The following is a 72089-nucleotide window of genomic DNA, read 5'->3' as shown; positions in this document are numbered from 1 at the left end:
TCCACCACCATGTGGGCTAGAAACTGTTTTTGTTTAAATGAAAGCTGAGATTCTCACCTAATCACATCTGCAGGAGCCAGGGCTTTAAGAAAAAACATCAACTATTGCAAATCTCTCACTACAACATTGCCTTACTGAGTTATTTGGGCACCTTGCCATCTTCCTGTGCTTTAGATGGTGAGCATAGATGCTGTTCATGATTGCCTTGCGGCAGTCCGTAAGTATGAAAAGTTCTTGATACCACATGTTTATTCTAGAGCTGTTCAAACCATATGTGGTTTGCCCAGGAAATGTTCTGAATGATATTTATGTCAAGTTCTCTCGGTGTAAGATTTGTGGTGATGGTTATTTTTATATAGCTCCAAAAGTGCTAGGCATTTCAGTCAGGTAAAAATACATGGTTCTTGCTCTGGATTGATTACATTCTAAATGGATGAGAGCTTTATACAACAGAAGAAAAAGTAACATTAAAATAATGTATAATTGTACTAGCTTTCAAAAAGCATGAATTGCTTTTGAGGGGGCATTACCAGATACATAAGAACTTTGTAGAATTACTAGACTTCTCATTTAAAGATACTATGTTAAAGATATAACCTGTACTGGATCCTTAGGCCTGAGTTTTATCTCCTTAGCACAGCACTGATGGAATTCTCTAGACACATAAAGGCTTTTTTAGCCTTGAGGGGTAGAAGTAGCAGTAGTAAGCCAGAACCCTTACTGGCAGCTGCCCACTGTAAATACTGCCCTAAAATGTTCCAGTCAGTTTCATTTACTGACCCTATCAAGAAGAAAGCATTTCCCTCAAAGGACTGGCTTTTCTGTCTTCAGCTATTCAGGATTCCAGGAACACTGACTGAATATCCTTCACCATTACTTAACTCCCAGGCTGGTCTGGTACAGTCGAAGCCCTACAAAATTTAGCTTGGGAACTTGGGTACACCTGTGCAGCATTTTGATGCCTGTTCCTAGGCATTTTGGCACACACCACTTTCCCCTCCCCCGGCTGAAGGTGCGGGGGGAGGGCGTTTTGGAATCTCTTCTTTTTTTGCCAGCACTTTGGTGTTTTTACTAGGTTCACAGAGCTCTACCATTGCTGTTGTCCTCGGCACACTGACACCATAATATCATAGGCACCTGAACACCTTACAGTGAGACACCTATCCTGGTTCAGTGCCTTGTTTGGTGCTCATCAATTATTTGGTTCAACATCCAGCACTTCCCTCAGTGCCCAGGCATCTATGGTCTGTTTATTTCAGGCATGGCATTGAGGGAGGAAAGAAGGTTGCTCAGGTGCTTCAAACATTTGCCAAGTGGGCACTCAACATTTGGGAACATAGAGCCCTAACTGTGACGGGTTTTTACCAGCACACACACAGGTAGGGACACACCCAGCTGCAGTTACATACGGATGCTGTGATCAGCTGTGGATGGGAAGGCTTCACCTAAGGCACTTCCCAGCTGCTCAGGTACACACACCTTTCTGGGTTTATATTGTGCAGCACAGCATAAGCTCATGAAGTTCACCCCCCTCCCTCAATGTGGAGAGAAAATATACAACAGCCTTTTGCCCTGAGTTATGACTCCCACACACTGTTTTTGAACAAAGCAAAAACAAGTTTATTAACTACAAAAGATCGATTTTAAGGGATTATAGGGGATAGCAAACAGATCAGAGCAGATTACCTAGCAAATAAAGAAAGAACACAAACTAAGCTTAATATACTAAAGAGGTTGGATATGAATAGCAAATTCTCACCCTAAATTATTATAAAGCAGGCTCCAGGCTCTTAAGGGGCAAGCTGCGCAGGCTTGCAGCTTAGAAACCCCAGTTCCATTCACAGGCTAAAAATCCCTTTAGCCTGGATCCAGCACTTCTCTTCCCCACCCCCCAGTTCAATCTTTGTTCCTCAGGTGTTTCCAGGAGTCTTCTTGGGCGGGGAGTCAGTGAAGAACCATGAGGAGGTCATTCCCCTGCCTTATATATCTTTTGTATATGACAGGAATCCTTTGTCTCAAAGCTTGGTTCCCACACCAGTCAATGGAAAAACACTGGTATTCCAAGATGGAGTCCAGCACCAGGTGACCTGGTCACATGTCCCTGTAGTGTTACAGCAGACATCAGTCGGAGCCTGTTTGTAGCATCCTCAGGAAGGCCCCCAGGTGGGAAATAAACTGCTTCTATGGGCTATTGTTCTCCCTAATGGTTCATTAATTTGAATGGGACTTTCCTAGCCAGCCATCTAGACTGTGAGACTTTTGTCTAGTGGGTGTTCCCCATATGTAAACACATTTGTAACAGATACACAGTCAATATTCACAACTTCAGATACAAAAATGATACATGCATACAAATAGGATAATCATATTCATTAAATCATACCCTTTCCAATGACACCTCACATGGCGTATATTGCATAAAATACATTGATTATGTCCTCATATAATAAAATCTCTGAAGAATATGGGGGCAGTGTCACACTGACCTCTACCTCATCACATATACAGAAGGCAGGCACCAAGAGGGCTGGCAGCTCCCTGAGGTACTCCTGACTCAAAGCAGCTTGTATTGAGGTTTCCTGACTGCTTCAAAGCAGTGAATACAAAGGAGGAGAGATATGATATCCGTTCCCAGTATCACTCTATAGTAAGTGACATGCAGTCATTCTTAGTCCTCTGCAACGATGCCATGAAGCCCTTAGTGTCAACTTTGAGTCACTCGTCTTCCATGAGGTCAGCAGGGCTATGATCTCAGTGCAGCAAGTTTACACATTCTGAGTCAGCGCTTCCAACACAAGAAAAGCTTTGGCTTCACCACCAGTGTCTCTAGTACTCAGGCCTCTGACACCGCTAATGTTGGTACTTGCAAATATAGCGTATTTGGGGATTCCATAGCTTCGCCAGCTTGCCATTACCAGTGCCCTGCCTGCTGGAGGCAGACCTGGGGGACCTTTTAAAAACGGCAGTGGCAGCTGGTCTCCTCAAACACAGCTCCTGAGTATTCTTCGAGGTGGACAGCAGGGTACAAGATCAAAAGGTTGCCCCACTCATGAAAATGCTCCCATGTTTCTCAGTAACAGAAACAGATGCTGCAGGCAATTCACTCCCTTCTGGCACAGAAAGTCATCAAGCCTGTCTTACCAGACAAGATGAAGTCTCATTCCAGAAATGAATGAATATCTGATCAAAGAAAAGCTCAAGATAGTCACACTGAGCCATCATGCTGCTTGCTTGCTTGCGTTATTTATTTAAAGAGGAAGGCCATATGTATCCCTAGGTGGACACCTTCATGCACCTGGGGGTGCTCCTCAAATACTGGAAGATTTGCTGTACTGGTTTCATATGTTACCTTTGAGGATACCATTGGTGCCAAATGTTTTCACTAAATGGCTGGAGAGGTAGTTGTGTCCTACATGCACAGCCTGGCAGTACATGTGTTCCCCTACTTGTAACATTGGCTGATTGCACCACTCTGAAATGTGTCAAAAGCTCAGTCCCTGTTGTGGGGTGTTGAAGCTGGAATATGGAAGTCACTAAGGTTCATGATAAATTACCCAGAGATCCGATTTGTACCTAGCAGACAATTGGAATACAGATAGGTTAAAAGTTTCAGAAGTGCCTAAGACTTGGTCTACAGTTCACGTAGGCACTTCCGAAAATTTTACCGTTAGACATTACTCAGCTCAGACTTCTTTGCCTTGGACAGGATCCACAATATCACCATTCTGTCAGAAAGGGGTAAACCATATGCTACAAAGATGTTTTGGACTATGCTACAAATGTTGGGTCTCGTAGCCTAGCAGTGAGCCCTCTTCACATGAAACAATCTCATTGGACTTCATGGCACCAATGGCAACAAGCATCATAGACTCCCACATCATATCTGGGCAACAACTGAGCTCTGGACTTCTCTGCCCTGCTGACATTCCAGGGACAAACTCCAGTCTAAACACTATCTGGTCAAATACTAGTGACCAGAGACCCACCTAGCATTGAATGGAAAGACCACACAGGGATTCAAAGTTCCATGGGAGTGGTCTCTCCAAGAGCAGCAACTGTGCAGATGTTTTGCAAATAAGGATGGATCTGTATGTTCTAATAACCTTTAGAGACTAGGTATCCCAAAAAGGGTGTCCTGATTGGCATGGTGAATCAGGCCACCGTGTTCTACATTAACAAGGAATGAGGCACAAGTCACACCGCCGTTGGCAGGAAAGCCTTACAGATGAGGGGGCTGACTTCTGTCTCAAGATATTCCTACATGCTATGTACCTAGCACGGAAGAAGAATGTTGCTGCAGGTAGGCAATCAGTTTGATTAGAGCCCCCTGAGTGAGGAAGCAACAAACCAGCTCTTCCTCCAGGAGAGGGGGGATATACTGATCCGGGAGACTTCATTTGCTGTTAAAAGGTTTTGGAAGTTCTCTTAAAAACCCAACTTTTTTCCAGTTGATACATTTGACAGGCATTGCTGTTACCTAAAGAACCACATGAGATGATTTAGAGGATCTGTCTGTGCAATTTATGAATTCTGTTTGATAGTTATGAAGTAGCTCTGTCATGGAATACCTCTAGGTCTATGTCAACACCAGGGCTTACAAGCCTGAAAGCACACCGTTACTAAATCAGGGACAACACCTGATGATTAAGGACTATCAGTACCTGAATAGGTCTTATGTGCAGAAAACAAGAGTAACTGCATCCTAAGGGAATCCAGATCTCTCCACCTTCCCTCTGCTGGGGGCTGGTGATGGGTAGAAGACTGGAAAATTCCCAAAGAGACAGACAAGACAAAGCAGGGGTGTAAAAAGAAAACACATGAGGAGAAAGAACAGAGGAAGTGTGGGAGGAGCTGGGAAGGAGATGGATACCCAAGGTCACAGAAGGCATGCTGAGGAAAGAAAGCTCCATGTTTCAGAACACAAACCATGCACTGGAGCAGGACTCTGGATGGGCCAACTGACTCTGACCACAGCCCAAGGAATACTCTGGAGTGCTGAGGAAATGGAGGCAGGGAAATGAGTGTAGGGTTTATTATTTTTGTATAGATCTATGTATTTCTCATGCTTTTGAAGAGCTATGCTGTGTTTGTCTCCTGTGCAAAGTCTGTATGTGTTACATGCTATGCCTACCACGTGGCCCCTTGAAGAGGTAAACCAGAAGGCCCACACATTTGGGTAGAGTTCTGAGTCATAAGAAATGTTGTCAGATCTGTAGTACACATGTTTAGTTTACAGAAGGAGAATTTTTTTGCAAGTAGATTCCTAGTCAATCAGTAAAAGTACTTCTTGATTACAGAGATGTTATGAACTGCTTTAAAAATACCACGCCAACATCCTATTGTGGCTCACAACACCATTGCAGTATATCTCCGGCCCCAAGCTTGCATCTCATAAATGCAAAGTTCTATAGTTCCTGAGACTGCATTATAGAAGAAAGCTCTGCTTCTAAATCTTAGAGAACAGACCAATTTGTGGCTGATAGGAACCATGACGGAAGGGCCAACAGGTGTGTCATTTCCAGGTTTACAGTAACCGGGATCCATTACATTTGGTTGGCTGGTTGTAGCTTTGATTTCACATGAAGGGTTATCATAGGCCGGGTCTACACTACAAAGTTAGGTTGACATATGCCGCGTTAGGCTGAGTTAATAATGTGTGTGTCTACACTACTGAGTGCCTTCTGCCGCCCTAAAGGGCTTGTAAAGTCAACTTCTGTACTCCACCTCCACAAGAAACATAGCGCTTCAGTTGACATCTACATATCGACATGGGGATAGTGTAGACACTGCACTATGTAATTCGAATGAATTGGCCTCCAGGACGTGTCCCACAGTGCTCCGCTGTGACCACTCTGGAGAGCACTTTCAACTCCACTGCATTTCAGCCAGGTACACAAGAAACACCCACCTCCCCTCCCCCCCACGTTAAAGCCCTGGGAACTTTGGATTTTCATTTCTTGTTTGATCGACATGGAGAGCTCGTCAGCACAGCTGACAATGGATGCTCAAGGTCGCAAACAGGTTCCAGCATGGAGCACAGAGGAGGTAGTGGATCTTATTGCTGTGTGGGGAGAAGAGTCTGTGCAGGCAGAGCTCCAAACCAGCAGAAGAAACACTAACATCTATGCCAAAATCGCACAAGGCATGGAGGAGAAGGACTACACCAGGGACACAGCAGTGCTGCGTGAAAATAAAGGAGCTTCGACAAGCGTACCAGAAGACAAGGGAGGTGAACAGTCACTCTGGTTCAGAGCCTCAGACATGCCACTTCTCTGAGGAGCTGCATGCGATTCTAGGGGGCGACCCTACCATTACCCCAAAATGCTGCATGGAGACCTCCCAGGAGCCCCGGGCGACTTCAGGCAACAACGAGGAAGACATTGACAAGGAAGAGGAGGAGGAGGAGAATGTGAGGCAGGCAAGTGGAGGATCCATTCTCCCTGACAGCCAAGAATTTTTTTTAACTCTGGAGCCCATCCCTTCACAGGATCAATTGTCGGTGGAGCATGATGCTGGGGAAGGCACCTCTGGTGAGTACACACAGGGGTTATATGCTATTATTTTTAATTTAGAATCTGAATAAAAAAATTGAGATAGACATTATCGGCAGCCACTCCAGAGCATGCTCTCTGAAAAAGACTGTTTATGTGACAGGGGGTGGCCCGGGAATCCTCCCTTGAGATCTCTAGGAAGCTTTCATGCAGGTACTCTGCAATCCCTTGCAGAAGGTTTCTGGGAAGGGCTGCCTTATTTCATCCACCACGGTAGGACACTTTCCCGCGCCGCTCCAGTATGAACTCTTCTGGCATCATTGCGGCACACAGCATTGCAGCATAAGGACCAGTTCTGTACCCAGATGCTTGCGGCATCTGCTCCCTTCCCGCCTCTGTTACCCTCAGGAGAGTGATATCGCATATGGTCACCTAGGGGACAAGGAGGAAGTTTTCAGTGGTAGCCTTTAAACTGCAAACAATTCAACAAGTAATCCGCCCCGTTTGGTGAAATCTGGGTCACACAACCACAGTTTCCTGAGCGTGCCCTGGTTGTGGTTGGAAGGGATTGCCATGTATTGCAGCCAGCATTTAAAAAGAGGGGCGACACTTCCTGTTTGTCTCCCTTCCACCCCAAACTGGTGCCGTTTTTGTAACAATCAAACTGTTTGCTGGGCTTAGCACCATCCCGGTTGCTATGGAACAGGGGGCTGTGCTGAGGTTACAACCATTGATCCCAAAGTTGTCTTCACAAAAGCTGCAGCACAAGACCTCTCGCCCATGCCTCGTGGCTTTACTCACAATGGCTGGAGCAGCAAACTGACTCTTGCAATAGCCAGCACTTCTGCTTACGTTGTGGCTTACAGGGAAGTGCATTGAGGGGTATTGCTTTTATAAAAAGAATTAACCTTGCACCAAAAACAACGTATGCACTGTCAATGCTACCCTTGTGTTTTGTATTCTTTGCAGCTGAAACCTTGTCCGTAGGCACATCCTCCACACTGGGACAGAGACTTTCCCAGATTAGAACGGGAGGACATGTTCAATGAGCTAATGTGGCCGCCGAGAGTGACAAGATGGAGCTCAGTGCATGGAGGACTGCACTGTCCGACAGCCTGCACAATGACCACAAGGACAGGAGAGCATGAGGGAACATGAGCGTGACACGCAGGGCAAGATGGTGTGGATTATGAGGGAGCCAACAGACATGTTGAGGCATCTGGTTGAGTTTCAAGAAAGGCAGCTGGACACTAGAGTCCTGCTGCAGTCTATGCTGAACCTGCTGCCATCGTCATCAAGTTCCACATCCTCCTCTTCCAGACATCCTAGGATGCGGGAGGGGAGGGAAGTCCAGTATCCCTTGCACTCAACTCCAGGGGAGGGTACAAGGACCAGAAGGTGTCTGTTCCCACATCTTTGATTGTTATTGCAATGCAATTGTAAGGAAGCTGTCCTTGTTTCTCTCTCTCCCACGCCCAGTGTTATCAGCCCTTCTGCCCCAGGTTATCTTACTTTTCTTTGCTGTCTCTGTGTTTATGTGCAAAATAATAACGGATTGAGGAGAAAAGGCTCTTTATTCATTCAGCGCACTGTGGTTAGTGGGGGTGTAGTTTATAGGGGAGTACGTGCAATGAAGGGGACAGCTAGGTAAGGAACAACACACATAAGTGTCATATTACTGTGGGTCATTGGTTAAACTAGTTTTCAAAGCCTCACGGAGACGCAAAGCCCCTCAATGTGCTCTTCTTATTGCCCTGTTGTCTGGCTGCTCAAAATTGGCTGCCAGGCAATCTGCCACCACCACCCCACCCCGCTGGAAACTTTTCTCCCTTTGTTTCACAGATATTCTGGAGCACACAGCAACAACAATGGGGAAATTGCTTTCACTGAGGTCTAACTTAGTAACAGCGCCAGTGACCTTTTAAACATCCAAAGGCACATTCCCCCACCATTCTGCACTTGCTCAGCCTATGGTTGAACCGCTTCTTACTGCTGTCGAGGCTGCCTGTGTACAGCTTCATGAGCCATGGAAGCAAAGGGTAGACTGGGTCTCCCAAGATCACAATTGGCATTTCAACATCACCAACGGTTGTTTTGCAGTCAGGAAAGAAAGTTCATGCTTGCAGCTTTCTGAACAGACCCGAGTTCCTAAAGATGCGCACGTCATGCACCTTTCCCGACCGTCCCACGTTGATGTCAGTGAAACGGCCCCTGTGATCCACCAGCACTTGCAACACCATTGAGAAGTATCCCTTTCGATTTAGGTGCTCTTTGGCAAGGTGGTCTGGTGCCAAGATAGGAATATGCATTCCGTCTATCATCCCACTGAAGTTAGGGAACCCCATCGCAGCAAAAACCATCCATTATGTCCTGCATGTTTCTCAGAGTCACTACCCTTCTTAGCAGAAGTCTATTGATTGTCCTGGCAACTTGGATCACTGCAGACCCCACGGTAGATTTACCCACTCTGAATTGATTCCCCACTGACCGGTAGCAGTCTGGAGTTGCAAGCTTCCACAGAGCTATCGCCAGTCACTTCTCAACTGTCAGAGCAGCTCTCATTTTAGTATCGCTGCGCTTCAGGGCTGGGGAAAGCTCTTTGCACAGTTCCATGAAAGTGGCCTTGTGCATTCAAAAGTTCTGCAGCCACTGCTCGTCATCCCATAGCTGCATAATGATGGGGTCCCACCAGTCAGTGCTTGTTTCCCTGGACCAGAAGGTGATGCGTGACTGTTGCCAGTAGCGGCAATTCTGCGGCGGGTCCTTCACTCGCTCCGGGACCCGCCGCCAAAGTGCCCCGAAGACCGGGAGTGTGGAAGGACCCCCCACCGCAGAATTGCTGACGACGACCGGGAGCGCGGAAGGACCCCCGCCTAGGGCGCCAAAAACCATGGCGCCGCTCCTGCTTGCGTGGCATCATATTGTTCCGCGGGGCAGCATCTGCTTCGACTGAGCAAATACTGCAGGATAAGTCATGTGTGATATGAGCCTTGAGTGAGTCTAAGTTGCTGACATCTCTTTTTTTGAGCCACTTGATACCTGTGAGCTCAAGTTTGTTATCATTATCCTGGTGGCAGTGAATTCATCTTGTACAATGAGTGAGCTTCAGACTCCTCTGATTGAGCCATACGTCTTCAAAGATAAGTTAGTGCTACAAACACATCCTAAATTCCAGCCACAGGAGGTGAAAGTTTCATCTTGATCTCACCAATATGCACTTTCACAGGGGCCCATCCCAGTGAAACCCTTTTTCACAAACTCGATATGAGAAAGTTAGCTTGAAGGTTTTAAAAAATCCATCCACGTTCTTGTTTTATTTGGTACTTTACACACACTGTCATCTTCACATAGTGTCCAAATGGCTGGCTGAATGGCTCACCAATACCGTTGGCCAGCCTGAGACTTATTTTAGGATCAAAGGGACCTCCTGGCACTTTGAGTTCAGTCCTTTGCTATAGCAGGCAACCCTCTCCTAATCCTGTTCATATACATGTACATAATGCAATAAATGTACTTGGGTACAGGCAATGTCTATTATGTGACTGGCAAGTCTGTGAGCAGGTAGCCTTCAGTCTGCAGCTGTTCAGGGAATTAACAAAGCACACACTGAGTGTCCCTGCACTATTGCTGTAGTTTAGATTTGACCTCCAGCAAGGAAGCCAGATTTGGCCTATCGTTGTTTCTGTCTATTTCCAAGCCTAAGGCCACCAAACTCATTTGACTCTGCAAGTTTTATTTTAAGATTTTGCCATTTTGTCATATATATTTTAATATGTTGCTGCTTCACGTTGTTCTGTCACATGTTACTGGTTTCTTTTTCTTTGTGTGATGCCCCAGGAAATGTTGCATTCTTTACATGAGAATCCCTTGGGAGGTAGTTTTAGAGACATTATTTAACTGATATTCATAAATCTTAATGATTTTCTACTCACTTTCACTTCTCTCTACAGACTGATGAGAAATTCTGTACAGTTCAATTTTTTTATAACACCCCCTGAATCATTAACTTTTCCCATCAGGCATTATCCTTGTTTCTGTTGTCTTAGAGAACACTGCCCATGATCCAGATACATTAACATTGTTTCCGCTTATTGCTTTTGCCTTTAAAGATGCGTGAGCATGCTGCGTTTCTCTCTCTGCCTTCATTTCCTCTCCTCCAGCTCATCCCTTGGTCCACTCAAATCTGGCTTCCACCTTCGCAGATCCCTTGAAAGCACCTTTAATTAAGGCATTAATTCCCAGGGTGTACGTACGTATGTGTACACACACACACACACACACACCCCTCCACCCCTGTGTTCCTGCCTTCTACTGGGATTTGGAGAGAGTGACAAAACTGACTTGATGAACTAAAGGGTCAAAAATTGATGAAATGAGGAGTCTAGAACTGATACACTGGAGGGAAGTTGAGAACTGAAGGAGGGGGGGAACAAACCTGAAACTGAGGGCATTGGGCACAAATGATGACTTGATGAGGAGAGAACTGATAAACTTATGAGCAAGAGCGGTGGACTAGAGGCTAATAGACTGGGTGACACCAGAGAATGAACTTTTTTTGGAAAAGTGGGAGGACAAGCAAACAAAAGAATGGATTCTGCCAGGCAAAAAAGTGGAGACGAAAAAGGAGGGGAAATAGATTGGGGTGAGATTGTGGGTAGAGCAGACAGCAGCTTTGGGGTCAGTAAATGGACTGTATGATTAGAGAGAGAAGGGAGAGACTGGGGCGGGGGGGGTGAAGGAAGGAGGGTGAGATTTTGAGTTGGGAAGGAGAGAAAGTGAGAGGAGAGAGTTGGAAGGCAAGCTTGAGACCACAGAGGAAGAGAAAACAAGGGGAAGGGTTAGAAGAGTGATTTTATATAGATAGCTAGATGTGTCTAGGAAATAAACAAGGGCAGTTGGAGCCTTTCTTTGGTGTGCAATATTTGCTGGTAATTTACTAGAACATAATTTGCCACTCTGTCTTTTTGGTAAAAGAGTCAAGGCAGCTTGCTTTTATAGGTGTCCACCGCTTATTTTGAAATACTTTAGCACAGACTTTATGGTTTAAAGGACCAGGCAGTGCACAATTGGGGGGCTCCAGAAAAATGGGTGCCCTGTGTCCCGACCCCCTCCCCAGCAGGGTGGCAAGGGAAGCCGCAGCACCCGGACCCCAGCTGTGGCCCCGGGACTGGAGGAGCTCTCGCTCCCTGCCATGGCCTCAGGGCTGGGGGAGCTCTCACTCTCCACCACTGCCCTGGGGCTGTGGCAGGTTGAGGGGCAAAAAGCTTCTCTGGTCTGGGGGGGCCATAGTCGGGGGGCAGAAAAGGAGAAAACCGGTTGCAGGGCCACAGGGGGGAGCAGAACGGGGATGAGTCCGCAGGCGGAAGGGATGGGGGGGTCCCCCCACTTGCTCTGGCCAGGGACCCACAAAACCTTAATCCACCTCTGGAACCAGGCTAACGGAGATGTAGGTCGAAGGCAAGAATTATTGCTACATTTTAAAAAGTGGAAAACTATAAAATGGCATTAGAAAATGCTGCATTGTAACTGATCAGGTGTCCTTATTTGAGGAAGCACATGGATGGTTTTGTGAACCAGTTTAGTAAATGCAAATGAAACCACCTTTGAATGTTGGACCAATATATCACGATACTGGATCAGAATGCAGGATTTCCTCTTTTACAATAGCTGTCGTTGACTGAAGAAGGAGGGATGTTTGGGTGGAGCATGGAGCCTAATGAAATTGTCCGGACACATATTGTGTACAGTAATACTTCTAGAAAAGTTGTCCATTAATGTTGCACAGTGTAACAGCGCCAGTGAAGCTATGAAGAACACTTCGTGGATTAGAAGGCTTATGATTGAGAACTATTGTCTGATATATCTTTCATGCTTTTATCAGAGGCCCTCTTGTGTGCCTCTGTATTGTGCCACTCAACATTTCTTTACAGTCAAAATCTAGTAGTGCTACATTCTTCTTGAGTGCAGTATTTTTCCCCATGCTCCTTTACACCTTTCCTGTTTCCAAACCGGATACCATTACAATGTAACATACACACAAAAATAACGGATATAAAAGGAAGTTATTATATAGATATTCATACTATAATCTTGGAGAGGTGCAGTTCTTTGCATTACTCAAGTCAGACCTCCTGGAAAGGCTGAATGATTCAGTGATGTCAACACTCTCATCAAGAACAGATCTTTTACATATCAAAGGAAGTGATCTAACGTGATACAATTGAGGTATTTTCATAATTCCTAAAATAATTGACTAACCTTAGTATTTTACAATTAAATTTGGAAATTCAAAATTGAAATCAACTTCCTTACCCAAATTTTGGCTTTCCTTTATTAGGTGTGAGCACTAGTTCATTACTGTAGGGTTACTTTTAGTCAGTGGGCTACTAGTTTTGATATTTAATAAGTAAGAGCATTGAAGCTTAATAAACACATAAGAAGAATCATGTGACATTTTAAAAGTAGATACATCACCCAAAAAAGTAGGTCACGTTTTGGACTTACCAGCTCAACAAGATCCTGTTGAAACAAAAGCCAAAGACTTCTGTGCGATCGTGTGATAAGGATTGTTGTTTGGCCAGTTTCTCTCAAATTGGTTCTCTTTGGTGAGTATCTCATTGTAGTATTCCCAAATCAAAAGCTCTGCAGGGAAATCCTTTCTGATAAAATTCCTATCCAGCTTCTTGACAGTAATACGTCGATGGTTGGGTTCTGCACCAACCAGGGTCCATTTCCTCTGCTCCTGCTGCGTGTCCAGTAGTAAGCCCTGGTTGGCATGGTGCTTCCTCTCTAACTTGTCCAGCAGTCGTTCCGAATAATAATCTTTTAAAAGAGAGCCCTGCTGCTGACTCAGAGCTTTGAGTTTTTGAACAAAAAGTTTGACTTTGTCATTAAAACCAGCCTCTACACTGGCCATGACCTGTGCCTTGACAAAGGCGGGCATTTCCACTGGTGTTTCATGCAACCCTAAAAAAGGATTCCTGGAACTAGGTCTCAGTGCGTGGTTCCCCCTGCTACTGCCGCCACTGTTATATGGATGTCTTGGGAACTCTCCTTTCAGTCTTCTGCCCTCTGTTCTTCCTTCGGGGGACACTGGCGCACTCAGCTCAGTGTTGTTGGCTTCTGGGTCCTGGTGCTGTGTGGTGATTAACACAGAAGACATGCCTAGTGTATAGTCACGTGCAAACTGCTTTCCGTCAGATTTCTCATCTTTAGTAGTGTGGGGTCGTGGGTGATCAAAATGGACTTGCTTGTCAGTTCCCCACCACTTTCTAGAGGCTGGGAAGCTTTTAGTACTTGTATTACACTCTTTTTCACAGTTCTTCTTTAGATCTCCCATGACTAGCTTTATTTCATTCTCTGAGATCCTTGGCCATTTGACGGATATATCCTTATTCTCTCCTTCCTCATCTTGATAGTCGTCACCACTTTTCTGCCCAGCAGATGAGATGGGAGCCCCTTGAGATTGGAGTCTACATGGAGCAGAAGTCACTCTGATGCGCTGTCCCTGCTGTAAAATGGCTCTCACGGCATTCTCACTATTGTCAGTCACGGTGGTGTGGAAAGTGGAAAATGCACTCCGGGTGAGCTGTTTGACGAGGGCCCGGTTGCCATGCAGCTTGGCATGAGCCAGTTCTGACCTCCTCAGCTTGGTGGTGAATCGATTGTACAAGATTTTCTGATCAAGCGTTAGGGAGTTTGCTGCCTGTCTTTTCATGGACTCCAGGATGCCGAGTTTCCTCTTTAATAGGATCTCTTCTTTGCAGTTGAAAGACAAAGCTAAGTGGGACGTTGCTCCTTTGAACTGAATTTTCTCCCCCATTATGAAAGAGCAGTTTAAAACTGCTACTAGCAAGTGCCTCGGTTTTCCTGCTATCTTTCCTTTCCACACTCGCTCATGTTTAGTTTTCTGTACTCACTGCTGCTGGAGTTAAGTATTAGCATAAAGGCTTTTAAATCTGTCAGTCCTGAAATTCTACACCAGGGACCCTGAGTTTGTTGACATGACTTGGTCCATTATATGTTGTCAAGGAAAGATAGAAGCCTTTTATTCAAAGGGCGGAGAGAGGAGGGGTGTGCTGTACCTTTAAATGACAGGTTTAATGCTTTGGGTAGCCCCAGGAACAGGCCTACCTCCAGCTGAGTAAATGTATTTTGCAGCAGGGAGCCGCACAATGTCTACAAACAGTGCATTGGGAAACAAGCAGAAAGAAGAAGGTGAAAAGTAAATGCACCTTGTTGTCAGCAACCATCTTAATGGAAATCCTAGGGCACTTTATGTAGCAGTTTGTTTTCAAACTATTTAATCCTCACACATACACCCGGTCAGGCAACTAAACTAGTAGTAAGAGACAGGGTGCAGATTGTGAGGATTTTGAATATAGTCAAGAGACATTTTTAAGGGATGGTGTCCCTAGCCTCTGTTTGCCAGAAGCTGGGAATGGGCGACAGGGGATGGATCACTTGATGATTACCTGTTCTGTTCATTCCCTCTGGGGCACCTGGCATTGGCCACTGTCGGAAGACAGGATACTGGGCTAGATGGACCTTTGATCTGACCCAGTATGGCCTTATTATTCTTATGTTCTACAGGCTCTTTTCCTTTATTTAGCTTGTGGGAGTGCCTAAGGGTGTTAACTGTAATTGAGGCCCCATTGTGCTAGGCACTGTCCAAATACCCAAAACCACATGGGCCCTGCTCTGTAAGAGCTTGCTTTGTATGGGCCCAAGCCTGCAAATAATTTGCACCTATGAGAGTCCCATTGAAGTTAATGAGATGACCATGGTGGTCCCTTCTGGCTCTAAAGTCTTTGAGTCTAAGACAATACTCATCTGTGTCATTATTCACATGCATACACGTTTCCAGACCTGGACCTTAATTTACGCTGGATTAAAAAACACTGAATACTAAAACGTTGAGAGCCTGGCTGTGAGTTTCCACATAATAAATGCATGATTTTGCAGCACACTCTCTCCTTATTCATCAGCCCTACTGTTTGCAGCCAGTGTCAGGGAAACCCCTCTGCATCTGTCTGAGTTAGTTTTTTTTCAGGCTTTTTCATGCAGCCTAATGCCTTGTTTCCACTTATCACTACCTAAAAGGGGCTTAATTGCTTCTTCCACTGGCTTTATAGATTCCAAGGCCAGAAGGAACCACTTTTGTAGCCTGACCTCCTATATAATACAGGCCATAGAATTATGTGGCCAGCACAGCCATTAGCTTTAACAAGGTCTGTGATTGCCAGTAGCTCAGAGACCTGCTTGGTGGTCACTATTAACGCATTCCAGCATTAAAAGGCTTTGTTTCACTATTCAGTTTCCTATCCACAGCCAATAAACAATCAGTTTAAACACAGTATAAACTACAGTATAAACACAGCCTAGCTGCTCGAACTGACTGGCGTGATCCTAACTACTGTGAGCGAAAACTGGGATTAGGCCTGATGATAAAAGAATGTGTGGCCAGACACTGTATCCACGGGCAAGGCTTTCTACAATCGTCCTGCTGCTGAAAAATAACGTCCGTGCACAAACTGCTTCCACCAGCCTCGGGGTGTGCATTAGGGTGCAGCTACATACCCCCTTTGTCTCATTAAAGCTTGGCAGTTTGAGCAGAATGAGCCACTTTAACTTGCCGTCCCACATGGTTGGACAAGTTGCACCCTGGAGCCTTCTAGCAGATGCCTGTGTCTTCCCCCTTCTCCAGTCGTCCAATGGCCATTTATTTTGTCTTCTTCCCCAGGTGCTTTTCATTAGAAGCTTGGATTGTGAAATCAAGATGCTTGAAGTCATTAACTTAATACCATATGTCTTCTAGAAGAGATGTTCTCATTCAATCGGAAGTTCTGGGCTTGGTGCAGAAATTACTGGGTGAGGGTCTATGGCATGTGTTATGCAGGAGATCAGACTAGACGAGCCTTTCTGTCTATTAACCCCACCCTTTGCCATGTTCAAGGGAATTTCAGTCTGTTTAGCTGGTTAAAATATTAAAACTGAGAGCTACTGGTAGGAGCAAAGCATCTCATGCCGCAGGCGAGGCAGGAGCCCTGCGATTATTGATTGCTGCACTGGCAGTTACAAGAATCCATGTCTGGATTTGTGAACTGAGTACATTTGCTATAGAAGCAAGTGCAAAGTCATAACTACAGAACCAAACCAGACCATTTTTAGTTACTAGCCACACTTGTCCTTTAGGGCTCACACCTGCTCCCATCCCCTACCCCTACCCCCTTTATTTATTTACTTACCTAAGTCTCTCGCAGTTCTGCTTGTGTAAAGCAGAATGGAAGGGGAAGTGTTACAAGCACCCTCAATTATGGAGTCAGCCCGGGGGATTTTTCCCTCCATTCCAGCAATGCAGCACGATATTCCAGGACAGGCTAGCAAGAGAGACCTCAATGGACCCCCTCTCTCTTCTCAGTGAATTAAAACTGCTCACTGTCCTCAAGAAGGCTGGAATAGCTGAAATGTCTGTGGTTTAACTTACCATGGCAGAGCTAGGAGAAGGAGTCAGTTTTCCATTTAGTGAGTGATTCTTATTACTCACAGGCCTGGCCTGCACTTAGCTCAGGCGCTCAGGGACATGAAAAATTCACCTCCCTGAGTGCCACAGTTAAGCCAACCTAACCCCCAATGTAGATGTGGTTAGGTCGATGGAAAAATGCTTCTGTTACCCTAACCACCACTGCCTGGGGAGGTGGATTACCTACGGCAATGGAAAACCCTTCCATCAATGTTGGAAACATCTACGCTAGGACGCTACAGCGGCATCGCTACAGCACATAACTCTGCCACTGTAGCTGCCGTACTGTAAAGGTAGCCAAAGGCGTACGTAAGTGTTTCTATGAATGCTGAGTTATACAGGCACTGACACCTTTAAAGGTCTAGAGTCCTTTTGTCTGTGTCAAGATGGAACCACTAAGAGCATAGCCAGCACAGTTGCATTAGGGATGATTTTGATCCACTCAAGAAAAAAATACAAATTTCAGTCCCATTACTCAACTGAACGTATTCGGGCGTGGCAGGGTTAGATGTTTCTCAGGAAATATCAGTTTGGGGACATATTAAAGTTTGATTTAAAGATAAATGTGAGGTCGTCAGTTTGTGTTTTAACTGCTATAAAGCTTTAACTTTTTGACTCTCAATGTCTCCTGTCATTAACTAACTATTGTCTGACTCCCGCCCCCCTATAGTTACCTACTACGGTGAACATTGAAATTGATAATAAAAATGAGCATTATCTGTCGAAATTCTAAAAAAAAATCAAACTCAATCGCTGCTAAGCCTAAACGCAGTGGGATGAGGCAGACCCCCCAGCTGGGCCACTCCCAGAGCATGGCCGCCCATGGCAAACTGAATGTGATGGGGCTGACGCAGCCTGTTGTCGCTCTGACCACGAACAATAAAATGATACAATTTTCCAAACGCTGCAACAGCCAGACAAGCTCAGAAAAAGCAGATAGACTTTCTTTTGGTGGGGGGTGGGAGGGAGGAAGGGAGGGAATGTTATATAAAGCAAAGGCATTGCTCCTCCTAGAATAATGAATGGCTGGTATTCACAAAACCTGACTTACAGCAGACCTCCAAGGAAAAGAACTGGGCTGAAGGCATGTTGGGTGTTTTCTCCTTAAGGCTTGCTTTTGCTGCAACAAGTACACAACATATCAGGCAACTAACAAAAACTCACCCTCTTCACAACATGATGGTGTGCCCTAGCGCTTGTGAGCAATCCCATAAGTAAGTCCCTACCAAAATCATGGCCGTGAAAAATGTATCATGGACCATGAAATCAGATCTCTCCTGTAAAATCTAGCCATGGGAGGGGAGGGACAGGGCTGGGGGTGCCCTAGCTGTGGGCGGCTATCATTCCCCTGGCGCCAGCGTCTAGTTCCCTCCAGGCTGGGGAGGGTCAGGACTTACTCTTCCCCTGCACAATTGCTCTTGGGGGAGATCAGACCCACCTCCAGGTACCTACCCTGGCTGTAGGAATTGTCAGGGCTGGGCAGTAGCCCCAGAGCTTCCTGCAGCTGCGGGAAGTTTGCATAGGTGGAGGTGGGTCTGATATCCGCCCATGCTGCTGGGAGCGCCCCAGCCGGGGCTCCTGGCTGTTAGTCCTGGCTGGGCTGGGGAGGGACAGGACCTCCTCTTCCCCTGCACGGCCGTGCTCGAGGGAAGATCAGACCCACCTCTGGGTACCTACCCGCAGGCAGTTGCTGGAGGTAGAGTGCTGAAGTGAGGGCAGCAATCCCACAACCCCCCTACAACGGCTTTGCAATCCCTCCATGACCATCTTTTGGGTCAGAACCCTCTGGGTTACAACACTGAAATTTCAGATGTAAACATCTGAATACATGAAATGGACTAAGTTTCAAATCCTGCAGCTGTGAAATTGTCCAGACTGGACCTTGAATTGGGTAGGGCTCTACCCATAAGCGTCCATCTGTCCACACACTGCTCCCTACTCTCTTGTTATTCCCCCTTATTAGGTCTAATTTATTTTGTAAGCCTCTCTAGGGTGCGCTCAGGTCTATCTCCGTCGGGTGCCGACAGAAATTGTGATACTGCCAGTGTGACTCATAGCAACGTGAACTAAGATTTCTTCCTGACACGCGAGGCCAGCTCGGGAAGCGATTTGGGTAACACCAAAAGGGGGGAAAGAGAATGTTTTGTTGCTATGTATCAGAACGGAGAGCTGGCAGGGGAGGGGCAGTTCCTCTTCCATACAGTGCTCACCCCACAGTACTCAGTGAGGCGTGGTTCCCAAGCGAGCCTGGCACGGCGCTGCCTGCTGTTACTGAGGGAAACATAAAAACACAGCAACGTGCCTCCTGGGATGGCGCATGCAGCACAGCCACAAAGAGAGCGGGTTTGTAGTTAAGGCTGTAAAGGTTTGGGATGAACAGCACTATCACCCCAGGGCCTATTTGCTTAATCACAATTGTCTTTCATGTGGCTGGCTTAAAAGCAAGGGCTAGTGCTATGAAATGCCTGCGGTAGAAGCAGAAATCCGACTCCTTGCATCACTGGCCCCTCTGTAATAAAAAAGTATTTGCTTATTTTAATAGCTTGGTCATGTAGAAACACACTGAGGCCTTAACACAGCAGCAGCATAGGCATGAAGATGTAACACAACATTGGAGACAAAATGATTTAGTTGCAAGAGGGAAACTCTTAGTTGTGTGACAGCACAGATGGGCACCACAACGGCCTCAGAACAAGGCTGTTTTAGAGCAACCGGTTTCCTCTCTAATCTGGGCATAAACCCGGGACCAAGGGCCTTACCAGCTAAAATGGCCCACAGGCGCTGTACCTTTTGATGAGTGCTGCTGTAAGTGGTGTTTGAGGGGCAGGGATGGGGTGGGGAGTGGGGGGTGGGGCTAGGGGGAGCTCACATAGCATGAGATTATCAAAGAAGGGGGGGATGTTTCAACCTGGGACTAATTCAGTGTTGCGTAGCCATCCCATGCTTCTTTGAGTTACACACACACACACACACACCTCCATTTATAGCTCACTACCGTTGTTCTGCACTTGGTAATTTATTGCTTTGGCTCATCAGGCACAAAGAAATTGCTCCATGGTTGCCCCTGCCCAGGGTGCTAGAGCATTAACAGAACTAGCCCAGTCCACAGTCTGCCCGCTGTTTAGGTTGCCAACTTTCTACTTGCACAAAACCGAACATACTTGCCTTGCCCACTGCCCCGCCGCTCCTCTGAGGCCCTGCCCCTTCTCTGAGCCCCCACCCCCCGCTCACTCCATCCCCCCTCCCTCTGTCGCTCGCTCTCCCCACCCTCACTCTCTCATTTTCAACGGGCTGGCTCAGGGGGGTTGGGGTGTGGGAGGGGGTGAGGGCTCCGGCTGGGGTGGGGGTGTGGGCTCTGCGGTGGGGCCAGAAATAAGAGTTTCAGGGTGAGGGAGGGGTTTCCAGGCTGGGGCAAGGGGGTTGAGGTGCAGGCGGGGGGGGGGGGGGTGAGGGCTCCGGCTGGGGTTGCAGGCTCTGGTGTGGGGCAGGGGATGAGGGATTTGGGAGGCAGGCGAGGGCTTTGGGCTGGGGCTCAGGTGTTCAGAGCGTGGGAAGGGGCTCCGGGGTGTGTGTGAGGGCTCCGACTGGGGGGGTGCAGACTCTGGAGTAGGGCTGGAGATGAGGGGTTTGGGTGTAGGAGGGTGCTTCGGGCTGGGACTGAGGGGTTCGGAGGGCGGGAGGGAGAATCAGGGCTGGGTCAGGGGGTTGGGGCGTGGAGGGGTTCAGGGGTGCAGGCTCTGGGTGGTGCTTACCTCAAGCAGCTCCTGGAAGCAGCAGCATGCCCCCCCCCCCGCTCTACGCAGAGGCGCAGCCAGGTGGCTATGCACACTGTCCCGTCCGCAGGCACCACCCCCAAAGCTCTCATTGGCCGTGGTTCCCAGCCAATGGGTGCTGCGGAGCCAGCACTTGGGGCAGGGGCAGCGTGCGGAGCCAGCGGGAGGACATGCCACTGCTTCCGGGACCCACACGGAGCCACGGAAGGCAGGGAGCCTGCCTTAGCCCCACTACACTGCTGACTGGACTTTTAATCTCCTGGTCAGCAGTGCTGACCGGAGCCGCCAGGGTCCCGTTTTGACTGGGCATTCCGGACTAAAACCAAATGCCTGGCAACCCTACCTCTGTTATACCAGTTCGAGCCAGGACTCCTGTTAGGGCGGCTGCCTAGAGTTCCTAATTTTTAGGAGTGGCGCCTACAGATGTGCTGATTTCCTGGCCCCCCCTCCAAAAGACAGCTTCAGGTGGAGAGTCTCTACCCTCTGCAGCTAGGAGTTGTTGGAAGGCATGTCCTGGTCATAGCCCTTGTCCAACATGCCACGAGCAATCTGCCCGTAGGTACTGATGTTCCTACAGCTGGTGCAGAGCTGGGACTGCCCAGCCTCCTCTCCCCACTGTGCCAGTAGATCCAGCAACTCTGGTGTGCTCCAAGCGGGAACGCGTTTGCTATGTGGGGCCGCCATGGTCAGCTGGGAAGAGGTGATGTGAGCTGTCCACGCCGAGCAAACAGAAAGTGGAATTTCAAAAATTCCCAGGCCTTTAAAGTGACATAACCAAGTACAATGTCTACACTGATACTTTGGTGATATAACTTTGCTGCAAAAAGCTCTACACCTCTTGTCTTTTAGTTTTATTTTGTCAGTGGTAGAAAGACCATTGCAGTGTGTACAGCTCCACTGTTTTGGCAAGAAAAGCTGCCTTTTGTTAACAAAACTCTGTAGTGTAGACAAGACAGAGAACAGCCTGCTTTGTCTTGCTCTGGTTTTAGTTGCAATGTGGTAGAATTCTGGTGTCTAAGAAATAAAGTAGGTAACATTTGAACCTTCCAGAAAGAATATTTTATGTTTTTAATCTACCGTCTCTGTGCATATGCCATGAATGCAGCACACACTCTGCTAGAAGCCACTCTACCAGTATACATCTGGTCCAGTCACACCTACTGTCCCATTAGTCAGGACAGCTTGGCAGCAGGGGGATAGGAAAGGGAATGAGTGCTTGGAAGGGCCTGGTGGTCATTTTTTACCATTAATAAAGGGTCACACGCTCTGTTGCTTTTGTAGGCCAATCTCATTGCACACACTGGGGGTCCTTGAATCTCTCTAGTGTTAGCCGACATTGTTGTTGTTTTGTTCTATAGACGATTGCAGACAGAGCTGGTTGAATTTGATGAGTCTGCTAACCAGGTACTGGGGCAGGGGTGGGGGCTTCTGATTTTCCACCAACATCAATAGGGTTCTGCCCACTGATGTCTAGAACATTTCTTGGAATATTGGAATTGATCAGGGTGACGCTGTATGATGGAAATATGACCATTTATAGCATTAATATTTCCACTGTTAGACAATTGTAACAAAACGTGTACAAAGTATATCAGGTAAGGTGTCAATGGAAAAGTTATGATTTGCTAAAGATGATTATCCATGTATCACCACTGTACCTGAAGTTATGACTAGTGGCTATATATCTGTATCCCAAATGCATTTGTTCCTGGGAGTAACATGCACCAGGTAAAATCCACATTGAAGTCAGACAGCTTTGTGTTGATGGGCCCCCCACAAAGACAATTATCTCTCACGGTGGGCCATAGAAGAAACGTCCCGCCCAGCATGTCTTCCTGTGGACACTTTAGCCTCCAAGTGGCTAGTGGCTGCCACTGTTAGTCAGCAAGCAATGTAAGGGCATGTGGCCTGCTAATATGACACGCTCATGTGACCCTGGATTCCATCTTGTGCCTGTACTTTTCCATGAACTGTGCTGTGGGTTTGTTTGGGACAGTAAAATTCCATCCACATGGCACAGGATATAAAAGATCCTTGTATCATTTCTATGGTGCTTCTTTCCTGCTCTGATTCTCTGGACTATGGACTTACAACTCTAAGGGCTGGTCTACACTGGGGGGGGGATCGATCTAAGATACGCAACTTCAGCTACGCTATTCGCGTAGCTGAAGTCGAAGTATCTTAGATCGAATTACCTGGGGTCCACACGGCGCGGGATCGACGGCCGCGGCTCCCCCGTCGACTGCGCTACCGCCGCTCGCTCTGGTGGAGTTCCGGAGTCGACGGTGAGCGCGTTCGGGGATCGATATATCGCGTCTTAACGAGACGCGATATATCTATCCCGGATAAATCGATTGCTACCCGCCGATACGGCGGGTATTGAAGACATACCCTAAGGAGCATTCTGAGGACCTTCCAATCTTTTGGCAGTTCCCAGAGACTTTACAAGCCAGCGGACTGTAACATCACTGCTACGAGCACTTTGCAATGATTGTATGTATATGCAAAAAGAACAGGAGTACTTGTGGCACCTTAGAGACTAACAAATGTATTTGAGCATAAGCTTTCGTGGGCTACAGCCCACTTCATCACATGCTGTAGCCCACGAAAGCTTATGCTCAAATACATTTGTTAGAAGAAGAGAGTTAAAAATGGTTAATATATCATATACATACAGGTTTCAGAGTAGCAGCCGTGTTAGTCTGTATCCGCAAAAAGAACAGGAGTACTTGTGGCACCTTAGAGACTTTTTTCTTATAAATAAACCTTTAGCTTTAGTTACTAAAGGATTGGCAGCAGTGTGACTATTGGGTAAGATCTGAGTTGACCTGGCTCTGTGGCTGATCTCTTGAGATCAGAAGAACCCTTTGTTTGATGACACTGGTTTTCAGTAACCACTCATCATAAAGTCTAGTGCCTGGGGTGAAATAAGGGCTGGGATGCATAAGGAGACTGCATTTTTGACTTCTTGATAACCGGTGAGGTGAGACAGAAGTTTACGTTTGTTACTGGCTTGGTATAGTCTAATGATAGAATAACCACCAGTCTGGGGGTGTCTGCCCTATTTCTCAGCAGTTTGTCTGGCATCCTCTGCTGTGACCCACTGAGACATGATGACAATCAGATGCAGCTTTCAAAAGTTATCACCTTTCATCCAAACAGGGAAATGCCATGAAGTTGTATATTAATACACTTGGCCACTTGGCCAATTAAAGTGACTAATTTATCATTAAATGCTGGGATGTTGGAAATTAAACAACAGTAACAACAATAATACTTTGTACCCATAGGGGGTTTTTTTCTGTTCAAAAGTGCTTTACAGACGTTATCTGAGCTTCACACCATTGGTCAGTAGTTAATAACTAGAGCTCATCATGAATTTTTTGTCGGAATGACTTTCCAATGAAAAACACCCTTTTTGTGAACATTTTCAGTGGGAAAATTTCAGTTTTGAAAAATAAAAAGGATTTTTCCATCCAGAAAAAAGCAAAGTGTCAGCTCCCCTGTTACCCATCTGGAAGGCTCGTCACTTTCATGTTCTCCCTGCAAGGACAGCGCTCTGGGGTGTCTTACCACACAGAGAAGGGTTGAAGAGGACCAGCTATATTGGCTATGCAGGCACGTTTGGGGTGCAGGGGGCAGGGCAGGTATGGCCTATGCTGTAAAAAAGTGTCTAGTGAAGGGAAGACAGCCATGTGCCACCACACTACAGTAGGGGCAAAACACTGCTAACTGCCCTGCTTCCTGACTATTAACCACTCGGTGTTTGCACACAAACCATATTTACAGGCAGCCATGCCACCAACTGGCTAATTTGACTAAAATTGGTAGTGCTGGCAGGGCCTAATGCTAGTAAAACATCAGGTGAAACTACAGCCAGGGTTGAGCTACAGTCTTTGTCTTATTAGCCATGAAAATGCCCTTAGGGCTGAATCCTATTACATACTAAATCAGGAGCATTTTGGGGTCCTGCTCCTGTTACTGGACTTACACAGGCTCACTAGTCTGCTCACATGCATCCAACTGCAGGACCGGGCCTTGGTGGTTACAACTTTTTTTTTAAAAAGGAGTGCAAACTAAAATTAGCACTGCATCAGTTTCATTGTGTTTTCCTATCGCTTTAAAGCCTTTCTAAAAGTGAAAGTTTGCTGGATCTTATCCCATAATACAGACTTCATATATTTTTTTAATTTAAAATGGCAACCGTATTAACAATAGGAAATATGCTGAGATGCATGAACATTACTCAGAATATTTTCACACACATACTGTATCCATACTACGGAGGAACACAGAGCTAGCTATGGATTTGCAATGAAAGACCACAAAGGATGCAATACCCATCACACCAAAAATTATGCATTTAAAAGTGCATGACATCAGTAGAGTATCAAACACAGTTCTTGTGGTTCCAAACAAGTAATAGACTATATCGGGGAGAGGAAGGGGGGAAGCAATAGCCAATTACCTGACAGATAAAGCTGTTCCGGTCTATCAGGTAAATAATAGGCATTCTTTTGAAAACAGTATACATGAATTATATAAATAATAAATACATACACTTTCCAAAACTGGACAAATCCATATTTACTCACTAGGCCAGAACAGAGGAAGGGTTTGGGTAAATAATTGAATATTTTCAAACTTCTGTGACTGACTTAAAACATACACAGACGCTAAGGCCCAGATTCGCAAAGGCATTTAGGCACCTAATGCCCACTGATTTCAATGGACCTCAGTGATGCAAATGGGTGTTAGGCACCTTAATACCGTTGAGGATCTGGGCCTAAATACAAACGGCCCAGCGCATGAGCTGTTTAAACAAACCGCCAAAAGCAGGGAAATCCGGCATTCAGACTGTCACCCTTCAGCCACACTCTTCTTCATCTTTCTCTTTTTGGAACAGAAGAGCAGCTATTAGGGACATAGCGTCTGCCTTCATTTTGAATTGCTCAGCTTTTTTGTTGTTTGTGTCACAAGTTTGATAGCATCTGAAAACAGTATCTATATATTGATAAATGAATACCATGTGAACATCAAACTCAATGCCGTCCTACTCTCTCCCCACCCCCCACCCCCGCCCACCCCCACTTGACTGTACAGGTTTCTTTATGGAGGATAGCTGTAGTCTGAAACCCACTGAACCCTATAACACATACTAGTGCGGTAACAGTTACATTACTATGAGCCACACCTTGTTTATTTCAAGGAACACACCTGTGGGAAAAGACTGGCTGACTCTAGGAAGTTTCACAGGCCCTTGTTTTTTCCCTGCCTTGCACTTAGTGTAGTCATTTACATGTGGACAAAGTGGGCGTAAAGCACTGTCAACTCCGAGCTGTAGCCTGTTACATCCACTTTGTCCACGTGTAAATGACTACACAGTGTAGTCGTTTACGCAGTGTGCCAGGCGCTGAAGAATCTGACTGTCTCTGTCTAGTTTGGTCTGGGCAAGCTCCACCCCGGTTCAGGGTCAGCTACAGCAATTGTACTGTTGGCACAGCTCTGCTGGGAACGTTGACACCCCACATGGGCACTGAGAAGCTTAGATCACTCATCCTCAAGGGTGATGAAGTTGCTTCTAATTTGCAAAAGGATGTAGAGTTATAAAATGTGTTTCCAGAAATAAAGCAAGCCTCTTACGGCAGTAGAACCTCAAAGTTATGTTTGGCCAGCTTCATTAAGGTGACACTGAACGAGTTCACGAGAGGCAATGTGTGTGATGTTTCTCCTAGAGCCCCATAAAATTCATGGGGCGAAAGAAAGGAAAGAGTAACAGCTTCTTAATATGATTTCAGAGGCCACATTTGTTCCACATTTGATTTTATCACCACGATGTATTAAAGAGTCAAACTTTTATGGGCCACAGCTGTGCATGTCAGAGAGAGAAAGCATTAATGGAACAGTAACAACACAGAGATAGACAAGATTGAAGCTGAAAGCACTTTCATGCCACAGCTATTAAAATAAGTAGAGAATAATACAGGCTAAATGTAATGTCTCAACTGAAGAGCTGAGGAAGAGGAAGCCCTGAACAATTACGAGCATCAGATAGTGAATTTATGTTTCTGTTGCTGCAGTGGCAATGCTCAAGGTGCCCTGCTTATCTGTCAGGGAATCTGTTTTGCCTGGCAGAAGGGAAACTTTCCACTTCTCTGAATGATGATCATTACATGTTTCCTAGGGCAAGTCTACACTACAGCACTACATCGGTGCTGTAATTACTCCACCTCGGCGAGAAGCGTAAGCTACATTGGCGGGAGAGCATCTCACACCCCGAGCGAGGCAGGTTAGATCGACTTAAGCGGTAGTGTAGACCTGCCTAGTCTCCCCTGAAACAACTTATGGAGAATGACAACACAGATAGGCATCTCACTGAGCCCAGAATCTATCTTGTCAGCTGCTTTTATTTGAAATTCAAGAGATCTGAGACATAATGGCAAAACCAGAATGGGTCGTCTAATCAATGGGATTTAGAGCTGAGAGGAAGCTGGGGAGTAAATAAACTGCATGTTAATAAAATTGTCGATAGCACTAAAGATGAAATCCTGTGCTCGATAAAGAACTTTTGCCATTAACTTCAATGGGGACAAGTTTTCACACTATATTTGGAGGGGCTGCAAATGCCAGTGAGAACAGAGAAATAGTACAGGAAAACGAGAGCTGTTCAGGACATGAGCAGAAAATACAAAAATGAGCCTAAAGGGAGAAAAGCAAACTAATGCATTTGGGGGGAATAATCCAAAACACACCCAATGGGAGAGACAGAAATCTGAGAAGTAGGAATGCTAAAAGAAGCGCCAGAGGAGGAACACAGTGTAGCCATGAGCTTGCAGTGTGATCTGTAGGGCCCTACTAAATTCATGGCTCATTTTGGTCAATTTCACGGTCACAGGATTTTTAAAATAGTCAATTTAACAGTTTCAGATATTTACATCTGAAAGTTCAGTGTTGTAACCATGGGGGTCCCAACCCAAAAGAGGGTCACGGGATTGCTACCCTTACCTCTGCGCTCCAGAGCTGGGCAGCTGGAGAGCGGTGGCTGCTAGCTGGGCGCCCAGCTCTACAGCCAGTGCTGGTGCCAGCAGCAGAACAAAAGTGAGGGTCACAGGGTTTGGAGGGGCCATCACTTGGGGGGGGAAGGGGCAGCCTTACAGCTGGGCAACCGCCCAGTGCCGCATGGTTGGGAGGGGCACCATGGTCCTCCCACCCCAGCCAGCCCAAGGCCCCTTTAGCCCCCAGTGCTGGGCCCTGAGCTGGGGAGGGGCAGGACAGGACAGGGCAGGGCAGTGGGTGCCCCAGCTGGGGGCTCCTACCGTACGTCGGGCTCCAGCTGCTAGTTCCAACAGGGCTGGGACTTCCTCTTCCTATGCAGGGACTGCTCCTAGAGCCGGGTTAGACCCACCTCCCCTGGCAGAGCTGGATTAAGGTTTCTTGGGGACCTGGACTAGAGCAAGTCAGGGCCCCTCCCCACCCCTTCTGCCTGTGACCCCACCCCCGTTCCGCCCCTTCCACCTGCGGTCCCACCCACAGCCCCACCCCTTTGTGCCCATTCCCTGGGGGTGCCCATTCCACCCAGGGTCCCCCCCCCATTCTGCCCTCCCCACAGCAGCCCTGCAACCTGTTTGCTCCTTTCTGCTCCCTGCCCCACTGTGGCTCCAAGACCGGAGAAGCTCTGTCCACGCCATGGCCCGGGGCTGCAGCAAGGAGTGAGAGCTCCTCCAGTCCCAGGGCTGCAGAGGGGTTTCTGGTGCTAGGGCTTTCTCCGCCACCCCCGTGCTTCTGTGGGGGACCAGGGTGGGGGTGCTGGGGCTCCTCCCACCCCACCCACCCGGCGCTTCTGCTGGAAAGCGGGGTCAGGCGCGGGGGCTTCACCTGCCACCCCACGGCTTCTGCCAGGGATGGGGTCGGGGGCCACTGGGCTAAGTTCCCTCTACGCTGTGTGTCTGGGATTAAGCACTGTGCAGGCGCTTAGGGCTGCAGTGGGGAGAGATGGCCCCGACCCAGACCCAGCCCAGTCCCGGACCTGCTGCGGCGGGGAAAGGCACTGCCCCCCTTTAACCCCCCCCCCCCGGGGTTGGGGGTGGGGGGGGGGGGGGGGGGGGGGGGGGGGGGAGTCCTCTGTCCCCACCATAGCCCAGGGAGCCCCACTGCACCCCCAAACCCCTCATCTCCAGCTCCACCCCTGAGCCTGCACCCCCAGCCAGAGCCCTCACCCCCCTGCACCCCAACCCTCTACCCCAGCCGAGCCCCCTCCCACACTCCGAATCCTTTGGCCCCACCCCCACCACATGAATTTTGTTATGTGCATCGATAAGGAGGTGATGTGTCACACATCACCTCCATATTGGTGCTCAAAACAAAATTCATTCTGCACATGGGTGGGAAACATTAGAGGGAACACAGTCATCGTGAGGGCTTCCACCATCCTGCAGCTTCTGCTGGGGATGGGATTGGGGACCGCTGGGGTGGAGGAGGCTTACCCCGTCCTACAGTTTCTGACAGGATCGAGGGCCGCTGTGGGGGCCTTCCACCGCCCTGCCCGCCCCTGGCGCTGCTGCCACAGAGTGGGGTTGGTACATGAGGGCTTCCCCTGCTCGGCATCCAGGGCTCCGGGCTTCCAAAGCCTGGCCTCAGATTTTTTCTGGGGCCCCGCAGTTGTCCGGGGCCTGTCCCCAGCTGCAGGAAGATCCATGGCTGCACTGCCTTCAGAGCTGGGCTTCCAGCCAGGAGCCACAGAGCTTCCTGCAGCCAGCGAATGTTCCTGGAGGTGGGTCTGATCTGGCCCCAAGAGCAGCCCCTGCAGGGGAAGAGGAAGTCCCATCCCTCCCCAGCCCCACTGGCATTAGCAGCTGGAGGTCAGCGCATGGTAGGAGCTCCCTATCACTACAATAGCCAGATTTCATGGTAGGGCCCTAGTGATGTGGCAGTAAAAATACTCAATATAATTTTGCCTGCCAGTGTGATTGCACCTGGGATGCTGCATTCAATTCAGGGCAGAAATTTACCGGAAAGATAAGTGACAACCTGCAGCAAGTTCAGAGAAGAGCAACCAGAATGGTTAGGGGCCTGAAGGGGCTGTCTTGAGGAAAATTAAGAGTAAATTTTGTCTAGCTTAGCTCAGTAATGCTGACGTGGTGCCATGGTAACAGATATCTGAAAGCCGTAAATTCCAAGAAGGGAGAGGAATTCTTTAGGCTGACATGAGGGGGTTATAACAGGAGTAATAAAATAAAACGAAGAGAAGGAAACCTTAGGCTTAATATCAGGAAAGGCCTTCTAACAGGAGCCAGGATCTTCCTCCCCTGCAGAATTACTTGCAGATGGAGATCTGGGTGGAGGATCAGAGCAGAAAAATCTGCTCCCCCCTCACACAGTTTCCCTCAAATGATTCAATAGGGGTTGCCCCCATGCATTATAGTCAGCAGTTCTGCCCCAAAAGCCAGATGAAACCCTAGGGGATGGAGAACAGGCCCTCTATATAAAAGCAGAAGGCTTTGGGGATGTGTACTGTCTCTTCTCAGCTTTAATGGAGCCACGTTGCCAGGACTGACAATCCCTTAGGGGTTTCCTTCATGCAAGGATTACCCCGGAATGGAAAGGGCTAGGAAAGAGTTAATGCAGTCCAGTTAATATAACAGTTGCAGAGTGGAGAAACCATAGTAGAACTGCACTGAGAGCAAATTAAGCGCCATTGGTTGCTCTATAAGGACTTTCCAATGACCACAGCATAGCACAGTAGAAAGGTGTCATTTCGAGATCTGTGGCATTCAAGTACCTGGGTATTTCATATCATGTAACAGATTATATAGCCAAGACAGGTCTTTCCTATAGGTTCCTTAACATTGCTGTGAAAGAATATAGATTTTGGGTAGTCTGGATTTACTACATGTATTTAGTAGGTTACTAGGCTACCAAGGTAGAGGGTGTGGACATAGCATAGTTAATTATTAATACAGATCTGTCTCCTCTTTCTGGAAGAGTCCATTACGTTACACATGATTCCTTCAACAAGAGCATGGAAAGAGATAAACAACAATTAAATGTGTCAAGATCTATACATACCACATTAAAGATAATCTGAGCATGACTCATAAGAAACATGTCATCAGTACAAAAAAAGACCCAAATGACAATCCAAAATCTCCTCCTAAAAACAAGATAAAAATAACAATTTCCTATTTACAAGAAAATATTGCTTTAGTTAAAAACTCTAAAAACCATTCTCTTGGAGTCCATATAAAAATAACCGTGTGTGTGTGTGTGTGTGAGTGTTTTCACATATATAATATGTTTATATATATATATTTATGGCTTTACATGCTGAAATATTCTAGATTGAATGAGGAAATATAAATGAACTATTAATTCTTTTTCTCCACTTCCTCAGTTTTTACAGACTCTTCCCCTCCATCAGATAAGAAGCCACTTCCATATTTCTTCATTTTGTTTTCCACTTTGGTGAGTCTCTGCTTTACTTTGAGTTGGGTTGAGTTGTATTCTGCCATGAGCCTAGCAAACCTAGTCTGTAGATTGTCCAGAGTGCTTTCAAGTCTTTCCACTTTTTCTTCCAAGTCTTTAGGGTCAGCTCCTGCTTTTGCCGCCTCTTCATCTATTAAATTGTCTTTCATCAGAATTTGCCGCCCTTTCTCTTCCAATGCCTTTTTGGCATCAGGATATTCAGTGAGGGCTTCCATCAAATCATCTTTGGATAAACAGAATAGATCAGAATAACCAATGCTCCTGATGTTGGCTGTCCGTCTGTTACCAGATTTGCTACCTTTGATGTTTAAGATGCTGATTTCTCCAAAGTAGCTGCCATCGCTTAGGACAACAAACTGTGTTATGCCATCATCTGCCACCACAGCCAACTTCCCCTCCTTAATGATGTACATTTCTCTCCCAATATCCCCCTTTTTGCAGATGTAATCTCCAGGACTAAAGACTGTAGGTCTCAGCTTCAGCACCAGCTCAATAAGAAGCCCAGCTTCACAATCCTGGAAAATACGCACTTTCTTTAGCGTGTCCAGATGGACATTGATAGCAATTTCAGCCTTAAGTTTGTCAGGCAGGTTTTTAAGAACTTCCTGCTCATCTACTGTTTTCTTGTTGGTCCAGAGGTAATCAAACCACTTAATGACCCTGGCCTCCAAATCCTTTGTCACCTTTCGGAAATGCATATACTGTTTTATGGAATCAATTTTGGCCTGGAAATCTGCCCTGGAGGCATTCATGTTGGAAATCATAGAGCCTACATTACCGACAATGGTAGCGAAGATCAGCACACCCACCAAGAAGTCAATGACCACAAAGAGATACTCTTCATCTTTCACCGGAGGCGGAGTTTCTCCAATTGTTGTCAGTGTCAGTGTTGACCAATACAAACAGTAAATATACTTTCTGGACAGACGTCCATATTCTGGATGGGACACATTGGGATAGACCCAGGAGTCAGTTCCAAACCCAATAAGCTTTGAAATTGCAAAATATATACATGCATTCCAGTGGATGATGATAAGAATGTACAAGACAAGATTTCCAATCCGAAACATATTTGGATAGTTTGTCCTGGTTTCTGTGCGGTCAAAAAACTCAAATAGCCTGGCAAACCTCAGCAAGCGGTTAAACCGTAGTTCAGGGTAGTTCAACCCAAGTTTTAAATATGCCAGGTCTGTTGGTAAAAGAGAGAGCATATCCAATCTGAATTGTACGGTAGTAGTGTAATGTTGTCTTAGTTTCTTTTCATCTTGGACTAGTAAGCCTTGTTCAAGGAAGCCTTAAAAGAATAAAAAAATAACAGTTTTTTGTTAGAATACATTAGAAGATGGGCCACAAACCTATAATTAGTCAGAAAGAGGCTGCAGCTTATGCCTGAAGGATTCTTATTTGCTTGCAAATACTGAAGACATTATTGCATTTGAAACTTATCATAATATATATGGACATTAATGTACTTTCCATAGGTTTCTGGTATATTTCATAAAAAGATATTGTATAAGCTTTATATTTAGTAGTAGCAGTAGAATTACAATAGCACATAGAGATCTCAACCAAGACTGGGGGTCCATTGTGATAAACATTCGCTATACACTAAGAGACAGCACATGCCCCAACAAGCTTACAGTATAAAGGCCCCAAACTCACAAAGACAATTATTTGGACCACTGAAACATGAAGTCCTAATGAAGTCAGTATAGCTCCATGTGGGTGTTGGTTCTATCTGTGCAGATCTCATTGCAGGATCAGGGTCCAAATAGATAAGCTACACCATGAATGGGAGCATTATTACACACACACCCCTCCCCCGACGTTAACAGAGATTAAGGGCCGGATTCTGATACTCTTCCTCATGCTGAGTAGCACTTTATTCCATGATTAGTCCCACTGAAGTCTATGGATTAAGATGCTCTTCAGTGTAAGGATAGCAAAATCAGTCTCTAAACGTATGTCTACACTACAATTAAACATCCACGGCTGGCCTATGCCAGCTGACTCGGACTTGCAGGGCTCATGCTAAGGTGCTGTTTAATTGCAGTGTAAACATTAGGGCTTGGGCTGGAGCCCAAGTTCTGGGACCCTCACCCCTCGCAGGACCCTATAGCCCATGATCCAGCCTGACCTTGAACATCTACACTGCAATTAAACAGCCCCCCGAGGACAAGTCCCATGAGCCTGAGTCAGCTGGCATAGGCCAGCTGCGGGTTTTTAATAGCAGTGTGGACATACCCTAAGTGACCTGCTCCAGGTCACACAGCAAGTCTGTGGCAGAACTGGGAACTGCTCTCTAGAAAGTTGCAATCTAGTGCTAGCCTTAACCACAAGACCAATACTCCTCTCCCAATTTAAGTGAATAACTCGGGCTTAGTGATGCAGACAAATATGTGACACAATATGAAAAAATAATCTATATTTTAAATATATTTATAGTATTTAAATATACAATATGAACTAGCTGATCAAATTCTGCTCCTTGGATACACAAAGGCCTCCCTTATTGACTTCAGCGGGAGCTTCCCACTTGTTTTCAATACTAAATGTACAAAGTTACATCAATACTAAGGTATGGCTGCATAGTTAAAAATCACAAAAAGCCAGACAAGCATTATGTTCCACCGGAAGCATTACTTCAGACATGTTAAAAGAACAGGAGTACTTGTGGCACCTTAGAAACTAACAAATTTATTAGAGCATAAGCTTTCTTGGGCTACAACCCACTTCTTCGGATGCATATGCTTATGCTCTAATAAATTTGTTAGTCTCTAAGGTGCCACAAGTACTCCTGTTCTTTTTGCAGATACAGACTAACACGGCTGCTACTCTGAATTCAGACATGTTGTACATCCAGTTTGTTTTATGGTATACAACATAAACAATAAGATTTAAGCTAAACATGTAAGCAGGAAAAGCAGAAACTAGACAATACTATGTATGTGTAACATGGCTGAGCTCACATTGCTCTGGTAAGCTTAGCTTTTGTATTTTCTGACTTCTTATGTTCTTAACTGTTCTAACTGAATGTGGCCTGAATGTAGTTTCTGCATTTAATTTTCACAGTTTTGTTTGAAGAGAAGAAAGAGAAAGACATTGCCCACGTTTTAATCAACCTCAGTTAGTTTTTGAAGCTCACAATAATTCAGGTGAAGAGGCATAGTAAGGGGTTAACCCTGTTATTGTTGGGCAGTTTTCTGCATGGCTGGGTTACAGAGCAGCAGCCTGTCTCCTTTATGTTGTGATGGCTGTATCTTTGCAATAAGAAAGGATAGAAACTTAGGACCTGATCCTGCAAACACATGCTTCACTTTATTCCTGTGACTAATTCCACTGACTTCAGTGGAACTACTCACATGTGTAATTGTCTGTAGGATCAGGGCTTTAATGTTTTCAAATGAAATCTTAGAATAAGCAGCATATAGTAGAATGCAACAAATGTTCAGTGAGACCCTAACATAACAGGATAGATTTTTTTTTTTAGCTATCTGTGCTTTTCTTCTTGTACCGAAGATTAAGCTGGGGTGGTGTTTTTTCGTTTGGGGAGATGACTCTTTTTTGTTTGTGTTTCAGTGAGACATTTACAATCTCTCAAAAAATTATGAGTGAAAAAAAGCGCCAGTCATGGAAACTATTGGGTTGACATTTGGCCCATTAAAGTATTTGTGAGATAGTCTTGATGTTGGTAAAATAATAAGCTTTATGTAACTTTTTAAATGAAATCTTAATTAAAAGCAATTAATTAATGCTCTAACCGGTCAGGGAAGAAGGTTTATTTATTTCCTAGATAGAGCACTGGTCTGGGATTCAGGAGACCTGGGTTTTATTCCTGGCTCTGCCACTGACCTGCTGGGTGACCTCAGGTAGGTCACTTTGTCTTTCATTGCCTCAGTTTCCCATCTGTAAAATGGAGATAAATGATACTGACCTTTGTAAGGTTCTTTGAGATCTACTGATGAAAAGCATTATATCAGAGCTAAGTATTATTATTACTCTCTGAACAACCAGTGCCAACTAGACTATTACAATGATGCATTGAGCATTTTCTACCAAAAATAAACACTTACTCATAGATTCATAGAGTCTAAGGCCAGAAGGGACCATTGTGATCATTTAATCTGACGCCCTGTCTAACACAGGCCATAGAACTTCCTCACAATAATTCCCACAGCAGATCTTTTAGAAAAATAGCCAACCCTGATTTAAGAATAGTCAGTGATGGAGAATCCACCATGATACTTGGTAAATTTTTCCAATGATTAATTACTCTTACTGCTAAAAATTTACACCTTATTTCCAGTCTGAATTTGACTATCTCCAATATTCAGCCATTGGATTGTGTTATACCTTTCTCTGCTTGATTGAACAGCCCATTATTAAATATTTGGTCCCCAAGTAGATACTTATTGACTATAATCAAGTCACCCCTTAACCATCTCTTTGTTAAGCTAAATAGACTGAGCTAAAGTATATCACTATAAGGAGCCTTTCTGATCCTTCAGTCATCCTCATGGCTCTCCTCTGAACCTTCTCAAATTTACCAACATCCTTCTTCAACTGTGAGCACCAGAACTGGACACAGTATTCCAGCAGCAGTCACACCAAAAGAGCCTGAGCTGTCAGCCGAAGATCTGCAGAGGGTGGCTGAAATCCCAGATTCCAAAAGGAAATAAAATCTTCAGTCAACTTTTTCTCTCTAGGGAGATACTTCACTATTCAGAATCATTTTGGTCCTGCGAGATGGCCACCAGAATTTCTAATATGCATCTTGATTTTGTGAAAAAAATTAGTTTTTAAAAATAAAAAATATGAATACATGATTTAAGGCGCCCACTAAAGAACATCCCATTACAATTGTTTAACACAGGTTTTTAATATTGTGTCTTTCATTATTTGGTTTTGTCCACACAATTCATTTACAGAATGGTGATATTGACATGGTGTGTAAGGGCCTGCTTTAAAGCTGATGGAAGTCAATGAAAAGAATGAGTTTTGGATGGGGCCCTAATAGAATCGACCCTATCATGGGACTTCTGGGTGTGTAAATGTGATTGAGATGTGGGTTTAAACACAGTTATTATATCCCCCTACCTCCAAATACCCAACCAGTCAATCAGAAGTCAGGCCCAGATCATCAAAGGTATGTAGGTGCCTAACTCCCAAACAATAGGAGGTAAGTGCCTAAATACCTTTGGTGATCTGGGCCTCAGTGTTTAGACACAATCAGTGGCCATGCTATACGGTACCTTCAGTTAATTATCTTACTTTATTCATTTTCTTCATGCAAAACCTGTATTTTGCTGCTACTAATAAATATCTGACAAGATTGAACCCTTGTAACATTCCCCTTTATTGGCTTCTTGCTCTTGATTCATCTTTTGATCAGATCGTTGATATATACACATGCTGATTTTTCTTTATACCAAAGATTACAGCAAAAGTTACATTTTAAGAAATATGAGAAAATGTAAGTTTTGGGCCAGTAACCAACTTAGAAATCAGTGCGGTTGTGTACTGGGAAATGGGAGAACCTGAAAAGCCAACTCTACTCTTACAATAATAGGATTCCTGAGCAGTACAGCTGCAGTGCTATTTGCCACTTCTGAAAGACCTAGATTGCAACAGTGTTCCAAGGGGAACTGCATACAATCATAACCTATGAAACACAGTTGAGTAGTGCTTACTGAAGATGCAAAGAGAATACACATCCAGATGATTCTCTACTAGCCCCTGCAGGGGAAAAATTCCATTGATAGTACAGCAACACCTTTTGTGTATAGCAGCTTTTGGAAGTTTTTTAGAAATGTACAAATGAAGAAATCTTCACAGCAAAGAGGATCACTTGCGAGGATCAGGATCCCTCTTCTACTGCATTGCACAATTGGCTACATGCATTATGAATGATCAGACCGGGTGCAGTGAGAGACAGGAGTACGTGGGCCAGTGATCTGATGAGAACTGACAGGCCTATACACCTAATAAAAGTATTGCTTGAGTCCCCTTACAGTAAATTAGTGGTGCACACAACAACATTTTCATATAAGGGTAATTCCTGTCTGTTAGGAATCTGCCACTACAGTGATCTGTAAAGCAGCAGCTGTAGCATTTGTTATTGTTAGTACTATTTATATTCCAAACACGGGGACTGGGTTGAGGGATGGGGAGTCTGTCTATCCATTCTAATCACCACAAAGTAACATATTAAGTCTGAGTAGGTCAGTTTCAATAGGCTGGAAGTCAAAATTATTTTAATAATATGTATCTCTTATATAGTACTGTCAAAGAACTGTATAGATGTTGACTGACTAATACTCCCAACACCCATGTGAGGTAAGTGGTTAAGCATTATTTCCCTTATCTCACAGACGGTTGAAATAAGGCAGAGAGATGAATGACTTGCCCAAGGCCACACAGCAAGTCAGTGGCAGACCCAGGATTAGAATTCAGTACGTCCTGGCTTCTAGTCTCACATTGATTCCTTCAGATCACCCTATTGTCCTCTCCTTTTCAGCTGCACTTTGAATTAACCACTCCAGTGCTCTCTAAAGTAAGTTCCTCCTTCCATGGCCCTGTGCTCCTAGAATGGCCTCTTTGAATGACATCACTTAAAAGAACACTTCCACATTCCACCACTTCACAGAAACCACTGCAGATGCCTGCATTGAAGTGACTAAATGACTCACAATAGCATTTCTGCAACCCCAACCCAGGACTGTTGAGTCAGCATTTTAGCAGTGCTTTGACAGATTTACAATCCTAATCAGAATAGTCCCATGCAAAGTCTAGGACTGCATTTGTATCCTTTGTGCAGTACCAATGAACTCCCCTCTTCTTCTCGATTGTTAGAAATCCCCCTTGTAGTACACTGCAGAAGGAATCTTTTTGGGTATGGTTGGCCTCATGTGGAAATAAGGTGAAGCCAAATGAATCTAAGGCCTGGTCTACACTTACCCCCCAATTCGAACTAAGGTACGCAACTTCAGCTACGTGAATAACGTAGCTGAAGTCGACATACCTTAGTTCGAACTTACCGCGGTTCAGACGCGGTCCACACGCGGCAGGCAGGCTCCCCCGTCGACTCCGCGGTACTCCTCTCGTTGAGCTGGAGTACCGCAGTCGACGGCGAGCACTTCCTGGTTCGATTTATCGCGTCCAGACCAAACGCGATAAATCGAACCCGGAACTTCAATTGCCAGCTGTCGAACTACCGCGGTAGTGTAGACCTGGCCTAAGTCTTAAGGCCTCAGATATCTATCTGAGATATACTGATTTGTTAAACAAGTTACTTGCTAAATTTAAATGATAAGGAGGCTGAGTTTACTTTCTGCTGTGAATTGTTCAAATGTCTCCCAAGGCAATAGCAGATGTTACCTCCCTCCTGCAACTGTGGTCACCATTGTACTGATGTCATTTGCTTGGTTGCACACAACATAGTATTAAAGTTCTGGTTCAAATCCACTGCAAGAGAAAAGTTCTTAGTAGAGGCTGTCACAGCACTCTTGCAGGCAAACTGGCTCCGTCGCCTCATGGCATACTTTTTTTTTACACAGAGAATAAACAGCCTGTAGAATTCACTGCCACAAACTATCATTAACGCCAAGACATTAGCAGGATTAAAAAACAGTACTCAACATTTATATGGATTAAAAAAAATCCACCATCATAGTATATAGGGTTGTTTTGTTTTTGTTTTTAAATTTGGAAGGGATATAAGACAGGGAATATACCAATCTCTAATTGAGGGGCGTTAGGAAAAGCTTTCCCTAAACACAGGTTATTCCATAATTTCCCACCTCAGAGTTTCCTGTGTTTTCTTCAGAAGCATCTAGTTTTAGATGCTGTTGGAGACAGGATACTGAACTATATGGGCCTACTGATCTAGTAGGGCATAACCCATGTTATGTCTGAAAACAATGTAAAATCCTAAGAGGACTCACCTGTCCTGAATCTGACGAATGTGTCCAGTATGTAGATGATATCTGAGCTATAGTCCAAGACCACCCATAATATAATATGTTTAGTTTGTAGCTCATCAAAACAGGCTCTAAAAAAAACCACAAAGACACGGAAGATTTCATTCCTCTTGTATAAGCAGGCGCAGAGAGTACTATATGTGTATTCTAAAAGCATTTTAGCAACTGTTGCTGGCACTGCACAGGCTGTGGGCATCATGTCTGCACTGGAGTATTTGCTGTGAATTTAAATGTAATGACTTAACATAATGAGATATTTCTGAAACCAAAGGTCTTACATAGCAGGGGCAAATTTCACATATAGACACACATCCCACACACGTTACTCTGTGTCAGTTCTCTCAGCTCAGATCCTCAAGATCTCACATCACAGCATCAGAGCTACAAGCAGAGGAGGACTGTACAGAATTCATTCAGATCTCATCAAGTTAATTCCTGGATCAACTGGAAGAAGGTTTGCTCCTGCGTGACACAGGGCACACCATCTCCCATGCCTCCCAGAGACTAAGTGATCTGCCTCCATAGCACGCCCACATGACTCTGATACACTGAGTCCGATTGTCCATTTCACGTACTCCAGTAATATCTTCCTGCCATTGGAGGAAAAGCCATGTCAAAATTCCTCATACTAATTTTAAATGACTCTTCTCTGCCTACTCCCCGATCTTGCTTGCCATCCACCAGCTTATCTATCCCTGTATTGACCACCACAAGCTTCTCCATAAATGGTAACAGTGCCTAGAGAAATACATTGGCCTAGTTTCACTTTGTACTGTAGCCACTAGATGGCACACAGATGCCATTACAGGCACAGATTTGGGAATGCTTGCTGCCAGTCAAAGACTTTTTAGGCAGACAGACAGAAGTTGGTTCAATAAAGGATAATACTTTTCCACCTTGTCTCTTTAATATCCTGGGACCGGCACAGCTACAACTACACTGCATAATGAAGAAACAGCTTTTAACAAGAGTGCTATGTTTTTTGTACAAAATGAAAGAGAAAGAAAGAAAATGCATGATGGTGTGGTGTGATATTAAGGTTTTAACAGCATGAGTTTAGCAGTAAGTTCTGCAGGTAATTCAAAATGAATGCTGAGAAAATCTTGATAGTGCTCCATCCAGTGTGTGTGGAGGGGCACATTTTTTACCGAAAAACTATTTTAAGAAAACATCTTAAATGTTATTGCTAATATGTTCAGCTCCCTCTGCCTGGAACAATAGGCTTCATTAGGATCATGAGTCCAAATATACAGACTTGGAGGGAGAAGAACACTCTTCAAAATCACCTAAAATAGCGTTTTTATACAGAATATCAGGATTTTAAGGCCCAGGGAATTTGGGGCCTTTTAGGCTAAAGGCATAGAAAGAATTTCCATCTTTCTGGAATTTCCTCTCATCAACAGGAGAAAGCTCCTGTTTATATCCATGATTGGTGGCAAGATTCTCCTAGCATAATCCTATCACTGATGCAGTACTCACTTGTCCTACACCTCGAGAGCTGGGGTAGAACTTTTATCTGGCTTGTTGGGCTACTTGTGGGAGACGGAGAGTAATGGCAGCTGTTTTAATCTGTTCGGGGGAGACGGATTAGTGAGCAGAGTGTAGGGAGTCCAAAGAACATGATATATGTACGGGACTCTTAATTTTATCTCACAAATATCGTTTCCACATATGTGGTGTGCATATGTAGGTGTGTATGTATATTATATACACGCACTTTAGAAGAACAGAAACCAGAATAAAGGATTTGGAACAGGTGTCTGACACATAATCCTAAACCAGGGATCGGCAACCTTTGGCACGCGGCTCGCCAGGGTAAGCACTGTGGCGGGCTGGGCAGGTTTGTTTACCTGCCGCATCTGCAGGTTCGGCCGATCGCGGCTCACACTGGCCATGGTTTGCCGTCCCAGGCCAATGGGGGCGGCAGGAAGCAGCGTAGGCCGAGGGATGTGCTGGGACCACTTCCGCAGCCCCCATTGGCCTGGAGCAGCGAACCGCAGCCAGTGGGAACCGCGATCGGCCAAACCTGTGGACACGGCAGATAAACAAATCGGCCCGGTCCACCAGGGGGCTTACCCTGGTGGGCCGCGTGCCAAAGGTTGCCGATCCCTGTCCTAAATCTTAAAAAAAAAAAAGGCATATCCTCAAGAAAACTAATTAGTGAATGAGCAATGCAGCAGTAGTAATGGGGAAGAAAAAGTCTGGGCACTATATTAAAATAAAAGAATCAGGTGGGCTTTTCCAGTTCCAGACAAACCAGGCACTCCTTCTGCAGCCTAAAATAAACATTAAATATAAATCCATACCTGCACACTAGCAAACACCAGTTATAGAATACTGGGGTCGCAATTATGGTCAGCCACCTATAGTACAGGTTGCTTGAAGGATCAATCACAAAGATCTCCTTTTTCTTCCTGAAAAGTAAAACATGCAGAGGTACACTGGGGGAAATTATTTCCAAAAGGAGGTCATGTTTTTGATCTCCAAGGCTGAACATCCTTCTAGTAGATTGTAATGGTTGCAGCTCAGTTAATGACAAAGGCATAGCACCAAAGGGTGTGCCATCCCTGCCAACATCCCAGATATTACTCAGTACAGCAGCTGAAGCTTTTCTCATTTGACTCAGTCTATTCCTACATGCCCAAAATCCATGAAAATCAAAAGGAACTAGAAAAATTTACATAGATGTCAAAATAACATTGAAACGTGCTATCATTAAAAACCCCAATTCTGAACATTCATGGTATAAGCGCCCTTCTTTTAAAACTGAAAACAAACCTATTTACCTTTCCCACCAGCCAAGAATTTTTACCAATTTCTTCTAAAAACCGCAACAAAATTGTGATAACCCTGTTCCTGGAGTCAAAGAGGTCATTGCCTACTTTGCACTCTCAAAAGAATAACCCTTTCTCATATAAGTCAATCCCATTCTTTTCTCTTCTGGTTTGTTTCAATGAACCTTAGACTTGTGTGAAAGGACAAACCCCACTGCACACTGTGGGAGGTTGACAGAGCTTCCTCTAGAACAAAGCTTTGGTAAAGAGAGAAGAATCTATGACTGGGATCAGAAAGAATCCATCCAGAAGTGGCATTCTTAACTAGGGATACTACAGCAATACGGTACCTACAGCACACTCTACACACATCTGTGATGTATTCATTATAACACACCCCTCAGAAACAGCGTTCATTCTGCACATATAACACTCATTCTCTTTCCATCTTTTCTTCTTTACATGGCACTGAACTAAAGCCAACCCTAATCAATGGGAACGGAGTTTATAAATAGCTAATTAGGGAACAATTGTCTATTTACATAACACTAAGGGCCAAATGCACTGCTTGATGTAAGAAATCACAACCACATTGAAGTCAATAGAGTTGCTCCTGCTCACAGTAGGGTAAATAATGGAAAATATAACTAAAGATGTTGAATTGGTCAATATTTGTATAAGTATATTTTTTTGTTCTGTGCCCCACCTTGACTCTACAGATATTCTGAACCATGACCAAGCCTGTACAGACTTGCAAAGGAGACTGCTGTTAACTAATAGGGCCTGATAGAGAAGTCAATTTCTTGCCTTCTCAGGTGATCAGAGATCATTTGAATTCCCTTTACTGCTCAGTCTGAAGCAGGGGTGCCAGAACAGGTGGCGGGGGGGGGGGGGAGAGGGGCATGGCCCCATCACTTTACCGGCTCTAAGGACGAGCGACGGGGTGAAGAGGAGTGAGCAGGGGGTGGGGTCTTGGGGGAAGAGGCAGGGTGGGGGCATGGCCTTAGGGAGAAGAGGTGGCACGAGGGTGGGGGCTTGGGCAAAAGGGGTGGTATGGGGGCGGGGCCATGGTTCGGGCGCCGGTGGCCCCCTCCCCCTTTTAGGGAGCTTCCGCTACTCCTGGTCTGAAGTTAGTGCAACAAATCATTGGGAAGGTGCCAAGGACAGACCTGTATGCTTGGGAAGATGCTGCAGGTTCCTTGAGCAGTTGCCGTTTCAAATTTGAAAATTTATTATAGCTTTGACAGGAGAACACCCCTGCAGCTTGGGAAAATGCTGACTGTAGCAGGAGCCTTGCTCTGAAGACTTAGCTACTCCATGTAAGGCTCTATGGTGCAGGAGGTGTGTTACAACCATACATTCACTAGTAATACTTACTCCTCTTTTTTTTTATCATCTTTTTTGTCGTCTTTTTTCTCCTCTTTCTTTTCCTCCTTTTTTTCTTCTTTTTTCTCCTCCTTTGCCTCTTTCTTTTCTTTATTCTTGCTGTGTAACATAGTGTAACATTTAGCAATGTTCCCAATTTACCAGGCTAGGCTAGGCTAAGCGAGGCTAGAGGATGGAAGTTGATGTGGGATAAAGGAGGCTATAGAGCTGGGTTTTGCTCCTACAGAAGAGGAGAGGGCAGGGCTTTGCAAGTAGGCGATCCACCCATTTGGTATAAATGGGACCTGTATTACATGATCTATGCTCCAGAATTAACAGTAGCACGGTACTAAATCATGCTGGCTGATTTTGTGAGAGATTAACCCATTCTTTATCAGGCAAGTAAATACAACAGCGTTTGCTTTGTTTATAGTGAAATGTTTCCTATTTGCTTGACTCTTTAAAATTCAGGCAATCAAAAACATCTATTTCATGGCATTAGAACTTGAAATGCTTTGACAGTCTCAAGATTTGCTTGGTCCTTTGACATACTCTAACCCCAACAGCAGCGACTGCCTGTTTAAAGCTGTGGTAGTGATTAAGTAAAAAGGGTCGGATCCTCCTCTCACACTTGTTTTGCTCCTGGCTAACTCCATTAAAATTACCCCTGACTTACACCAGTGCAAGAGGAGAACCATAGCCAATGTTTGAACAAAGCCAACCAAAATGTGGAAACAAGCTTTTGCTGTCTATTAAGCACAGCAGTGTTATTCAAAATCTGAGCATGAAAGGTGACATTCTGACCCTCTAGAATTCAATAGGAACTTTGTCATTGACTTCAATGGGCCAGGTTTTCACCTCACATTTATTAATTGTTCCGGAGACAATAAATGTAAATAAACCAATGGCATTCTACTACTGCTCTCTCTTCACATTGTTATTTCCTGACATTCAACAGCATAAGAGGTAGACCCAAGCTGCAAGGTTCTGGTCCAGATACAAACTCTTCTAGAGTTCATATTTGGGGTTCTGCTTCAGCCCAGTATAGAGGAAGCAGTCCTCTATTTGATTTGAACTTCCCCAAAGTTTGGGGTTGCTCAAATCCAGTTGTGGTGGTATGTCTCCAATTACCATATAGACAAAGAAATCTTTTTCAGATTGGATGGAAATTATTTGCTAGAATTTTGCCACTACTTAATCGATCTTTAAATTTTGGGCCAAATTCTTTTTGTGTAAATGGTGAAACTCCACTGAAGTTAATGGAACTGTATCAATTTATACCAACAAAGAATTTGCCCCCAAAATTTCCACATACAATGTTTGTATTTAAGATTTTTGTTCCCGAAGTAGACAGTGTCCCCATGCTTCAGTTAGGAAAGCATCAATATCCCTGACAGTTTAATGTAAATGGGCCACTTGCAAGTCTAAAACTCTACGTATAAGCTGTGGCTTGGTGGTAGACAAGGCATTTTCCTCCCAGGGTGGCTGTTTGTTCCATTCTGATCTGCACACACTAGGGGCTAGTCTACATTGGCAGCACTGCTGCAGCAGCGCTTTTACGTGGCTTGTGTGGTCACATCAGACCTCCACGAGGGGCGTAGCTACCACCGCTGGGAGCATGGCTCCCAGACACCCCCGCCCCCACCGAAACGTGCTGCGCTCGGGGGAGGGGGGGTCACACCCCTGAGCGAGAAAGTTGCAGTGCTGTAAATTGCCAGTGTAGACAAACCCGAGGTCTGATTCTGCTCTCACATCAGTGTAAATCAGGAGTAAATTTATTCAAGTGAACTGAATCACTCCAGTGTGAAGCTAGAGTATACAAGAGCAGAATCACCTACCAGAGAGGCATGTAGAAAAATCCTATTGCAGGATCTTAGCCAATGGGCACAGCAGGGAAAAATGCCATGAGCTCACATCACGTGTGTTCACCACATGTTCTTGCACATGCCTCTCACAAGAGAGAAAGCTTATGCTGCGGTTTGTAGAGTTACCTAAGAACATGCCAGTTTTAACAAGAGTACAGTATTTTAAGGGACAGGAGGACAGTGTGAAAATATATTCACTAATTTTAAGATAAGTGCAATTGGCTTGGAAATATCCCTTACCCAATGGTAATAAACATGAGCCCTGGTACTGCTACCACCACACTCCCATTGTGATGCAGTAGGGCATGGTTATTTGAAAGACCCCTGCCTTACTTTGCTGGGAGGATTCAAAATCCTAAAACCATCCCTGTTTGCATTCTCCAAGAGGTTATTTAAATGTTCACCAAACCAGGCTTGAGCACAGTCAACACAAACAGTGAAACTTCACTGATGCCCATGAAAATCCAGGGAGCACAACTGTAGGGCAAAACTAGTCTTTGTGTTGATTGTCTGATTAATTGAAAGAGCTTCTAAAGTCCTACCTACACATAAGGTCAATCAAATAAGTTTTTGCACATCAACCCACCTTAGCAGGGCTAGCACAACAGCAGAGGGTGCTATTCACAAGTTCATTTTCTTTACCATTAGCCTTCTGATCTTGTGTGATTGCATTTTAAATTCAAATATTGCCATTCCCACAAAGCTCTATGCCATTCAGAAACACTCTTGGGTATCACATTATCCATTCTGACAGCAAGCTACTATGCTTTTGTGTATGACATGAACCCCATTCATAACCACTATTCGTATCAATGCACTGGTCCACAATACTCAAAGTGTTTGGCTCCCAAGGGTGGTTGTATCACTAGGGCATAATGTTTCTTTTAAAAAGAGCTGTGCTGCTGCACATTTATAAGCCTGATTACACAAGGAAGATTCATTTGACATGGCTAAGCAATCAAAATGTATCAGCGCCACTGAACCATGGAAGGGGTGTTTTGACAAAAATCAGTAGTTAACCCACTCATCAGTAGATGGCTGTTTTTATTGTGTTTGGGGATGGAATTTCCCCTGACCCTCGGCATTTACTACAGGTATTCACTGGGGGCTGGATTCACTCGCCTCTTTGTTCATACACTGCTCTATCCATCTCCCTGATCTAAAACACAGTAGCTATTGGTACGGCAATGTTAGTACAATGCAAAAGCACTCTAAAGACTCGCCACTGGAGTCAAAGGAAAGGACAGGCCCCTCCTTTCCTCTACCCTGAGAGCAAGCACAGCCCCTGCATGACATCTGCAGACTTGAAGACCTCGTCTCCACTGCCCCAAGAGTTGGCACTCTGCTGCCCCTTCCATCTTGACAAACATGGAGCTTTACCAAAACTGCAGTTTATTTCCTCTGAAGTATTATTGAGTAAGCAGCATTCAAGTAATTGTTTGAAAGGATATTCATGTCTATTCCCTTTGACTAAAGGAAATGGAAAAGACTTTTGTCCAGTTTCTCCTGAGAACGGGGGAGGAGATGTCCCTGTAGGCTGGGAAAGACTTGCCTGCCTATACCATTATAATCATATTAGTATAGTATTTAATAAAATGTAGTACTTACATAATGTTTTTCACCTTTAAAATGCTCTACATATCAACTAACTATGCCTCACAACACCCCCGAAAGATAAGTAAGTATTGTCTCCATTTGGGAAACTGTAGCACCAATAGTTGAGTGACAGGCGCAAGGTCACAGCATGAGTCACGGCCAGAAATGGGATTAGAATTCAGTATTTATGTCTCTCAGTCCTGTGTCCTGACCATTAAACCAGGCTTTGCAGTTTTAGTTCTACTATTACTGTTCTACAGTAATAGCCCCAAATCCTGAGTATTGGGTCACTGTTGTAGCACACATGACACTTATTTTTAAATCAAGCACATGGAAACAAAAACAAAAAAAAATCACTTAAAGAGAAGTCAGAATTTCTCCCAACTGTAAGTATGGGGTTTTGAAATGGAAAGAAGTTTTCAGAGAATTTATCATTTTAAATTCACAGTGTATTGCTCAACAATTAATTGTTTGGGGGAACAGGAGCAATTTCCTATGTTTCTAATATGGCCTAAAATGATCAAAAGAATTTCCTTTTGGTCCTGGGGATTTTTTATTTTTGTTTTTACCCAGGGGAGAAATTAAAAACTAGACTAGCATCATGGCAGGAACAAAGCTGCTGCTGGCTGCTGTGCCATTCCCAGAGCTAGAGGGCAAGAGCCATTATCAACAGTAGTGTGGAGTGATTTCAGATTACACATTTTCTAGAGTTCTTCCTTTGAAGGAATTAAATAGCCTCAGAAATCTAAAATGTTATTATTCCCTATCACTTCCACAGATCACAAGGCCAGAAGGAAATGTTATGATCATTTCTGTAAGACCTTCTGTATGACACAGGCCATATAATTTCACCAAGCAATTCCTGCACCTACCCAACAACTTTTGGTTTAGCTAAAGCCGGGGTTCTCAAACTGGGGGTTGGGACCCCTCAGGGGGTCGCGAGGTTTTACATGGGGGGTCGCGAGCTGTCAGCCTTCACACCAAAGCCCGCTTTGCCCCCAGCATTTATAAAGGTGTTAAATATATAAAAAGGTGTTTTTAATGTATAAGGGGGGTCGCACTCAGAGGCTTGCTGTGTGAAAGGGGTCACCAGTACAAAAGTCTGAGAACCCCTGAGTTAAAGCATATCTTTTAAAAAGACATCCAATCCTGATTTACACAGAGTGCATCCAGAACTTCCTCCGCATAACCTGCTCAATATCAACTTTTAACCACAGATGACAACCTGAAGGTATTTGAACATTTGATTTGGAAGCAAAGCCCTGTGTGTCAATAAAAAAGAGAACACTGTTAAAAAAGAATATAGAGCTCTTTCATTCATAAGTTTAAATGTTAACAAACCCATTAGCAAAGCTGCAAAATCAGCCAGCCTGAATTTGAGGAGGTGGGAGCTAAGTATCTGTTTACTCAGACTGGGTGGTGGAAAAGAAGAGAAGCTGCCCTTCAAGTTAGGACACTAAGAATTCTCCTGGAAACACAGGGATATTTCCATGACCTACAAAACTAGATCTTTCTCTACAATAAAGCCATATATTAGGAAGGTGCTTGGAAAAAGATAAGCAGGAGTCTATAGCTACAATTGTCACTAACATGTTTTCAACAGGGAAGAGGATAAGGAGCTGGTACATCACAGGCAGGTAGGTGCTATAAAGCAAGCAGTGATGTACTTACTCTTCATTGGTGTTGTTGCTGTTGTTGACATTAAATCTGGCCAGGGACCAGTGACTGTAGCAAGTTAAACAGAACACAGTAAAGGAACAATATGAAAGCCTTGGACATTTTGTGCACGTTTACCAACATGATAGACCGAACTGCTGGTCCTACACATACTCTGAAAAGATTAAGAGGGTCAACTTTGACCGCCGCTGTAAGCCCCTTTGCATAACTATTCAGGGCACCAATTGCCCTTGATCATGTGCAGAACATACACGTTTGTGACCATGTCAGATGTCTGAAGCACTTTAGCCTGCTCTCAGGCGTATTAATGCTTGACAGCATGAATCTTGCTATTTATAGCAGTGTTCCCATTTGGCTGCTCTTATAAGTGTTTCTCAAGCCTTTCAAGTCTTCTTCACAGAAGCAGTGCCAAGAATCCTGGACAGATAGCAGAAATGCCTACTGTTGCTGCAAAATTAACTCTCCATAATGGCACAACAATTTGGAGCTGCTGTCACATGGCAACAGCATCCTAATCTGAGATGGGGAGACTGGGTATCTCAGAATTTGGTTATCTAAAGAAATAACATTGTTGGCACATGACCTGTTTTGTCCACTCTATTGGCTTTGAACCAGAAACACTAATGGGCTCCTAATGCAGAAATCAGAAAATCTCTTGGCTGTTGACTTGGAGTGACTAGAAGATAGTAACATGACTAATCAGACAAAATATATTAGACATGCAAAGAAATACACGGTTTCCAAGCTTGAATTATTAAGAAGCAGTTTCAGTAAAGATGGAACTATATCGATCTGCTGCAAATCTGTGTGATGTTCACTATAATATGAATTATCAGCTGCAAATTCAAACCAAATCCTTACCCATCTCAGACTGTGCCACGAACTATGTGAGCCTGAGCTTCAAAGTAAGAGCCTGCCAAAAAGTTACAAGTTACATCAAAAACCCATCACTGTGTTTTAACAAACTGCAACATTTTTTTTAGCCAGCTGTGTGGGGTTAATTTAAGCCACTAAGACCTGGTCTACACTATAGAGTTAAGTCAATGCAAGGCAGCTTACATTGACCAATATAAGTTTCTACACTAAAATTTCGTTCCTGCCGATGTAACTGCCCCACTACACCGACTTAATAACTCCACCCCCACAAGAGGCATAGTCAATGTTGATGTAGTTAGGTCAATGCAGTGTCAGTGTAGACCAGTGGTTCTCAACTAGGGGTACACGTACCCTGGGGGTACACAGAGGTCTTCCAAGGGGTACATCAACTCATCTAGATAGTTGCCTAATTTTACAACAGGCTACATAAAAAGCACTAGCAAAGTCAGTACAAACTAAAATTTCATACAGACAATGACTTGTTTATACTGCTCTACCTACTATACACTGAAATGTAGGTACAATATTTATATTCCAATTGATTTATTTTATAATTATAAGGTAAAAATGAGAAAGTAAGCAATTATTCAGTAACAGTGTGCTGTGACATTTTTATATTTTTATATCTGATTTTGTCAGCAAGTAGTTTTTAAGTGAGGTGAAACTTGGGGGTACGCAAGACAAATCAGACTCCTGAAAGGGGTATAGGAGTCTGGAAAGGTTGAGAGCCATGGTTGTAGATGCTGTATTGGTTACATCGACTGCTACTGGCTTTCAGAAGCCATCCCACAATGCCCCACTCTGACAATACAATCGGTGCAAGTGCTCCTGGTGAGGACGCACACCACCGACACAAGGAGTAAAGTGTAGATGCACACAACCGATGTAATTACTGCAGTGACTGTATGCTGACGTTAGTTAGGTCGCCTTAATTTTGTAGTGTAGACATGCACTAAGTCATGTATTATGTTCATTTGCAAAATAGAAAGCCTGGAAACACATGAAGTGCTCGCTTGAAGGCATTAGTTCATTTATTTAAAAAAAGATTTTAGACAAGGCTAAACCTGCTTGTGGCACTGATGAGTGAACATCTTCTAATGACTCAACTCAGCCAAAAAAAATTCTGATTTCTGGACCAGAAGCCTATCAGTGATTTGATGGAGGATATTTGAGTGGGTACGATTAAGTGTTACTGCATTTTGCACAAATACTTGTGGTGGAGTTTCCAAGCACTAGAGGCTAACGTCCAGATTCTAAATGTCTTTACACTGGGAACTGCTTTCATCCCCAGTATAGAGCAGCAGAGTGAGAGCAGGTAAGCTGACCATATGTCAATGTGCTCTTTTGGGAAGTATTTTCCTCCCACACAGTACAAAATAAAGTCCAGGTGTAAGGGACTGTTATGTCATAAGCAATGTAAGCTAAAAACGTCACCTCTGAAACCCTTGCCAACATGCTTTTGAGGAAGAAAACATTTTAAGGAAACAGTATTCATTATCATCATTCATGTGAGGCTCAGAGAATTGGTTTGTTCAGTGCTTGAATAGGATTGCGTGGTATAGGTGTTTACACTACAACCTGTTTCTCACTGCAGAGTGGGAAAAAGTGAGGAAACTGGGGCATACCAGTAGTTCAGGGGGACAAAGCATTTATTTTCTCCATTCAGGAACTGGGTTTGTTACTCTTACCTGATGAACAAATAGAGAAATAGCATTTCTAAGCTGTGGTTGCACATTTGCTAGCAAGCACAATGACTGCCAACAAAAGCAGCAGGTATGCATTAGTTGTAGCAGAAGTATCACCATCATCTGCATGTTGCACCCCTATGTAAGAATTTCTTATGTTATATCAGCTGATGGGAAAATGTATTATTTACCTAAGTGCTTCTGCAAGCTACCTGCAACTGAGGGCTTGTGCCTCCATCTGTGAGGCCAAAGACCACAGAGCTGCAATTTCAAACTGAACCATGCCTTCCTCCACTGCTTATCCAGGGAGATCTGCCAAAGCAATGGTTACCTTCTGCTAATTATGTATAAAAACCCTGGCATGACGATCCCTAGAGAAATTAAATTTATTAAGCAGCTCTATCTTATTTCTGTTCCATTGCTGGCTAAGCTCTACTCTATTGAAACTCATGTAATTGGATATGCTGACTTCTGGAGAATTAGGGAAGCTTCAGCTTGGACTATACTCACTATTGCTTTCTCCAGTTTTCTTGGAAGTTGGAGGACTTAAATTACTTTCAGGAAAGTTTCTGGAGAATATTAGCTACCCTACTCATTTGCTATCCTCAAATAAAACCCAGCATGCTCACATCCCATTCACAGAAAGAACATGATTACCCCAAGACCACTCTTCTCCCACTAAAGTACAATCAGATCAACTTACTTTTTCACTTTGCCTGGCTGCTCATTGTTGCTCAAATTGGAGTGAGTATTACTTTCCCTACTGGATACCTCTTTGAGCTCTGGCCCTCGGATACGCTCAAGGAAAGAATCTGGCCTTTGGTCTTCATGATGCAAATGTCGTGTTGCCCATGATCTCATTGATAAGATGAAACGGGATAACCTGCAAGGAAGAGACACACCATGTTGTCTGAAGAGACAAGAATCCCAGATGGCTCAAGGCTTCCCCCAGGGCTAGAGCCACGCCCAGCAGCAGCTAGAACTTCTGCATCAATGGGGCTTGGGTGGAGAGTATCCGAAATGGGGTTTTCACAACCTCTGGACCCCTGCCACATCACTGGAGCATGACATTTTTCTGTATAATACAACAACTTCCACATCATGGGCTCCCCATCCTCTGACATGGTAAAGGAACCAGGAAGATACCTTATTCACCAGTCCTCAGTGTCCCCCATCAGCACCACATGGGACAGGAGCCAGAGAGACATCACTAGCTGTATGGTCAGCAGGCAGCTTGCCAAGGGGGGAGGGACTGGAAATCATCTAGAGCTCTAGAAGCTTCTGACATTAGGAGTAATGTAAAGAGGTGAGAGATCCTGCGCTGAGGGAAGGGGGGAGATGTTGAATCCTCATGTGATGAGGTTGCCATGTGAAGTAAGGACAAAGGGTGATTGGATGGTGAAGGAGGATGGGTTGTGAAGAGATTGCTGGAAAGTGATGGAGGCTGGAGTTTCAGATTAAGGGGACACTTTCCCTTTAAGGATATTTTAGTGGGTTGAGAATGTGGATGAATTTTATCAGTAACTGTGCAACCTCATTCTGTAAATCTCATCTGTGACACTGGCAAACCAGGTACCAGCTCTTCCCAAGACTGCAGGCATTAGCTAAGAACTGAGAAACTCACAGCTGGAGACCAGACAGTTCACCTGTGTGCTGGATTTGCTCAAAATAGGTATCAGTCTTATAAGAATGTTTTGTGTTTAAACTCTATGAAATGCATGTAAGTTGCTGTGTGTATGAATCTCACTTGTAATGTCTGTATTCCGTGCTATCAGAAACTATGTACGTTTTGCTTTATAACTTTGAAAATGTTTGCTCTGAACTTGTGAACCCAGGCACAGGAATCCTCCCTTCCCTCTCCCCACCCCTCCAGGAGAACCATCAAAATTTAAGAGGTCCATTACAAGACAAAAGCTTTGTTAATTGCCTCATCCACCCCTGGGGAAGCACATGCAGAAGACCTCGTCCCATCGCTCTGAATGCTAGAAGAGGGAAATAAAAATAGTTGATGTGAGGATTTTTCATCTCTGTGCTGTTTGATTTCTCTCAGGGTCAGAGAAACCAAACTGAAGCCAGAGATCCCCAAGGGTTACTTCCAGTGTTCCTTCTAATTTTGTACGTCCATGTGCAGAATGAATTTGCACCAATATGGAGGTGATGTACATCACCTCCATATTGGTGCACATAACAAAATTCATGTGGTGCGGGGGCGAGGGTTTCGGAGTGTGGGAGGGGGCTCAGGGCTGGGGCAGAGGCTTGGGTGCAGGGGTTGAGGGCTCTGGGGTGGGGCCCGGGATGAGGGGTTTGGGGTGCAGGCTGCCCCAGGGCTGCAGTGAGAGAGGACTCCCCCAGCCCTCTCTCACCGCAGCAGCTTGGGGCCAGGGAAAAGGTGCCTCTCCCCAGCCATGGCAGCTCCAGCGGGCCTGGGCCAGGCCAGGAGAGGGGTTCCTCTCCCCGGCAGCTCCGGCAGGCCTGTGCCGGGCCGAGGCAAGAGAGGGGCTCCTCTCCCCTGGCTGCAGCAAGTCGGGGGCAGGTCTGTGCTGGGGAGGGGTGCCTCTCCCTGCCGCTGCAGGTCCGTGGTGAGGGAGAGGCGCCTCTCCCCACCGCAGCCCTGAGCCCCTGCATGGGCCTTAATAGACACCTGCATGGCCGTGTGGCCACGCAGCTTAGAGGAAACGTGGTTTATTTCCTTGGTCCACCCTAAAAGGCATTTTGAATTGACAGATCTCTCTACAGTTCTGTCACTTTTAGGATTTAGATGGTAACTCATTTGTGTGTACAGGTATAGGTTTGCTTGCTTTAACCTGTAAATAACTCTCTTTTTTCCCCTAGTTAATAACCCTTTACATAGTTTATTACAGGATTGGCTGCAGGCCTTGTCTTAGGTGTAAGATCTATGGAACCCATTGATCTGAGATAAGTGACTGGTCTCTTGAGACTGGAAGCAACCTGAATGTGGTTTGAAATTTAGTGTACATGACCATTTATCACTAAGTTTGTCTGAATGGCGATAGGCTGGAGAATCTAAGAGGACTGTCTGTGACTCTGTGTTAAGACTGTTACAGTGATCCCTGGTAAAATCTATTTATAGAACATACCACCAGTTTGGGGTGTCTGCCCTGTTTTTCCCAGTCTGCCCAGAGGTAGGCACCCATGGTTGTGAGCCACTCCAGACAGCGTGACATCATCTAACTACCTTCCTATTTCACTTCCTACTGTTTGTAGCTTTTGCCTGTTGTGTCATGTCAATTATTAGATTGTAAACACTTCAGAGCAGACAATATATCTATCTGTATGTTCTCTAAGGTGTAGCATACTGTGTGCATTATGAATAACTAATTATGATAACAGGACTAGCCCCTAATATGAAGGCCACTAATTGCCTGTTGCATGTAAACTAGCATTTCCTCATCCTAAAATCCTAATGGAGCACTAGAATAACATAAACAAACACTCTTGACACCCGTATAAGTTTTATCACTGCTGCATGGTTTCTCTTTGTGTTCTTCCCACCCCAAGTTAAAGGACAATAGTCATTCTTTGTAAAAGGAGTAAAGTGAGTCTTTTGCATCTAAAATGTGTCCAAATGACAATATTTGAGACTGAAATCCCCAGCAGTGATAACAGTTTATCAATACAATATTCCACAGAGGAGACTATTTTCCTCTAATGGCAGCCCAGTTGGGACAGGTGCTGTGTACTTGCATGCTTCCTAGACCTGCCCTGAGCAAACAACATGGTGAAATGCTGAACAGAGCAGAACTTCTTTGATAGGCCCAGCAATATTCAAGGAAAGTTCTTTAGACTTCTCCAGATAAGCTAGCATTACATCTGTCCAGAATCTACAAGTTGGATGACACAGTGATGAAAACACTAGTGCTTTAGCAATTTAAATGCTACTGTACAGTACATATGCCACTTGATTGCATATTCTCAAGGGCCTAAGACAATAGTTTCTGACAGACTTTCCTCGGAATATCTTACCCTTGAGTTGCAAAGGATAAAAAAGGAAGGAACACAGAAATCAGAGGACAGTTTTTCACATTCCTGTTCCTTTATTAGTTTCCACATCGGGTCAGTATCATACATATAGTCTAAAGCCTACATTAAATTAAGGGATAGAATATAATTCTAAGACTACAAAACAAAAACCTCACCAAGGCCACAGAATAAATGATATAGCCTTCACCTCATTGACAAAAACCTTCACATATGAAATTAAGGTCCAGTATCTTTGTGCCTGTCTGGTAAACCACAGTTTGTGGTTTGCAAAGATAATGAAAATGATTCAATTGGTTTGTCTTAACTACACTAGAAAGCAGAACATTTTAAAGGGGCATAGTCACCTCTTTTAGGCACCAGTTTTACAAACCTAAGATCAGTCAAGAAGTTCCTAATATATATTTTGATTCCACTGAAAACCATTCACCAGCAGAATTTGCACCCCACACATTGCAGCACTGTGTTATTGCATGAGAACCTGAAAGTAAAAGTAACTAGAAGCACAAAGGGAACTGAGTAGTTTATTTCCCATTGTCCAAGATGAGAGAAATGGAGAATAATAAACTACATTTGTAAAATGACTACAGTTTTAATAATCATTGTTTGCTTTAAATATGTAACATTTAACTTGAAAGTGTCCTCACATAATTAATGACTATATCAGAAGACAAACAGAGTTCTGAATTCAGTTGAAATTCTTTAGGTCAGGCACAGAGGCCCCTATTTAGGAATGCACTTAAATCCAGGTGTGACGGGTTGGATCACAGAAACCCCCTGGGAGCTGCCACCTGATGTACCAAGACGACCTCTGTTCCTGTTTTCCCTGCCAGCTCAGGACTCCAGCACCCTGTCTTGCTGAGCCAGACACTCCCGTCTGCTCCAACAAAGACCCAGGGTCTGAATTACTTGCCCCAAAGCTGCAGGTTTACCTGAAAACAGCTCACAGAAGTGTGCTTGTCTTTAGCACTCAGATGCCCAACTCCCAATGGGGTCTAAACCCAAATAAATCCGTTTTACCCTGTATAAAGCTTATGCAGGGCAAACTCATAAATTGTTCGCCCTCTATAACACTGATAGAGAGATATGCACAGTTGTTTGCTCCCCCAGGTATTAATACATACTTGGAGTTAATTAATAAGTAAAAAGTGATTTTATTAAATACAGAAAGTAGGATTTAAGTGGTTCCAAGTAGTAACAGACAGAACAAAGTAAGTCACCAAGCAAAATAAAATAAAATGCGCAAATCTATGTCTAATCAAACTGAATACAGATAATCTCACCCTCAGAGATGCTTCAGTAAGTTTTTTCCTCAGACTGGACACCTTCCAGGCCTGGGCACAATTCTTTCCCCTGGTACAGCTCTTGTTCCAGCTCAGGTGGTAGCTAGGGGATTCTTCATGATGGCTCTCTCCCCTTGTTCTGTTCCACCCCTTTATATATATCTTTTGCATAAGGCGGGAATCCTTTGTCTCTCTCTGGGTTTCCACCCCCCTTCACTGGAAAAGCACCAGGTTAAAGATGGATTCCAGTTCATGTGACATGATCACATGTCACTGTAAGACCCCAAGCCTTCATTCCTCCCATCCTGACTCACAGGAAGGCTTGCTTGCAAACAGAGCCCCAGTCAATTGTCCTGGTTGATGGGAGCCATTAAGATTCCAAACCACCATTAATGGCCCACACTTTGCATAATTACAATAGGCCCTCAGAGTTATATTTCATATTTTCAGTCCCAGATACAAGAGTGGTACATTTATACAAATAGGATGATCATACTCAGTAGATTATAAGCTTTGTAATGATACCTTACAAGAGACCTTTTGCATGAAGCATATTCCAGTTACATTATATTCACTCATTACCATATTTTTATAAAACCATATAGACTGCACAATGTCACACCAGGCTCCACTTCAGATACACGCTTAATTCCCAATGAACTAAATGGGACTTAAGCAAATTCCTGAAGATAAGCATGTGCTTAAGTGCTGTCCTGGAGAGGTGTGTTTTCCTAAACCTGGCCCAAAGTCAGCACCTCCAACCTTTGTTGACTGAGGCTCCAAGTGCATCACAGACATAATTTAATCCTAAAAATACTCAGCAATCCCTGTATTCTCAACGTCTACTGTCTGCTTTCTTGTCAGGGCCACCCACCATCAAGACTGGGTGGGAGGGAATAGTTATTACACTCTTATTACATAAGATTATATCCAGTTAACAGTCTGAAAAGAAACTTATTTATCCCTTCCCTTACTGTCTGACTTTACTACATTTTCCCCCTCCATATTCAATTTATTTTCAGCAGTGATTAAACCTTTTTCCTATTTGAACTACAATGTGCTTTTCTGTCTGAGCCCACTCGCCAACTCCAGCACACTAAAAATTGAGCTATAAGGTACAAAATTAAGGTCGAAGCATCTTTTGTTCCATTTTATGTTCATTATAGGCTTTTTGTGTTTTCAGATGGACTGAACTCATTTTCTAGCAAATCTATGATGACCACCCCGTCCTCCCACATTCAACAACCTTTTGCAGACATGCTATCCTTTAATATTCAAAATTAAGCTTGCTAGCCAGTTACCTAGCCATTGCTCCAGTGCCTGTGAACGAGCTCCTGCGGGATTCAGACAGGCCTCTTGTCTCCATGGAAATGACTCTCTGCAATTCTGAAGAAGTGTCCTCACACAGGGAATGGGTCCTGCAAAATCAAATTTAAAAAAGAAGGCTTTTATTCAGCCTGCAATGCATTTGCCACTCATTCAATTCTTCCACTCACCTAATAAGGGGGCGGGGGGAGCAATACTCTTCTCTCCATCACAAAGGCTGCTGCAGCCAGGTGCTTAATTTTTGGAATTGCTCTTTTAAAATCTAGCAAAAGCCTAAGTTCCAAATGTATTTTTTCCTTTTTGTTTTTAATAAAATTTACCTTTTTTAAGAACAGGATTGGATTATTGGTGTCCTAAGAGATTTGTGCATATTGTTTGATTAGCTAGTAGCCACAGCTAATTTCCTTTGTTTCTTTCTCAGTTCTTCCCCGGAGAGGGGGTGAAAGGGCTTGAGGGTACCCCACAGGGAGGAATTACCAAGTGCTCCTTCCTGGGTTAAAAGGGGTTTTTTTGCATTTGGGTGGTGGCAGCGTTTACCAAGAAAAGAAGACCGAGGGGACACCTGATAACAGTCTTCAGGTATGTTAAGGGCTGTTATAAAGAGGACGGTGATCTGTTGTTCTCCATGTCCACTGAAGGTAGGACAAGAAGTAATTGACTTAATCTGCAGCAAAAGAGCTATTAGGGAAAAAGTTCTATCACAATAGTTAAGCTCTGGAACAGGCTTCTAAGGGAGGTTGTGGAATCCCCATCACTGGAGGTTTTTAAGAACAAGTAAGACAAACACCTATTGGTTTAGGTATACTTGGTCCTGCCTCAGTGCAGAGGGCTGGACTAGATAACCTTTCGAGGTTCCTTCCAGCCCTACATTTCTATGATTTCTATGATTTCTATGAAAACTCTCTAACCCCAGCTTCCTGTGTTTTGGTGCCAGCACAGCTATATCTTAATTAGGGCTGTCAATAAATCACAGTTAACTCACGCGATTAACACAAAAAAATCAATTGCTATTAAAAAAATTAATCGCAATTAATCGCAGTTTTAAATACACTGTTAAACAATAGAATGCCAATTGAAATTTATTAAATATTTTTGGATGTTTTTCTACATTTTCAAATATATTGATTTCAATTACAACAGAGGATACAAAGTGTACAGTGCTCACTTTATATTATTATTTTTATTACAAATATTTGCACTGTAAAAAGGATAAACAAAAGAAATAGTATTTTTCAATTAACCTCACACCAGTACTGTAGTGCAATCTCTTTATCGTGAAAGTGCAATTTACAAATATAGATTTTTTTTTGTTACATAGCTGCAATCCAAAACAAAACAATGTAAAACTTTAGAGCCTACAAATCCACTCAGTTCTATTTCTTATTCAGCCAATCGCTAAGACAAACAAGTTTGTTTACATTTACAGGAGATAATGCTGCCTGCTTCTTATTTACAATGTCACCTGAAAGTGAGTACAGGCATTCGCATGGCACTTTTGTTGCCGGCATTGCAAGGTATTTACATGCCAGATATGCTACACATTCATATGCCCCTTCATGCTTTGGCCACCATTCCAGAGGACATGCTTCCATGCTGATGACGCTCGTTACAAAAATAATGTGTTAATTACATTTGTGACTGAACTCCTTGGGGGAGAATTGTAGATCCCCTGCTCTGTTTTACCTGCATTCTGCCATATATTTCATGTTATAGCAGTCTCGGACGATGACCCAGCACATATTGTTCGTTTTAAGAACACCTTCACCGCAGATTTGACAAAATGCAAAGAAGGTACCAATGTGAGATTTCTAAAGATAGCTACAGCACTCAACCTAAGGTTTAAGAATCTGAAGTGCCTTCCAAAATCTGAGAGGGATGAGGTGTGGAGCATGCTTTCAGAAGTCTTAAAAGAGCAACACTCTGATGTGGAAACTATAGAACCCGAACAACCAAAAAAGAAAATCAACCTTCTGCTGGTAGCATCTGACTGAGATGATGAAAATGAACATGCGTCGGTCCGCACTGCTTTGGATCATTATCGAGCAGAATCCGTCATCAGCATGGACGCATGTCCTCTGGAATGGTGGTTGAAGCATCAAGCAACATACGAATCTTTAGAGCATCTGGCACGTAAATATCTTGTGACATCGGCTACAATGGTGCTACGTGAATGCCTGTTCTCACTCTCAGGTGACACTGTAGACAAGAAGCAGGCAACATTATCTCCTCCAAATGTAAACTAACTTGTTTGTCTGAGCGATTGGCTGAACAAGAAGTAGGACTGAGTAGTTTCGTAGGCTCTAAAGTTTTCCATTGTTTTACTTTTGAATGTGTGTGGGGGGGGTTTGTACATAATTTTACATTTGTACGTTCAACTTTCATGATAAAGAGATTGCACTACAGTACACCTCTACCCCGATATAATGCTGTCCTCGGGAGCCAAAAAATCTTACCGCGTTATAGGTGAAACTTATATCGAACTTACTTTGATCTGCCGGAGTGCGCAGCCCCGACCCCCCGGAGCACTGCTTTATCGCGTTATAGCCGAATTCATGTTATATCGGGTCGCGTTATATCGGGGTAGAGGTGTACTTGTATTAAGTGAATTGAAAAATACTATTTCTTTTGTTTTTTACAGTGCAAATATTTGTAATCAAAATAAATATAAAGTGAGCCTTGTACACTTTGTATTCTGTGTTGTAACTGAAATCAATATATTTGAAAATGTAGAAAACATCCAAAAATATTTAAATAAATGGTATTCTATTATTGTTTAAGAGCGCGAGTAATCGCATGATTAATCATGATTCATTTTTTAATCACTTGACAGCCCTAAACTTAATACTTGCTGGTTCTAGATAAGGAGTTAAGCAAGCAGCTGACAAAGTCCCACTCTGTAAGACATATATCTATTGTGAGAAGGCTTCTGGTCCATGGTTGCCTCTTCAGTACACTGTAGCCCACTCAGAAACGCAAAATCTGGAGTCTATTGTCCCCCTCCCCTCACGTGCTTGAAATGGCTTAAACATGTCTAATATAATCACACTTTGCACTTCAATGGAGCCCTTGAGACTCTGAAGATTCAGCTGGGGAGCATGCAACTACCCATCTAGTTGCTAGTGTTAGCTACAGGGAACATATTAACCAGCTCTTCATCAGCTGCATGGGCTTTGTATTTAAGTCTGGGTGTTGATTTTGATCTATAAAGCTATACAGTTTGAGTCCTGGCTATTTGAATGATCAGCTTTCAACCTAGTTGAGATCAGCGGGCACACTCAAGCTAACAGTCACCAGATTTAATCACCTAGAATCCAACCCAGTGCTCACTGAAATCAATGAAAAGACTTCCATTGACTCAGGAGACATTGGGTTAGCTCTCTCTCCCCCCCGCGCCCCCCGCTCTCTCCATGACCTGGTATTCTTAGTGTAGGGTCCTTGACTCCAGAATTTACTTCCTCAGCTGCTCCATCAGAGCCAGAATCTGCTTAACTTCAGGAAAAGGAACAAGGCCCAGCTCTTTCCTCAGGCTTTGGCTAAGGGACTGGTGCTGGATGGGTCAATGGCTGTGTCATTGTATTTTGGGAGGTCTTGTGTTTTGTTCTTGGTGCTTGACTTTTGTTTTAAAAAGGTCATTTACCGTATTAAGCTGTGTACACATGCCCTGAGACTTTTTGCAGTTGAGCTTATTTTATCAATAAATATATGCTCTGTAGGCATGTTGTCACGTTATTGATTTGAACTGGGACCATATAGAACATGGTTGCAACCAAAGTCCTGTAGTGGCACTAAATCTTGTATAAAGGGGGTCAAATGAGGTGTCTAAGACAAGGTTATGGTTTGCTGGTTATGATTATGCTGTCTATATGTGTGTAACAATTTTGTAGTTGAAGTTATAAATATTGGCTCTATACTGTCTGTATTTCAAACTTATGCAATGCTTCTGGGAAACATTCCAGACAAGTTGGTGTTAGCTCTGCCTAGCCTGCTTGATGGCCCATTAAGGACCATCAGCTATACAACTGACCCATTGAGAGAAGGCAAATACGCCTTGCAACTCAGCAAAGTATGCAGGGACTGGCCCATGTGACTCCAGACTCCATTTTGCTGTAATTTTCCACAGTAAGGACAAAGAGGTGTTCTTACACCTGGAAAAGACTATAAAAAGGCTGATGCCTCATCTCCATTTTGTCTTCAATCCTGCTTCTTACCTCTGGAGGGACTTTGCTACAAATGGAAGCTCTACACAAAGGACTGAATGACCCATCCCAGCTGGGGATGTACTCCAGAGACTTGATTTGAACCTGCAGTTTCTTCTATCACTGCTACAAGCCTGAACCAAGAACTTTGCCATTACTGTATGTAATTGATTCCATTTAACCAATTCTAGCTCTCATCTATCTTTTTCCTTCTATGAATAAACCTTTAGATTTTAGATTCTAAAGGATTGGCAACAGCGTGATTTGTGGGTAAGATCTGATTTGTATATTGACCTGGGTCTGGGGCTTGGTCCTTTGGGATCGAGAGAACCTTTTTTCTTTTCATGGGGTATTGGTTTTCATAACCATTTGTCCCCATAACGAGTGGCACTGGTGGTGATACTGGGAAACTGGAGTGTCTAAGGGAATTGCTTATGTGACTTGTGGTTAGCCAGTGGGGTGAGACCAAAGTCCTCTTAGTCTGGCTGGTTGGGTTTGCCTTAGAGGTGGAAAAACCCCAGCCTAGGGCTGTAACTGCCCTATTTTAAGCGATTTGTCCTGAATTGGCACTCTCAGTTGGGTCCCGCCAGAACCGCATTGTTACACATGGATAATGTGGATTTGTAGCTTAGGAAAAACAGAACCCTGGTGAGAAGACTGTACTGAAGTGATGACATTCCACATTCACAGAAATGGGTTCTATACATTTGCAACTGGATTAAAAAAAAATCTTACAGATTTATCAGATATCTTTGTTTCTGAAAGTGTCATTCCAACATCACAGAGAAGTATTTGAAAAGAAATTAAACCTGATTCCACTCACTTATAAAAGTGTAAATCAAGAGTAAATCTAAAATGAACTCCATTGCCGATACAATCACAAAGATGTAAATAAACTAGTATTTTCCTGGTTTTCTCTCCCATGCTCTTTGCATGCGGCTTGTCCTGCAACTGGCTTTATCCAGGCACAAAGGTCAGCTTACAGGAGCCAGTCGCAGGATCGGTGTTTTAGTTGCAAACTCTTCAGTGCAAGAACTGTGTCTTTTTTTTGGTTTTACACAGTGCCAGGCACAATCCTGATAAGGGCCTCCAGTTGCCACTGTAATATTAAGATATTAATTATTATTATTGTTAATGTTGAGCCAATGGGTTACACTGGTGTAAAATCAATATCAGAGGAGACTGTGGAGTCATTGAACAAAAGATAATAGGTTAAAAAACAAAAACTCCTATTAGCTCAATTGTGCCTTTTAGGCCCAAACCATGTTAGGCATGGTGAAGAGCCATACTACCACAGTGGGAACTACAGCACTGTGCCTCAGGGTATGTCTATACTACGGAGACTATGTGTTGGCATAACTATGCTGGCATAGCCCCTTAGCGCAGAAGCAAATACAGAAAGGGTTTTTCTGTCAGTGTAGGAACACCACCTCCCTGAACAAAGTTAGCTGTTGATGGACACCCTCTTCCATCAGCGTAGACCAGGCCATTGAGAGAATCAATGGTAAATGCAGCTGCTGCTCCACCCTTCAGGGAGTGAAGTCTGCAAGCTCATCTGCAGTTGTCCATATCTAGCTCCAACCTCCTCCCATCCCTTCTGGGTATCTGGCAGAGCTAGCCCTGCACAATGCTTACCCTGGTCCATGCATAGGAGGTGCAGGTGTGGAGGCTTCACCTTGCCCTCTTTATGCATCCATGGAAGGCCTACCCCTAATCTGGCCCTAAATTTGCTTTTGCACTTATTTGGCCTTTGAGCAAAATGAAACAAAATCACTTTCACCTGCAAAAGACAGTTTGATTTAATGGAAACACTTCAAGGTTCTGACCCAATTTTTAATGTCCCCTTTTGAGCGACTGATGCCATCTAGACATCTAACTACCCGATTGTGCCTCCATATCAGCTAGTTTGATATCCCTGTTATGTCAACCACATCCATACATTAGGGGAGGCTGGATTTAAAAAATCAGAGCAAGAGTTTTTTGGTACAGTGGTCTAGGTTGGTAGCACACTTTTGCTCTCAATCACACCCATGAGAAAAAAGAGAGAAAAAGCTGCCACTGTACATTGTGTGGGGCAGAGACTACCTCTCTTGCCAGTATTGACAATTCTCACTACATTTGATGTTTAATTTAAAGCCCTAGCTCTTGGAGACCTGTTATTACATGAAAATCTCAGTTTTCAATTTCTTAAAAAGTATTCTTTTAGTCCTGTTAGTCCTCCATCTCCCCAGTATGCTTTAGGGATTCTAATTCCCCTCCTATCTCCTCAAACTGCAGAATCAGAGACATAGGGGAACCGGAGATGTCGATTTCCACTTATCTATGATAATGACTCACGGTTTATAACAAAAGCCTTAATGTGGGTTTGGGGATAAGAACCACCTTTTGCGATTTGTGAAAGACAACATATGAAACAATGCATTACAACACACACGAACTCTTGAAGTACTCCATTCACCTACTCTCTTTGTAAAAAATTTCAGGAAGTTTGGAATTGTGGCAAACACATAGGTTATAAGCTTATTTCCTGTTTTCACTTCAATCACATTGGTAACATTTTTGCAAAAAATTGCATGAGCTTCATGGAGTGCTTCAGTATTATCAAAAAATTCACAAGTTTGTCTCATTGTTGCTTAGAATTACATTCTTACTCACAGCCTGACTAAGCCAAACTACGTTGTCTCTTGATAAATACCAGTATATCTCACTGAGTGTATATCATTTCAGGCTGCTGATTGATGTTACAAGGGCATTTTATATTTTCTAGCAATCATCTTACAACTCTTCTCTCTCTATCTTTCACACACACACACAAGAATATCTAATCCAATTACCTTTAATATGTCATCTCTTTTAAAGGGATCTTTTTTACTCATCTGTAATTCTTGTAATTAATATTGGCCACAGCAAACAGAATGTTTGAAACAAATGCTTTTCCAGGATTACCCTCATGTTGAGAGAGTGTAATTCATGTGGTAGACATGTATATTTAAGCCCCATTAGCTGTCATAATTAAGTCTTTACCTCAGATATTGTCACTGAATACAGTGACTCGGTTTTACATTTAAACCTTTAGAAAAATGCACTCACAACTGCATCAGTAATTTTGTTCTGCAAACTGTCGATCACTGCTATCCTTTAGTAAAAGGACATAGAGGAAAGAAGAAAAGACTGACCCTTGCTTTCAGCCACATTTTCTCTCTTTTCCAGCGGTGTCACTGTGCACAGATGCAAACCCGTGCTAAGATCCGCAGTCATGGTGGCTGCATATCTCCCCAAGTGAGGACATTGTGCAGTATCTCTAGGTCAAACAGGCCATTCTGAATGGAATAAAGGCAACTCCACCTTCATTATGCAGCTATGAACAGTCATATATAGCCCATGTGCAGGAATAAGGTGCCCACTCTATACAGAAGGAAAAGTCAGTGGACCCAAAAGCGGGAAGTGGGTGTTTCCAGGCTCTCTACTGGTTACTCAACACCCCACACCCATTATTCACACAACCAAATCCAATCAAGCTAATATGTTTCTCCAGTCTTAGAGCACAAATAATAAACAACCCACAGTAGTTGCCCCTAAAAAGAGGCAAGCTTGACTGAGACGCTGTGCATCCTCAAGAACAAACCGAGCCATATTTTCGCTGCTGTAAATGCACTGCAGAACATTCAGGGTAAATCCTACTCTCCCTCCCCTCCCTACAGGCATGGGGCTCATCTAAATTGGGGAAATGAGTGGTGTTTTATAACACATTAACTCATTTGCTTATACGTTATATACACCACGCACTCTCCGAGTCTACCCATGCCACAGAGAGCCCTGAGTGCAAAGGTAGCTGGTACAATTCCACTGTATGGGAGGAAGATATGAGGAGGCTGCAAAGCAACACACCACTCCTATGAGCCCACAGTCCTGTAAGGGGCTCCTTTTGCCCCAGACTGCAGGGAGGATTGAGAGATGACCTATAATTAGAGCCAGTGGGTTTGCAACTATGCAGATTCAACAGCCATTCCCCCTGGGGAAGCAGTAGCTTGGCACAGAGAGAGGATCCTTTCTCCTCTAACCCCTCCAACTCATCCCAGTACCGAACCCAAAAATGTGAGGAGTATTCTGTGAATGGGATTTGGTTTTCCTTGAGCACTTATACTGTTCCCACTGAAGTGAATAGTGTTGTTACCCAAAGCATGCAGGATTTAGCTCCAGAAGCAGAAGTGATAGTAGCTTCCCTATTGTTGTGCCTTTTGCTCATCACAGCTACTAACAGTTGAAACTCAGTTAACTTCACTGGGTCAAAGACTGTGTGGGCAAGCACTCCCATAATGCATAGCACTACGGGCATGCCTCAATGTATGCAGTAATTTCTGTCTTCTTGACTGTGAAGAAAGGAACATATTACCTGCTAAAGCCATTTTCAATTCTTTCAATTTCTTCATCAGTGGTCCTAACAGACAGCCTGTGCATAGCAGGGTAGGAGTGCTGGGTGTTGATTTTAGCCATTTTGCTTTACATATCAGCATCCAAATGACAGCTAAAACACAAAAATAACATATTGTAAAGACTGCAATAGAGATAAAACGTGTTAAATATTTAAAAAGTGATATATTAAAAAAAGAAAACTCTATTAATAGTTTGTAAAATGGCCAGTGATATTTATAAATGTAATGTGAACATTACTTGGTACATTTAAACTAGACAGGGCAAAACATTAGTGAATGTCAACAGAGAATAATTCTGCATTGGCAGAGAAAAGGACTAGATGATTTAATAGACCTTTCCAGCCTCTAGCTTCTACAAATACTCACTGACAGACATATTTTATATAATAAAAATACATTAAAAAATCTTGTTAAAGAAACATTTAGGTTGCAAAATCAAGCAAAATAGTTAGGTAATACCTGAATTAAGGTTACTTGTGCAAACTGAATTTGGCCCCTTTGTTCAATATGACTCAGTCTTTAATTACATGCTCACATACAATTTTTTTCACAGGACACCCATCTCATTCAGTGCACAGAATGGACAGTGCTCACTGATGGGTAGCCAGTCAATATTTCTTTTTATCCTCATCATTAAACATATGGCACTATGCATTATTTACTGTTCACAATCCAAACCCAGCACTGAATGAAAAATTATTCATTTCCTCCTGGGCATTTCCATGGTGCTCTCACTGTAGTGTCTTAGACCCCAATCCTCAAAGGTATTTAGGCAACTAATTCCCATTGAAAATCAATGGGAGTTAGGTGCCTAAATACCTTTGGGGATAGAGGCACACTCTTGGGTGATGGGTTTCATAGATATTTGCTAGACAGCAAAGGAATGTTCAGACTCAGGACCCCTGGGTTCAAGTCAAGATTCTGAATGGGAATATACCATAATGGGTACAGACTCTTCTGCCCCATCCCTCCCTTCCCCTCCTCTCCCATCCCCAACCTCTCTGTATGCCTTTCAGCTCCTATACCTCGCTCCCTCCCCAGCTCCTGCCCGTCTCCTGTTTCTACTCCCTCAACACATGTCCCAGTCTCCTGCCCACCCCACCTCCACACACATAGATGCACACTCCCATCCTACCCCATTCCAGGCTCCTGCCCCTGTCCCCAGTGCCTAGTACAATTTCACTACCTCTGTTCCAGATCCTGGCTCCTGCTCCCCTCCTTCCAGTGAGCTCCTGACCCTGTCACCCAACCTTTCCTCTCCTCCCCTGCCCCATTCACCATCTCTCTGCATTCCGGTCAGATTGCTTCCTCCTTCTCCACCCCACTGTCTGGAAGCACAGGAGGAACAGTCTCCCTGCTCTCAGTACCAGTGCCTGGTGCCAGAATAGCCTCTGGCAGCCAGGAGGAGCAATTGCAGGGAAAGGTGTACTCAACTTCTGCAGCCTTCAGATGAAACATCCTCAGTCACTCTGTGGATATAGCACATGCACAGTCTGGTTGGTTTGTAGGGGTGGTGAGGAGATGAAGCATGCTCACTGCTTGGAGAATTTAGCTGCCAAACTCTCACATCTGCACTGAGCATGTGCAACTAAGATTTTTTGGAGGCCCTATAATTTGGCCAAATTATAACAGGAATGGCAAAAGGCAAATCCCTGACACAATTGCCCCACCGCCCAATTTCAAGCCCTTGCTCCAAAGCATGGAGGCTCTACAGTTTCTCAATGAAACTTGTAATGTTTTTTAATGTGGGCAAAACACTATTTTTCTTGTTCTCAGAAACAGCTGAACCAATTCAGCAGGAACTTCCCCCAAAAAATCAGCCTTACGCAGACACCCAACATGCCCAAATAGTTTGGCAAAGTTATAAGCAAAAGAAAATAGGGTCTTATAATGGAACATGTTAGGCAACTTTAATTACAGGAAGCACTACCTGAGCTGCCTATAATCATGCAACACGTGATGGTGTGGTATAAAGTTTTAATTGGCAGGACTCAAGAATTGCTACATTGTTCACAAGTGGCAAAGTGAATGAGACCTAGTAGGATCTCTATATTACACCTCTCCATAATGTATTACGTATGTGCCACAGATTTTAAAGTATTGCTATTTTACAAAAGAGTTTCAAAAACCATGATTGGGTCTATTTATGTATCCCTCCTCTTGTAAAGCCATATGCCTTAGTTACCCTTAGAAGGAGTCACGCAGAACTTCAAAAATGACCTAACATACCTCTGAATGTAAAACTGCCACATATTTAAATGTTTACATCACAGGCTCTTGCAGGTCAACAAATAACTCCTGTGTGTCCTATTGGAAACCTGGCAATCTCTCCCTCCACTAATGTAAACATCCCATTTCTAGCTCTATCAGGAGTGGCAGAAGTGCCCTAAAAGGGGGGGGGGCACAGTTGCCTGAACCCCTGCCCTGCCCGTTCCCGCCAACACCCTGCCCCCGCACCGCCTCGTCTCCTAAGGCTCCAGTCCCATGTTGCCTCTTCCCCCCAAGACCCCACCCCTGCATGCTCCTCTCTGCCTCCTCTCTCCGGTCGCTTGCCCTTAGGGCCAGTAAAAAGTGGCGGGGCCATGGCCTCCTGGCCATCCCCTCTCCCCCGTTCCAGTATGAATCTTGTACGTCCTGGAACACTTGGCCAATGTAATTTTTGCAGGGAAAAAAATCTGCTGATTGCTTTAAAACACAGAAACAACAATGTGGGGACTGTTTGAATCTACTCAGAGATTTAAAATTTTAGAAGTTCCAATAACAGGGCACGTCTACACTACCTGCCAGATCGGCGGGCAGCGATCGATCCAGCGGGGATCGATTTATCGCGTCTAGTCTAGATGCGATAAATCGACCCCCAAGCCCTCTCCCGTCGACTCCTGTACTCCAGCGCCGCGAGAGGCGCAGGCAGAGTCGACAGGGGAGCGGCTGCAGTCGACTCACCGCGGTGAAGACACCCCGGTAAGTCGATCTAAGTACGTTGTGTGAAGTTGTGTAACTTAGATCGATTCCCCCCCTTCCTCCAGTGTAGACCAGGGCACAGAGATGAATTCATTCACCGAGTGCAGGTGAGATAGTTTTATGCCAATATACATGTAAACTCTAGTAGAAATTTTAACTGAGAATAAATTATCTGACAAATGTATCCTTTTATCTGTTCACAAACCATTTGTCAACCTGACTTCTATGAATCTATTAGTTATTCATAAACAGTAACCAAATGTTTTGTTCAAAGCATTTCAGACAATCAGTTGCTTACTAATGCTCACCTCAACTGTTCACTTCACTTTATATTATTCCTGATATGTGTTTGGTCACCTAAGTCATACTGTATTGCTTCTGCTTCCTGAAACATTAATCACTAAAGAACAGCAAATAACAAACAAAGCACAACAAATAATGCATTCTCAGTATGACTTTTCAGAAGAGGTTATGCTAAAATTATCAAACCTTCAGGATTCAAACATTTTCATAAATTAACTAGCGAGCTGAATACTCACACAAAAAATATGACCCCATAAATAACTCACCATTATGAAAATATTATAAATCACTTTTTGTATTATTTGCCACTTCTAGCATATATGTACATGCATACACATGCATACATACACAAGCATGCACAGAATCATGGATAGACACATGAAGACACAATTGTGATTTTTGTTTGTTACATTATTTAATTTGTCTCAACTGCAAGAGTTCTGGGAACAGTCATTTCTCAAAATGTTAATTTGTGGTTAATTTCAGGTGGTGAGAAAATGTCATCCTCTTTAGGAACCCTCTTGTTGTCATCAATGATTGCTTCACAGTTCAGTTTTCTAAAATCTGCAGATCTATTCTGTGATTTATGCTCGGCCACACTGTGATGATTTTCAGCTGTGGGGTCATGAGCCCCAGATGGGCAACAAGGAAGAGGCCATGGTGTCACAGCTAAAATCTCTCCATTTAAAAACAAAACAACATGCCTGCTTGCTGGCAAATTGTTGGACAAAGAGGGAGAGTAGGGGAGAGAAGGAAAAAATTGCTTCTTCCTGCTAATGATCTGCTCCTGCAGCCTCTCTAGCACCTGTTATTCATTTTCATCTCCTTGCACTGTACTAGACTCTAGGAAAGGCATCTTTCATAGTGTGGCAAACTGCCTGGATTCAGCTGCTGTCTATGGCCCCCCTGCTCTGAGTGCTAAGCCACTTTCTTTAAGCAGCTTCTTGTACAAGAGCAGAGCACACTGCAGAGGAGAGAAGTAAGCTAAGTTGACGCCCTTTCATCCAGTAGCACCTACCATCCTTCAGCACCCCTAACCCATTTTTAATTTTGCATTAGTTTAATTTGTGCAGGGGAAAAGGATAGAATACCTTAGATCAAAATTTTATATTTATCCACAGAACAGCTAAAATGAGTGCATTGATCCCCACGTTGTCTTGTCGACATGCCTTGCACAGATCCACAGAGCACACAGATTTTTATACATTCTTTCGATGAGTGTACTCTGTTAGCGCTAGCCTTGAGCCTCCAATTTTTCGCAAAGAGGAGACCCACAACTCCACTACTCCAAGATTGATCCCCTTGGCTTCAGCACTGCTGTCTCTCACTGTGGCTCTTCCAGCAGGCCAAAATGAGTGTAGACCGCTGTCAAAGATTTAGGGCTGTCTACACATTAAAATTAATCTGGAATAAGGGAGAGTGTGAATTTAAAGTGGATTAATTCTTCCTGATTAACTACATGTGTGGATGCTCTTATTCTGGAATAAGACTACCATATTTCAAAAGCTTAAGCCACTGCCAAAGCAGAAAAAAACTAATTTGGAATAAGGCACTCTTATTCCAGAATAGGGACATTCACACATGGAGTTCATCAGGAATAGTCAATCATAAATAGCAATTCTAGAATAACTCCCAGCGTAGATAAGCCATTACCCTGCTTGGGAGTCATATAGCCAGCAGATATTTATAGTGACACAGGATAGCCTTTTCAAAACAAGCTAGCATTTATTAGTCAAGTAGGGTCTTTAGCTTAGAATGGAAAAGCGAAGCTTATATATATGTCGATGATGGTAGCCCAACCAGCCCCACTTGACCAAACTTCCAGGATTCAAATCTCTCTCACTGAATTGGGCAGCAGTCTACTTAACCCAGTCTGCTCATGCTTCTGGTCTTGTTTCAAGTTATAGTCATGCTGTTTTCATATGTTCTGCCTCCCTTGGCTGACAATCATGAAGTTAATGTCTGGTTATTGGTCCTGAGGCTCCATCCCTGGCCCCGCTCCTGGCCCAAGACCCACCCCCAGCTGCAACCCCAGCCTCAGCCCCCTTACCCCTGTCCACACACCCCCAAGCTGCTCCCAGCATGCAGGATTCCCCCTGAGAACTGGCCTCTGGGGACCTGAAAGCAAGGTCCCTCAGCTTGGCCCTTTCCTTCTCCTAGGTGACTCCCACTTTGTAGAGTTTTCCTGGGAAAACTTCTCCCAGCCAGGCTAAGTTAGCCTTCCATAGGGTGACCAGATGTCCCGATAAAATTGGGACCGTCCCGATATTTCGGGGTGTGTCCCGCGTCCCGACCGATCTTTGGTCGGAACACAAATTGTCCCGATATCCGCCGGCAGCTTTTTTTTTTTACTCTGCCAACAGGGACTGACTTGGCTTTTTTTTTTTTTTTTTTTTTTCTTTTTGCGCCGCTGTCAGGGACTGACTTGGCTTTACTGGCAGGGACTGACTTGGCCCCCCATGTGTCCCGATTTTTTCTTTCCCTCATCTGGTCCCTAGCCTTC

At 44.2% G+C, this 72089-nt stretch overlaps 1 protein-coding gene across 3 annotated transcripts; it reads right to left on the bottom strand.

Moving 5' to 3' along the window:
- Window positions 1–31150: 31150 nt before the first annotated feature.
- On the bottom strand, window positions 31151–66383 carry LOC112115964 (cyclic nucleotide-gated channel cone photoreceptor subunit alpha). Of its 3 annotated transcripts, XM_026648967.1 has the most exons (8): window positions 66283–66383; window positions 57669–57785; window positions 51789–51968; window positions 48519–48572; window positions 43399–43506; window positions 41554–41661; window positions 39212–39318; window positions 31151–32562 (listed from the first exon to the last, which is right to left on the bottom strand). In XM_026648967.1, the coding sequence occupies exons 1-8, from the start codon at window positions 66381–66383 to the stop codon at window positions 31151–31153; spliced, it is 2187 nt and encodes a 728-aa protein (XP_026504752.1). The 3 variants fall into 3 exon arrangements, with proteins under 3 accessions (XP_026504752.1, XP_026504760.1, XP_024068983.1); XM_026648975.1 differs by lacking the exons at window positions 43399–43506; window positions 48519–48572 and adding an exon at window positions 46501–46517 and having other exon boundaries at window positions 51797–51968; XM_024213215.1 differs by lacking the exons at window positions 43399–43506; window positions 48519–48572.
- Between the last annotated feature and the right edge of the window lie 5706 nt (window positions 66384–72089).

This window comes from Terrapene carolina, unplaced genomic scaffold (genome assembly GCF_002925995.2).
Source record: "Terrapene carolina triunguis isolate 2854851 unplaced genomic scaffold, T_m_triunguis-2.0 Scaffold23, whole genome shotgun sequence".
NCBI classification, from domain to species: domain Eukaryota; kingdom Metazoa; phylum Chordata; order Testudines; family Emydidae; genus Terrapene; species Terrapene triunguis.
This window is presented reverse-complemented; position numbering and strand designations above follow the sequence as displayed.

What these genes read in the sequence shown, in the direction of transcription:
- LOC112115964 (XM_026648967.1), bottom strand. Translation starts at nt 66,383, where the DNA reads ATGGCTAAAATCAACACCCAGCACTCCTACCCTGCTATGCACAGGCTG. An exon ending in CAGCCAGGCAAAGTGAAAAA is followed by an intron (nt 48,573 to 51,788) that starts GTAAGTTGATCT and finishes AACTTGCTACAG; the next exon opens with TCACTGGTCCCTGGCCAGAT. An exon ending in ATTCGTCAGATTCAGGACAG is followed by an intron (nt 32,563 to 39,211) that starts GTGAGTCCTCTT and finishes TATTCTTTTAAG; the next exon opens with GCTTCCTTGAACAAGGCTTA.